Source organism: Meleagris gallopavo, chromosome 1 (genome assembly GCF_905368555.1).
Source record: "Meleagris gallopavo chromosome 1, MGAL_WU_HG_1.1, whole genome shotgun sequence".
NCBI classification, from domain to species: Eukaryota; Metazoa; Chordata; class Aves; order Galliformes; family Phasianidae; genus Meleagris; species Meleagris gallopavo.
The window spans coordinates 37,408,071-37,469,669 of record NC_139404.1 but is presented as its reverse complement, the minus strand read 5'-3'; the positions used below and the strand labels follow the sequence as shown (position 1 = coordinate 37,469,669).

At 42.0% G+C, this 61,599-nt stretch overlaps 2 protein-coding genes and 1 pseudogene across 3 annotated transcripts; 2 read left to right on the top strand and 1 right to left on the bottom strand.

The window, feature by feature from the left end:
• The first annotated feature begins 1,805 nt into the window (after window positions 1–1,805).
• Window positions 1,806–29,759, top strand: NAP1L1 (nucleosome assembly protein 1 like 1). 2 transcript variants are annotated; one of them, XM_085221532.1, is made up of 15 exons: window positions 1,806–1,945; window positions 16,127–16,159; window positions 16,801–16,889; window positions 19,176–19,278; window positions 21,569–21,710; window positions 22,155–22,235; window positions 22,485–22,610; window positions 23,114–23,185; window positions 23,833–23,972; window positions 25,251–25,396; window positions 25,484–25,503; window positions 26,136–26,258; window positions 27,277–27,309; window positions 27,689–27,739; window positions 29,486–29,759. In XM_085221532.1, the coding sequence occupies exons 2-15, from the start codon at window positions 16,143–16,145 to the stop codon at window positions 29,519–29,521; spliced, it is 1,179 nt and encodes a 392-aa protein (XP_085077658.1). In that variant the 5' UTR covers window positions 1,806–1,945; window positions 16,127–16,142; the 3' UTR covers window positions 29,522–29,759. The 2 variants fall into 2 exon arrangements, with proteins under 2 accessions (XP_085077658.1, XP_085077653.1); XM_085221527.1 differs by having other exon boundaries at window positions 22,482–22,610.
• A 7,323-nt stretch (window positions 29,760–37,082) lies between these two features.
• On the top strand, window positions 37,083–38,153 carry PHLDA1 (pleckstrin homology like domain family A member 1). The gene has a single exon (XM_085221544.1). It carries the CDS (start codon window positions 37,487–37,489, stop codon window positions 37,955–37,957), a length of 471 nt encoding a protein of 156 aa, XP_085077670.1. The 5' UTR covers window positions 37,083–37,486; the 3' UTR covers window positions 37,958–38,153.
• Window positions 38,154–54,594: 16,441 nt separating this feature from the next.
• LOC100538506 (sterol carrier protein 2 pseudogene) lies at window positions 54,595–59,132 on the bottom strand (annotated as a pseudogene).
• Window positions 59,133–61,599: the final 2,467 nt, after the last annotated feature.

Below are 61,599 nucleotides of genomic sequence, written 5' to 3'. Positions count from 1 at the left end.
ACAAGACATAAGAAAACATGCACTGGCATCTAATGCATTCTCAGGTGATTTCCTTTCCCTTTTTTGTCTTTCAATGCAGTACTGAGGTCATACTTAGCACTGAGTTTTGGATGAAAAGGCCGTTCCCTCCATCCTAGAACTAAGTTTGAATCTCTTTTGAGGGCTTATCTTACTCCTTGACCTCTGCTGTCAGCTAGCTTAACCTCTGCTCAATGCTTTTGGCTTTTGTGCATCTCATCTCTAACGTACCCCGCTCTTCTAGAGGAGTCGCTGGGGCTCACCTCAGTGCTCTGCAAGTCATGAGGTGCAGGCTGCAGAAAAACAAGCCAGGCCAGCCTTCCTGTGAATCTAACCCTTCTGCATCGCTTGTTTACAGCTGATTGCCACTTTAGCTGATTGCATAAAGGGAATGTCTGCAATGAAACATAATCAGTGTTGCAATAAATACCAATCAATTGCTTATTTTTATTAAATGCCTTCTGTACATCTTTGTTCTCTTCATATTAACAAGCATTGGACACCTCAGAAAAGCAAATTAGCAACTGATATGATTTTAATGGAGCTACAAGAGACCACAGGTACTTTTATTTTAGAACCACATGTTATCTGAATCTGTCTGTCTCTCACTTAGACTATGCTGCACAACCTTTTGCCTGGATTCTTCCTCTTTTCATTTCTGTGGTTTCTTCCTATGGCAAATTGTGTGCTGTTACAGTCGCCCCTCCTCAAACTCAATGCGCTGTGGAGCAGCATACCCCTGCATCTTCTGCACTAACCTTGCTTTTGAAGATTGGATATATACATATTTATTTTTTACCACAGAGATGTCTGCTTTTGTGGCCTCAGATTTCACTGGAACATACTTCAGCAAAACTGGTGTGGCACTGTACAGCAAAGAAAGGATCCCTTATCTTTTGCAATTGTTAACACAGATGGCACTGAACATATCAAGCAGATCCATGACTTTCTCTTCATTTGGTGTCTGTTGCAACTTCCATTATTTACAAAGCTCCGTTTAAGACTGCAAACTAGATAGATGCCAGAATTAAGTACAATGTAGGGACCACACGTTAAGCATCTGATAAGTGATTCATCCTTACAGCTCTCGTGCCATCGCCCTGTGTGTCCATCCATTCCGTAATGGCTGAACTTCTCGGCTCGTCCCAGCCGAGAGAAGTTAAGAGGCTCACGGACGACCAGTTTAGAGCAGATTATGGATGCATCCTGCAAGCGTGCCAAGAGATGCTGTTGCTCAAGCCCACACACGTGGAAGAGAAACCCAGAAAGCATCAGTTTCCATCGAGGCTCCACTCGGAGTCAGGCTCTGTAGTAGCGCGGCTGTGCCCCCCGTGGCAGCGGGGCAGGTTAGGACCGGAGGGCTTCGCTCCGGTTGCCCCCGGCCGCCCATCCCGTCCAAGGCCGAAACCGACGAAGCAGCGTTCGCACACCGCAGCTCCCGGCGCGGCCTTTCGAGGCGAGCTGCTGCTGGCTGCGGTTTGCGGCACCGCAGCCTTTGTGTTCAGGCTTTTACCCGCTTCAGCGAACCCGCCCTGCGTGACAGAGCACCGCTCTTCGGTGCTTTCGGACGCCCCGGCCCGGAGCGCAGTGGCACAAAGAACAACACCCGCTCTGAGGGGAGCGCCGTGCAGCCGGCACCGCCTCGGGCCAGGCCGAGCAGACCAGAGCAGGGCAGTGCAGAGCAGGGCAGGCCCGGCCCGGCCACAACCGCCTCGGCCAACGGCCTGCGCGCGCCCGGCGGGCGGGAGCGCGAAGAGGGCGCGCGCGCGTTGCCAGGAGACCGGGGCGCGCGGAGGAGGGGGAGGGGGGTGACGTGGTGACGTTAATTCTATATGAGCGCGAGCGGCGGGAGCTCGGGTCTTTTTACCGCCAGCCGCGCGGCGCCTCCGCCTCGCTCCTGAGTCACCACCGGTCCCGGCCCGCGCAGGTACCGCGTGGAGGCGCGGGCGGGGGGCGCGGGGAGGTCGAGGGCCCGGTTCGGCGCGGCGCTAGGCTCACGGAGCGGGTTGGCGGCGGCGGCGGCCCCGCTCGGAACGCTGCCCGCCGCCGCCCACGCCTAACGCGCGTGGCTCCGCGGCCCGCAGAGAGCCGAGCCGGGCCGCGCGGCGGGAGGCGGGACCGCGGCAGCACGTGGGGCGGCGGGGCGCTGCGCGGGCCGGGGCCGGCCGGGAGGGATGGAGGCCGGGAGGAAGGGAAGGAGGGAGGGAGGGAGGCAGGGCAGCGGGCGCACATGGCGGCGGCGGGAGCCGGGCCCCGCGCCGGGGCGGGGGCTGCCGCGCGGTGCCGGGCGGGAGCCGGGGCCGCTCTCGCCGCTCGTCCGCGGGCCGAGTGCCGCTGCTGGCCGTGCCCGGGGACCGCCGCCTCGGCCCGGTGCGCCCGGCAGAGTCGGCAGGCGGGTGGTGGCCGAGAGACGAGGAAGCTGCCGTAGAGAGCTGGGAGCTGCGGCTGGGTTGCGTTTCGTGTTCTTATCTATCTACCTGCGTGCCACGCGGGTCTGTCTGCTCTTGTGGGACGCTCGCAAGCGAGGCTTTCAGCATTTCAGTTTTTTTCCCGTCCGCTGCCCAAAGGTGGGCACAGTCCCTCTGCACGCTGATACACCGATAACATGGCAGCATCTGCGCGGTTCGTCTCCAGGCACGCTGCAGTTCTGTGCGTGTCCATTTGGCGCTTGGAGCCCCGTGCGGTGTGCCGGCGGTCCCTGCTCTGCCTTCCTTCGAAGAAGGTGAGAGTGGAATAGAGCACCGTGTGCCCACAGCTTGGGCTGGAGTTGGGTTTTGGCAGTGGGCACCGTATCTGTTGGATGAGAGGTAGCACAGTCATGACAGCAGTCATGAAATAAAGCTTGAGAGAAGAGCAAAGGCTGGAGGCTGTGTACGGCTGTAGGTGTGTTCTAAGGAGAACATTAGCAGCTTGTGCTGTAACCTTCTTGGTGAACACCTTAATGGATGAGAATGAGCTTGAATGGTCTCCATTCTCTTGTCAATCTTCTAATTATCCTAACTTCTAGGGCAAAATAAAATTTGGAGCCTACGCACGCTGGAATTAAGTGATGTAGGTGCCTCTGCTGGGCAAAAACGTAGGACTCAAGGCTTTGGGCACCTGGGAATGCTGTTACCAGTGCCTAGCACAGGCCCCAGCTGAAGCTGTGTTTGTGTGCCCTCAGTGCTGTGTGGGAGGTACGTAACAGCAATCGCCCTTCCTGTACTGTGCACACTGTGTGCTTTGGCTTCTGGTGATCAGGGACTGTTTATCTGCGTATGCAGGAGAGCCTTGTGCACGTCGCTTCTTAAAGCCCCGGTCCTTCTACATTTTCAGGGCAGCAAAGCGTTGGGAGTGCTGCACACGTGCGGAAGTAGCGTGCTGCGGTTGTGCCGTCAGCCTGGTGCTACAGGAAGCGCTAACAGCCATGGGCTGGCTGTGCTGCTGCTCAGACTGGGGGCTCCTGGGAGCAGGCAGGGGAATTGTTATGGAGATCTGCTTAGCGAGCGCCCTGAAGTGGGTGGTCTGGTTTTTCTTGGCTCCTATCTCCCATTCTCATTGTCACTGTGCGCAAGTGAAACTGAAAGCAGAGCATTGTAGGGCATTTATTTACATTGTGAAGTTTTTTATAAGAATTTCCACGACACGGAGGGAGACCCAAGTCTTCCAGGCAGACACCATTTCCTTTAAAGTAACAAAAGAGTTGCAGATCTTTAAGCAAACTTTGGCTTACTCTTCTGTTGGTAGAGTTGGCATAAATCATTCACTTAGCTCCCAGAAATTGAAGCACATGTAATAGGGAGAATTTAATTCATTGTGACAGAGATTATATCCCTTCAGGGGAGTGAAATAGCTTGAGGGTTTGAGTTTCAGTAGGGGAAAATCTCAGGGGAAGTAAGACAAGTATCTTCTGTCTGCAATTTTTGATCAGAACCTTTGGTGAAAGCCAGCTTGTTCCAGTGGGCCAACAGGTATAATGAAGATGTCTGTAGTATGTATTTGTTTTTGTTCTTATGGCAGTAACCAAGTTCATCTTAAGAGTCCTTTTATCCAGCTGCAAAGATGGTATATCTCAAACAGGACTGTCAAAGGTCTGATTCTTCTTTGCAAAGCTTCAGGAGCTGGACAGGTTGCTGAAAATGGAGATGTAGGTGTTTTTTAAATACCTGTTTGTTTTTCTGCATTTGTAAAAATATTCAGTGTAACTTCAATGATGTTTTTTTCTTCCATGAATTAATACTGCTTTTGGATTTGTGGTACAGTAGGCACTCATACAAAAGATCCTACTTTGTAGCTGGAAACAAAGCTCCTCAATGGTGACTATGTTTCACTGGAGCTGTGGGGTCTTCTGAGTTGACTTCTGGCTGGAGGCTGCCTTCCGTCTAGCTTCTCATTAGGAGCTGGTTAGTAAGTAATAGAATAGAACTGTGTTGTACAAAAGGTGTTTAATCTGAGAAACGATTGCGGTGACTAATGTTTGTAGGTCAGTTTTCATTTGTAAATTACTTTGAGCTCAGAAGTGATTATAACGTAGCTAATGTAATCTATCTGATCCTCGCTCCTCTCAGAGGTCAGTGCACTTCCTCACCACCTGACTTTGTTAACCTGGAGAGTAGGGTTGGTGCCTTGATGTATTTGTCTAGAAAACCAGATGTGCCCGGAAGGTTTCACAGAAGTTGTTGGGTGGTTCATTTGAAGACCTTCTGAATAATCAACTGTTTAAAAATAATGCAGGAAGTTCGTAACAGGATAGAATCATGAATATTTGCCTTTTCTTAGTATGCAGTAAGATGTGTTTCAGTTCCACTGCTTTGTTCTAGATGGCCTTTAATACTAGATGTTTAGAAATAGTGGTGGTTTTTCTGTGCTTCTTGGGGAATGAGTTGTCCTTAAGGGAAAGCTTCCTTTTAGTTATGCCTCTAGTTTGAAAAGCTGGTTTAAGCATTGAGAGATTAAGTTTGGCGGTGGGATGGAGGAAGAAAAAGCCTGTCAAGAAGAAAAGGGGGGGGGGGGGGGGGGGGGGAGGGAGAACACCAAAAAACAACCAGAAAACCACCAAAGACATACCCACAATACTTATTTACATCCAAAACAGTTTTCAGTCTGTTTGCTTTTAGCTTCCATGTGTATTTTTATGTCACTTTTCATTGCTCACTTCTGAAATGCTGTTAATGTCAGATTCAAACTATTTCTTTTCTTCAGATGTTCATGTTGCAAGGCCTTGAATCTCTGACACAATGTTCAGCAGCAAATACAGTATTTTTATGAAGGATGTATTACTGAAACTCTAACGATCGTGGTTTTTATTGTTTCTGTCACCAGGCATCCAATTCAGATCTTGCCTGTTTTTGCATGTTGAATAGAAGTCTTTAGTGGGCTGCATGCCATTATACTTGCATCTTTGCAGAGCAATTTCTCAGCCTTTTGAATAATACAATCGTTTGAATTGCTTCTAATACATGGTACTTTAGATTTTAGTACTATTTCTTTTAACTAGCTTACACTGCCTTTTTAAACAGTTCGTAATTCTGTGATATTCTGCTTCTGGAAATTACTGATCTCAATTTTGGATGTGAAATATGTGCCAGTCGAAGCACTTCTGTTCCATGTGTGTGCTAAGCAGTGCCATCAGGAATGTGCTTGCTTTGTTGAACTGGTGAGATCTTCATGACTTGGCCTCTTGACTACTGTATCACCTTTGCTGTTATGAGTTGGTCGGGTACTTCTGCTGCTGCCAAAATCACAGTTGAGTGAAATTCAGAAGAAAATGCTTTTGAAAAGTGTGTAAAAGTTTGTTCATGGAGAAGCTGGCTGCCCATGGTTTGGATGGGCGTACACTCTGCTGGGTGCGCTGGCTGGACGGCCGGGCCCAAAGAGCTGTGGTCAATGGAGTTAAATCCAGTTGGCTGCCGGTCACGAGCTGTGTCCCTCAGGGCTCGGTACTGGGGCTGCTTCTATTTAACATCTTTATTAATGATCTTGATGAGGGGATTGATTGCACCCTCAGTCAGTTTTCAGGTGACAACAAGTTGGGAAGGAGTGTTGATCTGCCTGAGGGGAGAAGGGCACTACAGAGGGACCTGGATAGACTGGATCGATGGGCCAAGGCAAACTGCATGAGTTTCAATAGGGCCAAGTGTCGGGTCCTGCATTTTGGTCACAATAACCCCAGGCAACCCTACAGGCATGGGGAGAAGTGGCTGTAAAGCTGCCTGATGGAAAGGGTCCTTGGTGTTCTGATGGACAGTCAGCTGAATATGAGCCAGCAGTGTGCCCAGGTGGCCAAGAAGGCCAATGGCAGCCTGGCTTGTATCAGGAATGAAGTGGTGAGCAGGACTAGGGAAGTCATCCTGCCCCTCTTGGGGCATTGGTGAAGCCTCACCTCGAATACTGTGTTCAATTTTGGGCACCTCAGTACAGAAAGGACATTGAGGTGCTGGAGCAAGTCAAGGAGAAGGGCAGCAGGGCTTGTGAAGGGCTTGGGGAATATGCCCTATGAGGAGAGACTGAAGGAACTGGAGATTTCAGTCTGTGGAAAAGGAGGCTGAGGGGAGACCTTATTGCTCTCTTCCAGTATCTGAAAGGTGATTGCAGAGAGAGTGGGGTTGGTCTCTTCTCACTGGTGACGGGATGAGGGGAAATGGTCTCAAGTTGTGCCAGGGTAAGTTTAGGTTGGATATCAGAACAACAGAAAGGGTTATGAAGCACTTGAATAGGCTCCCCAGGGAGGTGGTTGAGTCGCCATCCCTGAATGGTCTAAAATCCATTTGGATGTGGTGCTCAGGGACGTGATTTAGTGAAGGGTTGTTAGTTAGGGTAGTATGGTTAGGTTTTGGTAGGACTCAATGATCTTTAAGGTCTTTTCCAACCGGAGTGATTCTATGATTCTAAGTAAGCTTTAAATTCCTTGGCCTTCTACAGATGTGCTGTATGGTTACAAAAATCTTTTAAATTCTTCACCTGTATTTGTTTGCCCTACCATAACCTTTTTTGTATATATACTACTGTTGTGTCTCAGTACTGATTGTAATATCTGACCCTTACCAGCCACTAGAATGTATCCAAGTTAGATTATTGTCTTTCATCAGTGAGTGCCCACTTGTTCCTTGAAAAGTTGTTGTTTGGGGAGTTTGCAGTGTAGCAATGGCTTCATTTCCATGGGGAGACTGGAGGTAGCAAGAAAGTTGCTAAATATATTTTATGAATTCCAATGACTTCTCTGAGAGTGAGTGAATTTCCTACATTGCATTCATCAGATGTTCCAGCAAAAAAGCAACAATGAAACCATAAGGAAGTAATTCTTTTTAACTTCTTAGATAAGGCTGGAAAAACATGTGTTCTAAATCAAATTTGTGAAAAACCCAAATGTTGTAGTGTGGAGTCTTGCAGATAGTGTAACTGCCAATATGGTTGTGTTTGATTATGTTGCAGTCTCAGTAGTCAACTGACCTTCTCCTTCAGTTGATGCTTTGATGTATGCAGATTTATCTTGCTCAGCTGTTAAAACGCTCTCTGCCACCAAAATACTTTAAGACCCGATTTGTGTATTACTTGTTTGGCATTGTTAAGAAATTGATATTTGTACCAACATAAACTGCATAGAGAAGTACTTCCTTTGGAATCATAGAATGGTTTGGGTTGGAAGGGACCTTTAAGATCACCTAATTCCAACCCCCTGCTATAGGCAGGGACACCTCTCTCTAGACCAGGTTGCTAACAGCCCCATCCAGCCTCCCTTGAATACCTCCAGGGAGGGGCATTCACAAACTCCAGGCAACCTGTTCCAGTGTCTCAACACACTCACAGTAAAGAATTTCTTCCTGATATCTAGGCTAAATTTACCCTCTTCCAGTGTAAAGAATTTCTCTTTATCCTGTCGTTACCTTCCCTTATAAAAAGTCTCTCCCCAGCCTTCCTGTAGGCCCCTTTCAGGTATTGGAAGGCTGCTATAAGGTCCCCCCAGAGTCTTCTTTTCACTAGGCTGAAGAGCTGAAACTTTAAGAAGCTCCAGATCTTTTCATATATGAAGATTCCAATTTCTGCCCTTCAGTATGGGAGGTGTTTTCCCCTTATCAGTGATGGAAAAGAGGATACTGCTACAGGCTATTCTGCTTAGTTTGTCTAAAGTAAATCTGTAAATCTATGTTTTGGTTTCGCAGAGATGAATTTAAATTTCTGGATTACTTTTCCAATAAGGGAAGATTATCCTAAACAGAAATTGGTATGTTTTCTGCTACAGAATCTTGGCATGCAGAACAAAGACCATATTGTGTGTTTAATCGCCTTTTTGAACATGATCAGGGAGTTCAGATCAGTAGCAGAGACGAACTTGCAGATATAATTCAGTTCTGATTTCAAACTGTAATTCTGTACTCTGTTTTCTTCTTGTGTAGGCTTTTTGGTTACTTGTATCTTTTCCTGCAAGTATAAAAATGCAGTATCTTAAATAACAAAATGTTACAAAACTAGAGGATTTCAGTATTTGTCTGCTGACTCTTCTTTTGTTTCCTTGTTTAAAGACTGGCTAAGGTAAAAGCTCTGAGAAGTGTTGCACACAAACGAAAGGAAGCCTTGCAGTTGCTAATAACAAATGAGTTATGTGATCATTCTGCTTTATGTTGAGGAATTAATTTTCTCATCATGTAACTGGAGTTCATATTGAGAACTTAGAGTGGAAATCTGCTTGCATGCCACAACATGTATTGTGCAGAGGCTTGTAAGTACCAGTGAAATAGTTGCAGTGGCAAATGGCTGCAACTGCTGCCTTCACTCGAGTAGTTATTAGAGCAAAAATGGCAGGTTGAAGGGCAGCTAGCAGGCCTTTACAGTTAATTGGTTAATAATGCTGTGCTACTTGGGTCAGCAGTATCGTGAGTATTTTATCCTCTTGTGCAGAGTTCCAAATCTTACCACGTTAGTCAATCAGGAGGCAAGATGCTGTAGTATATGTTTTCACAGTAACTCCAAACTTGTCTTACCCTGAGTTGTTCTTAAAGGTATCTCACTTGTGTGTCCTCCTCCTGACCCTGCTCATGCACATCTGGCTGTACAAGAGAAATATCTGTCACTTCTAATCTTCCAGTTACTCACCCATTGCTCATGAAGGGAAAGGGGTATGCACAGTTGAAGAAGAACCAGAACCAGCTTTTCTGGCAATATTTGCCAACTGTATAGCTTTAGCTGACTGGAAAATTGTACTGTCAGCAAAGAAACTCGTTTCTGCCATTGACAAAGACATGCATCTCCCTTGGGGCGACCTGAGTACTTACCATGTTAGTCAGCATAGCAGTTATAAGTTAAAAGTTCTAAATCTGTTTTGTGAAACACAACTGCTCATTTGAATTTCTTGCCCTTTAATTCTGACTGGTCTTACTCAAGGCTCTGCTAACAGTTCCCATCTATCCCTGTGGCAGTGAGTGTTTCTGGCTAGTGGCTGCATGGCTATTTGAACGTAGTTGATGAGCTGATTGTTGTACAATAAAATAAAACAGAACAGATGGGTTTGGTCTGACTGCAGAGGTCCAGTGGCACCTTGTTTCTCTGAGGAATGTAGATGCCTTGCTTGCACTGACCATGACATCCTTGGTTCCTTCATCACACCTTGACAGTCTTTGTAATATGCTGGTGCCTTCTTGAGTGTTAGCCCATACTCTCCATTTTTCTCTGCTTGCATTTGGGTAGGCAATCTTAATTATCTACTCTAGCTTTTGGTTTAAATTTAATTAAATGTATTAATTTTTATTCTCCTCCAATAACAATCAGAAATCTTTTGTTAGCAGAAGAAATATGAGGCACTAATAACAGAAATATTCCCTAGAGAGCTCAGTGGCTAGTAACATCTTTCATCAAACAGATGTGTTGCCTTGATGTTCTAGTGCAGGGCTCCCCATCTCAGTTGAGACTAGTATTTTTTTTGACCTTCAGCTTTCCCAGAAAGACATTTTTCTGTAACATGAATATCTGTTTGTAATAAGTTTGTGTGCCGTGTTAACAATGTGTGCGATATCCTCTTGTTTCATTGCCACTTTCCATGCTAACGAAAAATGGATAATAAATACTTCATGAATTTGATCACAGAAGTACAAAGAAAATATTTGGTCTTCCGCTTAATTCCCTTTTGAAGCAGCTTTTTTTTATTAATCTTATACATTATTCAGTTGTTCCTTTTTGAAGGGAAGTTAAATGCTCCCTCAACTGTTCCTAAGCTGTGTGATCCCTTCCCATGCAACAGCTCTTCTACCTGGCAGTTGGTACCAGAGCTTCTACTAACACTTGTGAAATGAATGATATATATATATCTCATCTATATATAATATAATCTATATATGCATATATTTAGATCTTGGTACCTAACATTTTGGTGCAAAGTTACACATCTTACAATAGAGTAGCATGTAATTTTTGAACCAGTCAGCTAGTTCTGTGTTTGTGTGAATGTAAAAGCACTAGGCGTCTGAGATCCTTGGAGTTACAAAACTCTTGTAGCAATGAAAGCAAGCCGCCTGAAACAATTATTTTAAACATCTACTAACAGTTTTGTGGTGGAACTCATTGCTCCTTTTGGTTTTTTGGGGGGCTGGTTGGTTCTAGGTTATGTAAAGAAAAATGCTCAAGTTGTTCTGGGCAAGAACAGCCTGAAAGGAACCATCAGGGAATGTATTCCTTTTGAGTTTCCCAGTCTTTAGTGAGTTGAACTTGGCTGGTATGATGTAATTTGTCTGGCACCTTTGGTTTCTGCATGCATTGCAAATAGCAGCTCACAGTACTTAATCCTGATTTTTTTTTTTTTTTTTAAATACAACTAGCTATCTTCCAGCTGGACCTCTCTTTTCCTTACTGACATCTGACTTAGTCCACTCAATTTATTATTTTTCTATTGCACCTTCTTAATTGCACAGAGAGCTCACTTGTTTGAGGTTTTCTGTTCATGTGTTGCTTTCAGTTGCCTAAGGCTTACCAGAGACAGAAAGAGGCTGTAGTTGCTGTACTATGGATGGATGACTGACTTGCAGTACTCAAGAGTTACTGACTGTTGAGGAAATTAGTTGTGGCAAAATAGTAGGCTTCTTCTAAAGGTGTGATCAAACAAGACTTGTTTGTAGCCTGGATTCAGTATTCTCGAAAAGCCTACTTGTTTCCCTTGAACTACTTGAGAAACTTGTACTCATTGGTATTGCAAGCTAATTGAGTAATTCCTCTAGAGGGGGGAAATGAGGTTTCCTGAAAGGGACAGAGTGGGTACTGTGCACAGTCAGGTACCCACAAGGATGCTAGCAGCTGAGGATCTGCTGGCACACAGACAACCTTCAGGGCTATGCCCTGTCAGCTGGCTTCCAGCTCACCTTGCTGGGACTCACTTCCCTGAGGCTGAGTGGATGTCAGGTAATCTAATAGCTACGTTCTTCCTTTGGGTGCTCAGAGCTGACCTTCAGAAAGGAAGGGCTTCTCACCAGGACATTCGCTCCTAGCTGTAACATGGCTGGTGCTGTTGTGCAAGCTCAGGCTGCTTTCTGCAAGGGTAAAGGGAGGCTGGGGCAGGGAAAAGTTCAGGTGGTTTGCCTGGGAAGGACTCAATGTTCACTGAAGCCTCACTTGTGCAAAGTCACTTTGTGAAGAAACAGCTTTTGATTTTTAGGTTAATGTGGACAAATGCACGACGATGTCATTATTAGTTTGTACATGTATAGAACTTTTTTTTTTAAGAAATAATGTTATAACAGAAGTTAAAAGTAAAGTGTACTTTAAACATTATGACAAACATTGAACTTTGATAAAGTTTTGATAAGAGTCGAGGTTTTAAGGGGGTTCTAACTTTTTGAGTACATCCTGTAGAGTTGCTAAAACTGATCAAATTTGTGGTTGATTATCAGTCTCCTGACCTTTCAGTTTTGAGAAAGAGCACACTGTGATGGCAGCTCAAGCCATCTGTGTGAAAGTTTGAAACCTTACTTTAGAAAGCTTGTACTGTACTTTGCTTTCGTGTGTTTTTTGTTTTTTTTTTTTTTTTGCTTCCTTTCTGTAGTGTTAACTTCTCATGTGCTGTCTTTAAAGTTCTGTGGAGACAAGATCAGCATTTCTTATCCCCTTTTTTATTTTTATTGTATACAAGCGGAGCCTTGGAGCACCTCTGTATTTGTTGGTAATTCAGTGTTTCTGGCACAGCAGTTCAAATAACAGGGAAATAACCTCCTGATTTGTGTATTAAAAAAAAAAATATATATATATATATATGTAAATATAAATATATATATATATATATATATTTATATTTATATTTACATATATATATATATATATATATATATATGTCTTTGCCATCTGGATTTTGAGAAGTGGAAGGTATGCTGTTAGTGTTTGTAAGCCTTCCCGTGCATCTCCCAAGGGCAACTTCAAGGGGCAACTTCAAGTAGTGATACTAGTGAATGCCTCTTGCGATGTATATCAAGGTGCAGCTGCTATTTACAATCTTAAATGTACCTACAAAAAAAGCTAGGAAGGAGGGCTGTGTTGACATTCTTGTGGAGAGACAAGTGTTAGAAGTACTACATCCAAAGAGTTAGTTTTGGAGAGGTGCGTCTCTACAGTTTTTTACCAGTAGAGCTGTGTTTGTAGAGAAGCTTGTGCTTGTTTAAGTAAATGACAATAAACTAAATATGATGCAGCTCTATATCCGTGCTGTTGGGATGCAGAGATTAGTCTAAGTGTCTGCCAACATAGTTCTGTTGGCATAGTGCCTGGTAGCCTCATAACACAAGCACAGTTGTCTATAGCTGACAGATGAAGTGTCATGACAAAAGTAGTACCTCCTCAGTTTGGGGAAGAAATCTCCGACTGCAACTGTTTTGATACAGAGTTGTGTAAGCAGAGGGCAGATTAAAGGATGAGGTATGACAAAAGCCAAGGAAAGCAAAAGGAAAAATAGGTGAAGATAATATGAACACACTGAGGGGAAGTTCTGAAGTTGACAGCTGTTTGATATAATCTACTTGAATTTGCAAACAAACTTAGCAACTTTGTCAAAAGTCTTAGAGTAAAGTAGGCCATTGTTGGTAAAAGTGCTTGCATACGATCTAGGAAGCAGACAGCAATGCATCTGCCCCTTGTAGATAAAGGTGAGATTTCTGCAGGGTTCTGTGCTGTGGTGAATGCTTTCAGTGTAGTCATTAGCATGGCCTTTCGGTGTGGTCTCGGAAAGAGGAATAGCGAAAGGATGAAGGCTGTTCATGTTAGATGGTAGCTCAGAATTGTAAAGACAAGGACCTGCAAGGAAATTCAAGAACATGGATGCTGCTGGTGAATCTTCACTTGCCACTCTTGCCTAATATAGGAAAATCATTGAATCACCAAGGTTGGAAAAGACCTTCAAGATCATTCAGCCCAACTGTCCATTTATCATCATTATTTCCCACTAAACCATATCCCTTAGTACAACATCCAGATGCTTCTTGAACACCTCCAGGGATGGTGATTTTACTGCCTCCCTGGGCAGCCCATTCGAGCACCTCACCAGTCTTTCTGAGAAGAAATTCTTAACATCCAACCTAAATCTCCCTTGTTGCCACTTGAGGCCATTCCCTCTCATCCTATTGCTAGTTACGCAGGAGAAGAGACTGATTCCCTGCCTGACTGCAGCCTCCTTTCAGGTATTTGTAGAGAATGATAAGGTCTCCCCTGAGCCTCCTCCAGACTAAACAATCCCAGCTCCTTCAGCTGCTCCCCATAAGACTTGTGTTCCAGACACCTCACCAGCTTCACTGCCCTCCTCTGGACACGCTCCAGAGAATTTCATGTAAGAACTCTGAGCTGATTTTTGCAACAGAAAACCAGGATTTTAGTGTTTTATGTGAATGATAACATCAGCTCAGCTGCATGATTTCAAGGGAGGATGAGGACTAGTTTATGAAATAGAATAATTATAGGGCTGTTAAATATGTGTACTTCTGAAGCCTACGTGTTTGTTTTCTGAACATAGCTGAAAGCTGGAAGAGTTTATGGGGGAATTTTTGCCATGTCATTGTTCTTAAATAGATATCTGCTAGTAGTTGCTATTGGGGATGATATGAGTACTTATTAAAAGGTTTTCTTAGCTGATGTGTTCATAGCTAATCTCATGATATCTCTTTAAAAAAAAAAAAGCTTAATTGAAATATAGAAGTCAGTCTGTTTTAGCAAATGTGTCTAAGGTACTTCTGCTGTTTCACCTAACCTGGTGGCCTGGGAAGACCATGTGTGCTGTGTGGTATATGGTACGCCTTTGAAGGATAGAAAGTGAGGTGATGTTTTAATGGAGATGGGAAACGTATCTGTAAGGAACAGCAATAGTTAATGTGATTGTCTGTCACCTTTGCATGAAAATGCAGAAAAGCCAGGTTCACTGGGCACTTTGTGCTCTTTTACAAATTGAGGCTACTGGTCTCCTAGAAAAGGTCCTGAATGAAGAACAAGTTAACAGTGCATAAGGAAAAAGTTGTATATTTGGCATGTTTAGCAAGTAAGAAACAATGCTAACTGTGGTATTGTTCAAGAAATGCGGAGACATCTAAGTTGTATGGTCCCAGTTTCTGTAGGTCTTTGGTCCGTGCTATCGTTCTTCTGAGAATGATATGCAAAGGAGATTGTATGGAACTTTTATAGGCAGCTTGTATCTGTGTGTAAACCTGAAGTCACAGAACGCGCAAACTTTGTCTGAAACACATGAAAATTAAAAATGAATCAGAAATGTTACTGGAACTCCCAACAATTCAGTAATAAATCAAGGATGCTTGGCTTATGGTAGTGTTGCCATTCTGTTTGGTAGCAAATACTGTATTTTTCTGAAGTGGATTGACAGACAGTTGGTTCTCTAGCTTTTCCACAAACTAGGGAATTGAATTGCAGTGATTATGTGCAACCTCCTAAATGCTTAATTGTCAGGAAGATATTGGATGCTTCCTCTCCATGTAACTGTTGAAAAGTAGGAAAGTATATTTGGATTTTATTTAGAATGTAGGTGTTTAAATTTGGGAGAATCGAGATTCCAATATCTCTTCATATTGAGTCTTAATATCCTGATTGTAAGGAGATTATGCTCATGTTACATATATTTTTTTTTGTCAGTTCAAACAAAGCAAAGCCAACCTACTTCGGTTAAAATTTTCATTGGAATACACGAGGAGCTGAATTTCTAGAAATAAATTTGTTTAACTGGGTGGCACCTAACATGAGGACTGTAAAGTGGTGGTTTCTATGCTTCTTGAATGAATGGATTATTCTTGGGACTTGGTGCTTCCTAAGCCACTGGGCCTGAGACAGTAGTAATGGTACTGTATTTTCTTGTGTATAATATTGTTTCTGACTTTAAGCTACCAGAAACATCTTTTTTTGTAGGCCATATTGAAGTATTATTTTGCTTGTGGAAAATGTTATCCATTGTGTTATGCATTTGAGAACACAGGCATTTCATTGTATGCAAGTTTTATAGTGTTTTCAACATTTACTCTTTGTAGTTACTGGGTCTTGAACATGCTTATGGTGATACTGTGGTGTTAAGAAAACTCTGGTAATTCAGTTTGTGAAATTTTGCTATCCTTAAATAGCTTGGTACAGTGGCATCAAATTGACTTTGTAATGTTGCAGTTCTCTGGGTATTTTGTAGAACTACTTGGATTGGTTTTGTAAAGTTGGGATTAAAAATGGGTTCACAAAAAGACATGCTTATTATTAAAAGATAGCATTAAGAGCTGTGTCTGCAGTTAGATGCTGGAAGTGAGTAAAGAGTTGCCAAAGGGTTCCTAGCATCCTTGGTGCTTTACTTCTTTCCTCAGATTCTATTTCATAATTTTTGTTACTTTCAATTAGACAAGACTAAATTTCGATCTGTGATATTAGCACAGATACAAAATGCAGTGTGTCATCTTGCTAGTATTTAAATTTCAGTAGATCCATCGATTCTAAACCACAGTGATGTTTTTCAGAACTTCTGTATACACTAGAGTGAGCTCCAAACATTTGCATGTGAGGTATGCCACTCTTTAGACTACAGTACTTATTTCTAAAAGCTAATATAGTTTGTTTCTTTTTCAGTGTTATGGCACTTGCCTGTAGACTTTGTAAGTGATATCTAATACTGTTCTTGCATTTTTTCCTCTAGGGTTTGAAATCTGAGAATGGCAGACATTGACAAGTAAGTAAAATCTGTAGGTTACTGAGACCGTAGCTGGATGTCCTTTACTATGCTTTAGGTAGCCACAATCTCCAGATACTTAAGGAGCAGGGTCTACTACAATGGCACCTTGTCATTGTGGCAAGATGTGCAGTTTAGAGCACAGGGGAATAGCTTGGGTTCCTCATGCCAGTTAACTTATTACTTAGTTGGAATTCTGGAGGGAAAATTTATAATGTTGTTAATATTGGTTCACTGTGTGTAGCTTTTTCTGTACTTTGCTTGTATTTTGTGGTGTCTGAAGTATTGTTTGTGTGAACCTAATCTCAATTCTCAAGGCCTGCACAGCTTGACAAAGAATATGTATAGAGCAGAATGGGAATCTTGAACTTGTTCATGCTGATAGGAGCTGAAGGAATTCTTCTGTGAAAAGGAATCTTCAAAATCCTGAAAAGGTGTTAGTTGCATACAGAGTCTGAAAGAGACAGTGAATTTATAAAGGCAAATTTGTCTTTAGCTATTAAAACTTTCAAGCATCAGCTTTTAATCCGTAAAAATCTGTTTGCTTCTACCAATCTCTAACTTGAACTCTTTAAGCTTGTTGTAGATTAAAAAAGAAAAGCCACAAACTTTTCAATCCTATTATTAAATATTCCTAACAGCAAAGAACAGTCTGAACTTGATCAGCAAGATATGGAAGATGTCGAAGATGTAGAAGAAGAAGAAACTGGTGAAGATGCCAACAGCAAAGGTAACGTTGAAAAGGCTTTTTAAGTAGCTGCAGAACTGGTTTCTAAGGAATGTTAAAAGGATTTTATATTTTTAAGGGAAGTGCTAAATCATAACTACTGATACACCACTCTGTTTGAATTTTGAAGCAATGACTTCTTTTCAGCTTTGTGTTTTCTGTTGTCTCAATTGCATTACTCATCTTAGTCATGGTCAGTAACAGTGCGAGCAGTGCTGGCCACCTATAAGGATGTATAACTGGAAAAGAGAAGATTATTTTTATCAGATGGTTCCAAATCTAATGGCAGTTAAACGCGTTCAAAAAAAAAAAAAATTGCATATATGTATTATTTTGATCATTTCTTAGTAATTTGCTGCTAAATTACTTGATCAGAGTTAAAATGTTGTTACCAGTCTTAGAAATAAATCCTTCAGAAGATCAAGTACTCAAAAGAGAAAGTAAGTTTGTTACAAGAGATGATAGTCTGTGGATCACTGATAATGCCCCCTTCCATGATTGCTCAAGCAGAATGGTAACACTAAAAAAAAAAAACTCTCCTTAAGATTAGGTTAGAGGCTTTGTATCTGTTGAAAGCGTTTTCAAAACTGGATTGCAAAATTTTGAATAACACAGGGCTGCCAAAGAAAAGCTTTCACTAATTAAATGGTAAGTACTCAAGTGTCCCAAAGGAATCTAGAGATGAGTAATGTGTATTTTTAGTAATTAATCCCAGCAATTGTACATGAGGATCTGAGAGGAGTAATTACGCTATATGAATCTTGGAGAGAAATTGAGTTTTCTAAGTAAGAAACATGTTTCAGTGCTAGGGAACTTAAATGACTTGTGAAATGTTATCAAGCAATTATTTTGCTAGTTTTCTAGTATTTTTTTTTGCATGCATAATGTAACCTTTGCCAATCTTAATCCTTTTTTTCTTTACCTGGTTAGTTCTATTTTTAAATATGTTGAAGTTATTTCAATAAATGCTTAAGTGAAGCACTCTTGCTTTTGGGGAAAAACCTCACAGAGAATGTTTGTGGGTCCAAGAACTTGCAAAACAGAATATCTGGATTTCAGTTAAAGAGAATGTGGCTGTTGGTATTGACATGCCATGTGTATCATGTATATACTAGGTCAGCATTGCAAAGAATAACAACTGGCAACAGATTCAAATGGCACAGTTGAGTAGTTTTTAAGTGTAATACTAATGAATAGTTAGACCAGAGAAAATGTAGATAGCAAGGGGGTGGTGTTGACTAATGTGGATTAACACATAATTACAGCTTCCACTGCTAAAATATAAACTGCATCCTTTTTTGGATGTCACTTGAAATATAATTTTTTTCAGTATGTAATTTCAGTGCTAGAGCATAAAAGCAGAAGAGAATATTCATGTAGTTATTCTAGCAAAGGGCATAGAAATAGAGAATCACATTCCAAAAAATGTAACTTCAGGAAGGACTGAAAAGCTTCGCTTTTAATTGTAGGTATCCTTTAAAAGAATGCTATACAAACATAGTAAAAAGTACAGCATACTTGTTTGCATACCTGTAAATGCTGAGGATGAGGAAAGAAGGCAAGACAACATGACTATAAATGATCACAAATTCTTATTAAAAATGAATTTAAGTTCCTTTCTGCTGGTTACTGAGGTGTAGACCTTGAGCTAAAGTAAAAGGGTTGATGTTAACATGGGTAATGGGAACATTTAGGCTAGCAATTTGTGTTTTCCAAAATGTACTTCTACCATATGATTTCAAACAGTTATCCATTAGGGCAAATTACTTTTGAAATATGTAGATAATAGAGATCAAGAATTTAACACTGTTCTGTAATCGACAGTATGTCAGACTGAGCTGACTGGATTGCTGTGCTATTCCTTAAGAAAAAAAAAAAAGTTTTAATGAATAATTTATTCTTTTTGCAAGAAATAATATGTAAGCATAGACTTGCATACCAGTTCTATGCCCAAGTCTGAAGCAGTCTTGTTTCTCTCCATTTATCTGAAATGGAATGAAAACTCCATCTAGTGATAGGGTGGACTTGTTTGCAGTAAGGGACATGGTTTAGTGGGGAAATATTGGTGGTAGGTGAATGGTTGTACTGGATGATCTTGGAGGTCTTTTCCAACCTTGGTGATTCTATGATCCATTCATCTAAAATGGAGACATTTGAAATAACTCTGCCCGCGTTTCTTCTTAGAATAATATAAAGTATATTTACTATTTTTTCTTAGTATTTAAATATTTTTCAAGCCTAGTCTAGAAGATATGCTTTGCACTTACAGAATTTTCATTTCAATTTTAGCTCGGCAGTTGACTGTGCAGATGATGCAAAATCCTCAGATTCTTGCAGCTCTTCAGGAAAGACTTGATGGTCTGGTAGGAACATCTACAGGATATATAGAGAGGTAAATACTTGTTCTAATTCAGTATGAGCAGAGTTATATAAATATGCTTTCACTTTCTGAACAATATTGTCTTTAAGATTAATAATCATAAACCACTGCACTGCCTAGGTAGCAGGAAACATAAAATAGACATTAATGCATTTCAAATTAGAAGGCTTTCTATTTGAGCCTTTTTGAAGAAAAGAATGCAAAAATATTTAGTGTCTGATAATGTTTCATGCAATTGCAAAATGTCATTCTGTCCTGCTTTTATCAGTATATTCCTTATCATGACATCATGCGGCAGGCTGTTGGGTGCAGATGCACACTGCATTGCAGAGCTGTACTTCCTGGTTTCTCTAGCAGCCTCACGTGAGTTCTGACTCTCCAAGAGGAAGATGCACTGCATCTTCCCAAGAGCCTCCACATGATTGCCATCTCTGGGTGATGGGGAAGAGCTCTCTGTCTTTTCTGGGAGGCCAGCCGTGAGAGCCTGCTGATAAGGACTCAGACTGATTCTTTCTCTCCTCTAGTTTTATTTTTGTTTCTTTCTGTCTTACTGCTCTTAGTTATTCTGTATTATCTCATGTTCCTTTTAGTAAATCCATTTCTCTTATCTCAATTAGATTTTTTTTCTCCTCTTCCTCCCTCTGCATTTCTCCCAAGGAGGGGAGAGAGGTGTTGCATGGTTAACCATGACACATACGTACTTTTTTCCCAGAATGTGTTGTCAGTTCTGCCTTAATTTGAAACATGGACAAGTACGTGGTCACTTGTGGTCATGCTATAACCACAATTTGGGGATGTTGTATCAATACTTAATGTAGACTCCTTATGCATCAAAATTTGAAACAATCTGTTGCTTACTAAAGTTTTCTTCACTGCATCTGCTCTAACAGATTTATCTATCTTCTCCATGCAATTTCTAATTGTGTGAACTTTTCACCACACGAGCTGTAAAGCACAGAACTATCTGACTGTGATAGGATCCTGTGTCGCTATTGATGTTAACTGAGATGGCTACTGAATAACAGGATTTGTTCCAGCTACTCCTACCACTTTCCTTTATTACAGGCAGTAGCATAGAAGAAAAGCACAAGCAACTAATAGCCTACCCTAATAATTACAGGTCTAGGAAGAGCATGGAGTCAAAGGAGTACACAGGTTCTTTACACTGTGTTCTATATGCTGTACAATAAGGCTTTCTATATCTAATACATTGTTTTTTTTGACAGATATTAATTCATCTCTACTAATCTTTCGGGTCCTAGATATAAGAAGTGAACAAAAGTCATAACATGAATTTACTTGGCATTTTCCCTGTCAGCTGCTGTCTAAGATACTGTATCATTTCTTCACGTATTCCAAGTCCCGTAGTGCTTTTTCGTGCAAAGCATTGCAGCTTTGCCATTATACCAAGTGCTTGCCAAACTTACAGTAGAAAAGTAGCTGGAAAATGTGTAACTTGAATCTGTGCTTCCTTAACATATGCATGCTGATCTAAGCATGCTTTACAGGGACTTCTTATCTGTCTTACCAAATGTTGTTTTGTTTGTTTTTTAAAAAAAAAAAAAGTCTCACCATTGAGATGGCACAGAAGTCAGAAGGAATCTGGGATCCTAAAAGATGGTTGTGTGAGCTCTTAAAAGAACTAGTGCACAAGCTGGTGGAGAAGCTAAACATGTTCCAGGAAAAGATCTATCTGCTTGAGCTTAAAATCTGCAAATTGTTTGGCCACTCTCCAATAGCTCACCTTTTCACCTTCACCTGGGTACAATGATTTTAAGTTTTCTTTCGTGGAGTAGGATTCTCCTCAGCTGTGAGCTGGAGGTTGGTTTCTAGTGTGATAGTAACATTTGATAGTGACTTGTATTCAGAACAAGAAGTTTTATTTGCCACTATTGTGCTTATGGTAGTCTGGTTCAGATTTCATGATCTCTTTTGCCATTTTGGATTTGTTTTGCATGAGCTGCTTTTTTCCTGAAACTTTTTTTAAAAAGTATGGAATTTACCAGTGTAGTGGGTGTACAAGTTTTGAAACTTGAACTAGTTGGCACAGACTTGGGGGGGGGGAAAAAAATCTTTCTGGCACTTGTGGAAGATTTTGATTCTCTAATAAGGAGGTTAAAATCTCCATTTGGATATCCTGGAATTGGAATTCCTATGTGTATTTTTTTTTCCTCAGTTTTCTAGTGTTTAAAATAGTGTGAAATCTGTTTTGATACATGTTGGTGAAGGGAGCTGGTTAAGGAGAGGTCAACATGTGCATAGAATGCAGTGTTCGTCATAGTTCTGTCACTGTATTTTTCAGCTTGCCTAAAGTTGTTAAAAGACGTGTGAATGCTCTCAAGAATCTTCAAGTTCAGTGTGCACAGATAGAAGCAAAGTTCTATGAGGAAGTTCATGAGCTGGAAAGAAAATATGCTGCTCTCTATCAGCCCTTATTTGACAAGGTATTTTAATGCTTGTCTCATTTGTACTTAAAAGCTTTAGCTAAACCAAAAGGGAATATAAACTGGAAGCTTATGTATGTTCTGAATTACCTTGGTCTCCGATGTGCCTATTCAACTGAATTGACACTATTTTACCATCCATGTGAATATCAGCTAAGAATAAGGAGAAAGGTTGTCTGTTCCATGGTTAACAGGGTCACTTTAGTATATTAGGCCTCATTGTGTTAACTGAGCAGATGTTAGGTGATGTGGTAGTCTTTCTGGAATGTTGGTTCTTTAGTGTATTGAACACTGGTAACTGCTGGGTCTTTCTAGAGCAAGAAGAAAACATTTGGTTAAGTAGCTAATGCTTTATGTGAGACTAGAATCAGCAGTTTATTGGTTAGAGTACTGCTAATTGCAGTAACTAGAACATATGAAAGTATCCTTGGTTCAATTTTTCAGCGAAGTGAGATCATCAATGCAATCTATGAACCTACAGAGGAAGAATGTGAATGGAAAGCTGATGCCGAAGAAGAAATTTCAGTGAGTATCATAATCAATTCTCATCAACGTCTCCACCTTTAGCATGAAACTAGATTCAGTAGAGTAAATAAATACATTTTTTCTCAAAAGGAGAATTTTTGTAATGATTGACTGCATATTATTAATTGCATCTTAAATCATCTGCATGAAACTTCATGTGTACTATTATCAGCTAAAGACAGTTAACAAACTTGTTGGAGGATAGTTTTTAAAGTTTAGAAAAACTAACATTTTTATTCTATCAAGGAGGAAATGAAAGAGAAAGCCAAGCTTGAAGAAGAAAAAAAAGATGAAGAAAAAGAAGACCCTAAAGGAATTCCTGAATTTTGGCTGACAGTATTCAAGAACGTGGACTTGCTCAGTGATATGGTTCAGGTAGGTAGTAGTCCAGATTGCTTTGATGTTGCTTTTGTATTTAATCCAAGTGTGCTGTACAAGGAAGGAGAAGAAACACTTACGGTACTTGTCGTCTTTTGGAGAGTCAAAATTGAGCCAGTAATTGGATGTCATCTGGTCACTTATTCAACTCAGAGCAGAGAGCACTCTGAAATGTCGTCTTATTTTGTTCTTATTTGTTGAACTTATAACTTTGCATAGAAAGTCCACTAGTAAGATATAAAGGAAAGTTTGCATGAAATACGTACTATTGCTAACATTTGTATTTAGTTTGCATGAGATTTAAGCTGTGAGCTCCAGTGAAAACTGAGCTGCTGTTGTTGCCATCTGCTGGTCATGTCCATGGAAATAAATATTTCAGTGCTTGGACAAGGTTCTTGTTGAGATTCACTGGTTCTAAATATACTTTTTCATCTCTGCCGTGTTTTAAATCTTTGTACAATTTAATCTTACGAAAATTTCATTAACTTTTTTATTTACAGGAACACGATGAACCTATCCTGAAACACTTAAAAGATATAAAAGTGAAGTTCTCAGAAGTTGGACAGCCTATGGTTAGTTTAACCTACTAAACAAGAGTTCTTCTGCATTATATTAAGGCTTGTATTTGTATATCAACAACATGGTCTGTAATAAGCAGTTGTCTTATGGCAATCCTGAGAAATGTGTAGCTAGCTGCTTGTCCCCTGAAAAAGTACAAAAACTAATCCTGAAGTACCATCTGAATGAATTAAACTTAACTTAATGTTTGGATTTTAATGAGTTAATAACTTGACCTTAGTATTTGATTAGTTCGTTTTACCTATAAAGTTTGACAATTTGAGGCACTTTTTGTACAACTACTGTAAGAGAATATAATTTCCTTTCTAGAGACCAAATAACTTGCAAAGATAAAAATAATATATCTCTATAATGTAGCACCAAGAAATCTGTACGAAGTGTGAGATCTTGTGCTCATTTCTTAATGTACTGCTTGAACCAATGACACGAGGTCAGCATAGTAAGTGTAAACATCTGAATACTTACTGTACAATTTGGGCAGCAAATTCTAGGATAACTTGTGCCTGCACCACTTCAGAGTTGGTAGAGATGGATGTATTCATTTGCATGTTTATTTTTGCTTTTGATCCTCAAGTATTTAGAAATAAAAGGTATGTGTTGCTAGATTGCTAATGCTGTCTCTTTGCAATTCTTTCTTAAGAGTTTCACATTAGAATTTCACTTCGAACCAAATGACTACTTCACAAATGAAGTGTTGACGAAGACGTATAGAATGAGATCAGAGCCAGATGATTCTGATCCCTTTTCCTTTGATGGACCAGAAATCATGGGTTGTACAGGGTAAGTGCTAATGAATAGCCATAAGGGAATATAACTGTTTCTTCCTTATTATCCAAGTATAAGCTTTTAGTTACCTAGTAACTTGTAAATAGCTAGGCTCAAGTTTGAGGTTAAAATTTATTGAAAACTGCCATCTTTTAACTTCCCATTAGTTTGAAACATCTAAGACTCCATTCCTCATGTATCCACCTAGTGTTACTTCCAGTTTTTTATCATGTAATATAAATTGTATATAAATATGAAAAAATTATATACTGTGTAATCTAAACATTGATGCAATTTGTAAGTACATAAATAGTATCTATATATACCTACAGTTAAATTTAATACTCTTTGTAAATTGTTCTGCAACAACTGAAGCTGAATTGGATGCTGGATAGTATTCTTTTAGTGGGCCTTGATAGCTTTTTAAAAATCTTGTTTGATCATATTTTGGAAACCTTTTGTATTTCTGGCATATAGATTTTTTTGAGAAGGCAAGTCTGTTTTTGTGTTCTGTATTGCTGTTGTCCAGTTTATAATAGTTGAATGTTTGCCTCTCTGAGAACCTTTCAATTAATCTATTTGAGAAGTAGAGAACAGTCATATCTAAGTCCAACTTTCTCATGATTTTGAAGATGTCACATTTGGTGGTCTCTTCTGTTCTAAATTAGCTACAATTCCTTAGATGATTTAATCTGTTCTGTACATATCCATTGCGAACACTCTTCTGAGCAGTAACAGCTAGAGTATCTCACTGTCACTTCGGGCTGGTTTTACCCATGCACTACTGTGCTCTTACTGATACTGACTGATGCTTGTCCCTTCATTTCCCGGTCACTTAATGTAAAACCTTGCTACAAATGTCCTGTAGGAATTAGTCTGCTTGAGTACATTTGATCAAACTGCCATAATTCGGACTGTTACTGAAAAGTATATCTCCTGGCAGAGATCCCTGTGAGATGACTCTGCCTTTCTGAAAATGATTTATGCATAGCAATGACTGGGAATGTTAAGACAGCAACTTCTTATCCTTAAACAACTCACCTCTTTCCTTTGAATCTGTAAAGGATCTAGTCAAGAAACTTCTTCAGCCTTATTTTTGTGACTTCATTTACATTTTCCCAGAATACACTGTCAGTGTCAGTCAAGCCAGTGGGTATGATTTTTCTCTGTAAACAGCAAATAACCTTGGTATTTCATGTTCAGTGTATTCCTGAAAACTGTGATCGTTTCTGAAAAGTATTGGTAGAAAGTGGAGATGTTCTAAGCTACAACCTTTTTTTCTTTCTTTCCCAGCTGCCAAATAGACTGGAAAAAAGGCAAGAATGTTACTTTGAAAACAATTAAAAAGAAGCAGAAACACAAGGGTCGTGGAACAGTTAGAACAGTGACAAAAACTGTTTCCAATGACTCCTTCTTTAACTTCTTTAGTCCTCCTGAAGGTAAACAAAATATTTGTGTATTTACATTAACTTTAAATGTCATGTATAATTCATTCACTTATTTCCTTTCTTCTTTTTTTCTCACAGTTCCTGAAAGTGGAGACCTGGTAAGTTGTTTTATCAGAAGAGTTTGGGGGTGAGGGAATCACCAGTGAAAGGCAGTTATATACAGTGTGCTTTCTGAGATTTGTTTGGGAATTTAAATTGTTTCAGTTTTAACTTGGGAACATTTGTGATAAATAAATAAATAGTTTTTCTCTGTTAGAACGATTGTAAAGTCCAGTTCATTCCACTTTAACGGCTTATTGTAGCAGAGAACGTTTTTTAGGTGTGCAGGTGCTTTACACTGGGGTGATCAGTGAGAATCATGAAGATACTTAGCAAGTTTCACCTGGTTAGTTCTTAATGCTGTGCATGCAAACTGAAAATCTATGGGTGATATTACATTTAAGTAGAAAAATGGTTTAAGTTATTATGTAGAGCAAGAAGGAAACTTAAACTCCAGGGCTTTGTATGGCTAAGTTTGCTGAAGCAGCAAACTCTGAATTCCATAATGTGTGTAAATGCTTGAAGTATAAAACTTGATCTCACAATCTCAATTCTATAATTGCCCTGAACCAAAAACTCATGAGATGGGGATTTGTGTAAATCTGTCCACATCAAAATTTGTGCAACTTGTGTTTTGCTGTCAAATGTAGTTATCAACTTATGATTTAGAACATAAAATTGTTTTATGCAGGATGATGATGCTGAGGCAATCCTTGCTGCAGACTTTGAGATAGGTCATTTCTTACGTGAACGTATTGTCCCCCGGTCAGTATTGTACTTCACAGGAGAAGCTATTGAAGATGATGATGATGATGTAAGTAATGTTCTTTTGAAGTGCTAAAAGCCTCTATATAATGTTGCTTAAAGTTTTTTTGTTAACTTCTGACTCCTATAGTTACTGTTAGTATCCTTAGAAGGGGAGGTATCAACTTTAGTTTCAGATAGTCTTCCTAGGATGTTAAGTAAGGAGCAGCATTAAAGTAATTAATCTTCCAAGTACTGAATTCAGAGTTCTGTGGCAAAAGCACTGATAGATGACCACTTGGAGTAATGTCTGAATAAAAGCTTGTGTAGAAGTCATTCCTAGAGTGATGTGCACAATACTTGAATAGAAAAATGAGCTGCCAGAGAACAAATTAGTCTAATTGGTCAGTCTGTTGATTGTATTTACGTGGCTACTAAGTTCTTGAGGTTCAGGCTTTCAGGAGAGCTCTTTTTAGAAAGTGAGAGAAATTAATTGTAAGCGTGCACATTTTTTTTTTTTTCCTTCAAAGCAGGTTCTTCAAAAGCTTGAATTAAATGCATTAAAAAAGCTAAAGCTGGAAAACAAACCACAAAACCCAAGAACTCCATATAGATAAAATATTTTTCCCCTGTCTCCTCATGAATTAGGATTGCTTGACAAATTTACTAAATCTGTTGAGTTGATTTAGCTAAGCTAGGTCCACCATTGAGCTGAATTTTTAGAATTTAGAATGGTAACCTTTAGTCCAGTACTGTGGCAGTTGATAGATAGAAGATGAAAGTGACTGTATGGACTGCTTTATAGTTCAAGACACTTTGTTGGGCAGAGGTATTGCCAGTTTAATAATCTCTTCCAGTGTTGCACGTAAGGAATGCAAGGCAGGAAGTGTTCTCTGCCAGAGCATAGTTTGAGATTGAATGTTATTCATTCTGATTCATAAAGCTATTTCTAATCAGTCAAATATAGGATGTTCTCTTAACACATAGTACCATGTGTATGCTTTCTGGCATCAACTTAAGTTATCTTACATGAACTGATGTCTGTAATGACTGTTTATGATAGTCAAAACTATTTCTTTCTTTCCTAGTATGATGAAGAGGGTGAAGAGGCAGATGATGAGGTAAGTTGACAGATTGCTTTGACTTAAATAGCTTTTCTCCTGTAGTCTGTGTAGAATAAGTTCCATTATTTTTTTTTTAAGTCCTGTGAAAGCAAGTTTAAGTAATACTTACGAATGTAAGATGCAACAGCTTGTATTCTGGGATCCAGAGTGAATATTACAAACAAAACAACAACAAAAATAATACTACAAATCAAATCGCAACTGATGTAAAAAAAAAAAAAAAAAAAAGTGCTTTGTAGAGGGCCTACTAATACAGTATGCATAAATTGAAGTGGTAGTGAAAGTATTTCAGAGTAGAACTTCATCAGAGTTGAGAATGGCTTGGGAAGCTGAATGTGGATAAGCTAGTGAAATATGAACAACTGTTTTCTTTCAGGAGGGGGAAGAAGAAGCAGATGAAGAAAATGATCCTGATTTTGACCCAAAAGTAAGAAATTAAAAGAACGTTTCAAGTGTGCATATGCATTCATATTCCTATTATTTAATGAAGGCTAAATATCAAGTTTTAGTTGAAACGTTTAATAGCTCTTACAATAAGTGTTTTTTTGGCTGAGACTGTTTTGGTTCCAGTTCTGATGGTCTAATACGTGTAAGACAACTTCTTTTTTTTTTTTTTTTTTTTTTTAAATTCCTTCACTAAGAAACTTTCTGTGGAAGTGACATTTTACTTTGAGTGCTGTAATCTATCAAGCTCAGTTTTTTGTCAACTTGTCTTGGAGCAAATTTCTGCTTTAGTTCAGTGATGTAAGTGTTCTGTACTAGTAATCAGGAGAGTACAAGTAATAAACGCTCAGGTTTGGGGAACTTGCCATAATCTTGTTCTTGTACTGTGCTGGAGTGGGTTTTTTTTTTCCTTTTTCAAGGGAGATGATAGTGAGCCTGTATTTCTTGAGGCAGCAGATGTCAAACTTCAGGAATGCATCTACAACCAAGCACTTGAATGTGGGCAACTAAGAGCAATGTGCAGCTTTGTTTCATGTTTAATGGTCAGAGTAAATGAGTAGTTAAGCTCAGTTCACTGGAAAAGTGATTTTGAGCAACTAAATTCTTAGCTTTCTCTTAGCCGAGGGAAAGACGTCCTTAACCAGCTGAAAGCATCTGACGGTTGAGGGAAAGCTGTAGTCAGAAAGTCAAGCTGCGTAAGTTGAAAGTGTGCTACAAAATATCCTTCTCATTTCTAATCTGGAGGCAGTATATTTTTCATTAGGAATATTTTGATCCAAAAGAAGTAGTACTGGAAAAGTACTGGAAAAGATGTGGGCTATAGAACTACTAATAACAATATGTGACTTGTTGGGGGTGTTTCATCTGCAGTAGAGTGTTCCAGTTCGATGTAGTTCTAGAATCAAAATGAAACAGCTGCAAATTGGGCTTCTGGTTCCCACCACTTCAACTGTTTTTGCAAGTTATATGACTGAGGGCAAGACCGTATGCTCAGTTTCAGAGAGAACTGTTGTAGGCTTGTAGAGAGGTAGACAGTAGTGGTACTATAGTGTTTTGAAAAGAATAGATAACCGTAAGTTAATTACAGACTAGAAACTAGATGAGTTTATGAAAGCACTGCAGTCTGAGAATAGCTATCAACAAAAACTTGCAACTCTTCACCCTCAAAAGCCTTTTCCATAAATTCCCACGTTACTCTGAGGTATTGTTGATTGCCTGCTTCAGTACAGAAGAGTTTGTAAGATCTACTTGGAAATTTTCTAGCAACTATAATTATTTCAAAAAATCTTTCCAGAGTGTTAAGAACATACCTTGATTTTTGTTTCATTGTGCTGCTGTATGTTGGTTCTGAAGTAAGGCTGTGCTCTTGTCAATCAAAATGAAGGCTGTGGGTTTTTTTTGTTTCAAACTGTTTAGAAGGTGTGGATGTCTCTGTGCCAGTGTTTGATACAACCTATTGCCCTTCTCCTTTGTCTAGTTTCAGTGTCATTCAGAGTATACCATCATACTTGATTCTGATCAGATTTTTATTCTCAATGCATATACGCAAAAAAAGTGTTGTGAATGTTACCACATGTAAAGGTATTAGTAATATTGGACAGTTAGCTCAGTTGAACAGATGCAAGAAAAACCTGACTGCTGGAAGTTGACGAAGTATGTTAACAATTTGAATAATTCCTGAAGTATTGATATCTGTGAGCTGATATTTCCTTTTTTTCCCCCTCAACAGAAGGATCAAAACCCAGCAGAATGCAAGCAGCAGTGAAGCAGTGTGTATGTGGCCTTGAGGATTACCTGCACTGTAATAGCCTAAACACAACTATTAGTTACTTACAGCCTTATGTTTTGTATCTTGGTAGAATTAAGTAACCAATTTGTTAAAAAATGGAATCAAACACATAAGAACCAGTTTAAAATGTAGGTTCAATCTACCTAACATTTTAACAGTATAATTTTCTGCCAATATGTAGAATGCAGTAAATCCCCTAAAGCATGAATGTTAATTCATTGCTACATAGTTTGGTTCTTGTGAAGTCTTTGTCATGTAGCTATTAGACTGCAGCTGTGAAGATTATCAGAACTGTTAACCGAGACCAATATTTGTTTAGAGAAAGCTCTCTCCTGAAGAACCAACCAAAGTATTTTTCAGCCCAGTAGTCTGAACGGGTTTAAGTCTGCTTGCACTAGCTGTGCCTTCATTACTTTGTTATAGAAATGGCAGTGACTTGTACTAACTAGGAGATGATGATGCGTTTTGAATTTGACTACTTGAGAAGACTAGTATAACTTGTTTAATTTCCAATGAGACCACATTAAACATTCATAACTGTCAGCTTGTTTATGCTATGGGTTTTGTATTTTATGTGACATAGTGATCTACAAAAGAAACCTAGCCATCATATTAAGGTTATTGTTTACCACGGGGTGTGAATAAAACCTAGTATTTTCAGAAGCTAGTCTTGTTTTATTATGGTGTGTATCTGCATGTGTAAACTGATAAGGTGTATCTCATGCTGCAGTTAGTTCACTATGCTAAAACAGAAATTGGGAATTATTGAAAAGTAAGTTCTTTAGCATCTTAAAAACAGTAGTTTGGATAGATATTGATCCATATTTTTTACTTGCAGTGTGATACCTGTGAATCTGAGCTGTATGTTTCAGTGGTTGGTCAACACTGCCATTTTGAGAAGACAATTGTTTTTAGAAGTGGGGCTAGATCTAATGAAGGACTTGGATATTGCCATGCCTGATTCCAATAGAGAATTGGAATACTGGTGTGAAATCTGGAGCGAAGAAAGTAGTGTGGATTTCCAGCCTGCATAGACAGAGCTATGTTGTTCTGAACAAAATCTACTTTGTAACCTAAGAGACTGCTAGAACATCTGGCTGTATTCTAATTTGAACTTGGTGTTAAACATCTATAGAGGAGGAACCAAACCCCAAGGAATTCTTCCTTCCTCACCTAATGTTCTATTCACTATGCTTGTTTGCATGATTTGATTCATTTGTTGTCTATACTGGATGCTCTCTGTCAGCTGAACCATGTGCTAGACCTGTCTCATTAGTTTTGTCTCTAGGTGTTCTCAGTGTGAATTTGAATGCATTCAGATTGAGGAGATTGAGCTGATATCTTTCATGCAAGTTGTTCCTAGTCAATAGGACACAAATGTACTCTAGATTCTTATTCATGACGTAACTGTAGAACAAGTATGTAGATAACTTTTTGAAGAACGAGAAGGTCTTCAGGACAGTAGAGAAGTGTCCAGCTAGCTATGGATGTGTTTCTACAGTAGCTTCTCTTTGCCACTAATATAAAGAGTTAAGGGACTGAAAAGAACAGGGCAAGCAAGAGGCAAACTGCTATGTCAGAATGAGGTTGTGGAGGCCACGTTAATTTTGCAAGTTTCTTGCTTAGAGGATAGGTAATATGTAATGAAGCTTATCCCAAGTGCTCTTCTTAATCCTCAGCCCCTCTGAAAGGAGGATGGTCTAGTGTGCTCAAAACTGTTTTTTTATTTTATTCCTTGATGTCTTGAATACTGTAGGGATTAATTACAGAATCCTTGTCAGGTGTCATCTTTTTCCTCACCAGATACCTATAGGAAAAGGAACCCTTGTTATCTATAGCTGTATAGAAAACAAATGTGAAAGCTGTGTTTTTGAATGTTTTTCTGATAACCTATACATCATAGCATAGAAAAATATAATAATAGGAGGTGAACAACACTATCTCTAGTAGTTGTGTCTTAAAGTAGATGTGGTTGTGGTCTTGATAACATTAGTCCTGATAGAATGTGCTTATCCTTTGAGACACTGGTGCTGCCAAGTGTTTCACTTGGCTATCTTTGTCTCTTTGAATGTCTCCCAGGATCGAGTGGAAAACCAAGTACTGTTTGTTTCAACTTGAACTTCAGGGTATGCAGAGACCAAACTGATATTTAGCAGTTACTATGGAAGGGCCTTGGGATTCATACTTCTGGACCTAAGTATCTGAAGTCCTTACTTACATCTAGCCCATTTTTCTAACAGTATCTGGCAACAGTCTCCCAGATGGAGAAAGTGCTGTAGGAAGTCCTCCAGCATACTTCAAGCTGTTGTTCTTATGAAATGTGGCTTGTATTTAAATTGCTTTCTTATTTGATATCTTATGCAATGTGATACAGTATTTGAAAAAAGGAGTTGATAAATGTTAAGGATCATCCATGGATTGCAAAAGCCAGAACTATGAATGCGTGTCTATAGGCAGATTTTGGTAAGCTGTTCTCTAGACTGACTAGCTAGTTCTTGGGCTCAAGTTGAGGAGCTAGTCCGTTAAGAATTGATTTTGTAACTGTTTTGATGCTTCACACAGTTTCATGATCAACAACACTCCTGTTTAGCAGTTCTGAAAGGCAGTATGGAGCAGGAACGTTAAACTTTCTGCAATTATTTGAGAGTTGTGACTCATTCTTGTCACTTCCTGTGGATTTACACCAGCTGTAGAGAATCTATTTAGTATTTCAGGAGATTTACCTTGTTATCTAACTAGCTCATGTTAGGAAAATGTGTCACCAGAAATTGAATTTCTTGATGAGTTGTTGCAGTACTACTCTAGAACTTAAATGGGGGTTTTCTGTCCAGTTCTGGTCACTAAACAGGCTGCTGCTCATTATTTCTACACTTCTGGCAGCTGTAAGTTAGATTGTAAACACTGAAGGATCTGACTTTTCTTACTGACTTTTCTGTAACTAGCTTGATAAGCTTAGATTTCTTAATTGGATTATTGGAACCAATGTTTCCCAAGCTATGTAGCAAGTAGTTTAACTTTTTAAGGTTTTTAATGGCTAAGTGGAAAAAAAAGACAGCAGAATGCAAGAAACTGCAGGAACGTAACAAATGTAACATTCATCTTTGCCTTCAAGCTGATATTTAAACTTTCTCTCTGCTAAGTCCCATTGTTGTAGGCTTTGTTCATAAATTAGTAGAGCATGAGAGCTAATCATCAGTTTGTATGTCTGCCAGTAATTTTTCTATCCAGAAACATCTGTGCAATGGTTGTTTCTCAGATACCTTGTGTTAGGTGGGAGAATTGCACTGTGTTCTTCTCACTGACAAAAATGCTGTACTTGCTCTACTTGGTGTGCATTGGGCAGTCTGATAATGAAGGCATTTCTGTATATGATGGCTTTGATGGCCAGCTGGTTGGAGCTTGAGCTGCACATGCTTCTGAGATGGATTTAGTTCTACAGCAGTTCCTGCTTCATTCTGTGCTAACAAAGCTACTTTACATAGTTAGGGTACAACTGTCAAAATCTTTTCTAGTACAGTCTAGTTAAGTGGTTGCTACTCACCCAGCCTTCGCTTTCATTTCTGAACTGCTCAGTTCTGTTTATGATGCACAGATTCTCAAATTTTCGAGCAGATGTCAAAGTAGTGACTTCTACTTTCTAATGCTTATCTGAAGCAAATCCATTTGTTGGAGTGGGAAGTCCCACTTTTGTGCCCTCTCAGATCAAGAATTGGAAGCTTATCTGCATAACTGAGTCACGTGATAGCTTCCATATCATCACTTATTAAATGTTCTGTTGAACATATTAGCCTTCTGCATGTAGCCTGCATCCTTCAGCTCTTGCAGGAAAACTAGAACAAGCAGCACAGGGCAGCATGGAGCACACCAAGCAAAAGATAAAGCTGTTCTGCATTTGTATTTCCTTAGTGTACACTAGAAGTGGGGGTGCATAGAGTGTGAGGGTTTGGCAGAAGAGCTTTTTGGTTTTAATAAATATCTAAACTAAATACCTAACTACGGTGCGCTGAGATGGGAAGAGTGGTCTCCTCTGCTTCTTCCTTATTTAGCTGTTGTTTGATGTACTTTTTGTATGTTTAAGTAAGTGTTGCAACTATACACCCAAGCTTGATGTTTAATCCTAGTGTTGATGAAAAGCAATCTTTATGTTCTAAATGTACAACACATTTTAGTCGGTGATAGGTGCTCAAATCTGAGACTCTTCATGTCACTTAAACCTCTTACAGTCTAGTTTTCTCTCTAATATGTATTTTGCCACTTTGTGACATGTTTAGAGGACAGCTGACTATGGATTGGAAGGGGCTCTGGAAAAGTCAGGCCTGAGCAGCTGCAGTGCTGGTGGTCTGTGTCTAGATACTGCTATGGGTTGTAAGGAATGCGAAGGCCTGGGGCAATACAGTTAATAGTTTTGGTCAATATTTTATGAATTTGTGAACTCTATAAGGCATGCACAGGTATCAGTGAGGTGGAATTCATAAGAGACTGCTACCAGATTCCACACTCAGTACTTCAAGTGTTCTGTCAGCAGGAAGTTCCTGGAAAATAACTTGGAGACGGTAAAGGTCAGAAAATATGCTCAGTAACCACTTACTGTCTAATTATTTTAGTGGCATACCACAACACTTGCATCTGTCATGTGTTTCAGTAGACTATTCTGTCTTCCTTCCATTTAGCAGTGTCTGGCCCATGCTTCTTTTAGGTTTCCTTTTTTGCTGCTGTAGCTATTTACTTCTCTGTAATAGAAGAAATGATGTTGAGGGTTATCACTCCATGTACATTTAACATCCTTCCAAAATTAAGAGTTGATACTTGATACAGTGCTGCTGCTGCCTGCAGTTCTGTTATCCAGGAGAACACCAAAATTACAGGCTGCTTAATCTTTCACAGTGACTTCCCAAGACAGTTTTTATCTTGCCTGAGAGTTTAAAAAAAAACAAAAAAAAACAAAACAAAAAAAAAAAAACCCACCACACTTTAAAGAATAATTACAGCGAGAGTCATTAAAGTTTACACACATAATTTGTTCTGCCTGAGCCTTTAAGTCAGGAAGTTTATGATGCAGAAGACCAAGTATACCTAACAGCCAAGCATCCCTGTTACCACTGCTTAACTTTGTATGTAAGCAGAGAAACAATCAGGAATAAGTAGATCTTAGATGTAGATTCTTTCAAGGAAAAGTGGCTTGTTTCCTTTGTTGATTTTTCTTTTTCTTTCTTTTTTTTTTTTTTTTTTCCCCCTTCAGATGGTAGTACTTCAGTTTTGACAGTAGGAGGCATCTGTGCATCAGCTGTTCTGGAAGAATTTTCTCTAACTGGGGAACAGATGCAGAACAAACATAGTATTTAGTGGAACTTAAGGAAAGGTAGCAGATCCGGAACACACAGTGATTGCAGTGGTTTGAAAACATGTTTAAAGAAAAGAAAATCAAAACCTCAGTGGGATGTTTAGTGGGTTTAACCATGTTGAATGTGGGTTTTCAAAACAGGAGTTATAAGAAACAACATTTCAGGAAGATCTTGTTTTGAATTCCATGTAGGAAAAAGACATTTGTTATCCTTTGGTAAATTCTGCGCAATAAAACTGGGATATTGTGTTCTTTTTGCCATGGAACTCTGTCAGTGTTTCCTTCAACCCAGGTCCCTTAAGTTCTGACTGCTCTGGTGTTTTTCGTCAAATGTAGTGTATTTAAAATGGCTATTAATATTTGTTGGCATAGAGAATACAAGTTGAAATGGATGTTTTGCATGTTTACTTCTGATCCACATGCTGAGGTGAATTTCACCAGGAATAAATGGTTGTGAGTCTCTACATCAGCAGAGTATGTCCATCAGTGTTTAGAGCTGGGTTAAAAAGCTGACGCTCATCACTTACCGCAGTGGAACTGAAAACTTTATACCATGGAAGTGGAATGAACATAGTCCTGTTCTCCTACATAGTTCATGAAATTCTTCAGCCTTCTTCACCCATCTCAGTTTTTCCTCCTTTGATTAGTTACAGATTACAACTGGCACTGAGAACAAGTGATACCACTCGCATAAAAATGAGACAGATTGTGTTAACGTACTTAAATACTATGGTGCAGTGTTGCAGGGGAGGAGAAGTTCCTGAATGCCTGCTGCAGAAATAATACATAGGGCTCTAGCCCTAGTTTCTATACTACCGGCTTGGGCATTTGCTAGGAAGCAAATGATCATCACTTGTAGTAATGGAGCAGCAACCAGAAATGTATAGGGGAATTGTTAGGAGCTTGTGCTTTGTGGGTTTAGTTCAATGTCCTGTGCCTTTATATTTGATGTAGATGAATACATTTTAGCTTGACGTAAGACTGATTGTATGTTAAGGTTTGACAGTTTCAAAACTAAGTCCATATTCGTGTGATAGTCAGGAGAAAAGCAGATGCAAAGCACATGAGAAGCCTGGAAGCTCTTGCTCTGTGCGTGTGTGTGTGTGTGTGTGTGTGTTGCAGACTGAGACAATTGCAAATGACGTTTGGTTCTTAGTATGTATGTGCCTCCATTACAATAGCCATAAGGTGGTTGTGAGGATGAACTCCATTTTTAGTGTACATACTGTGCTGCAAGGAAGAAGCACTGTTGTCCAGTTAAGCAGAGCTTTACAGTACACCCCTTGTTCGAATTGTGGCCAGTATGTTACCTTTGTTCCTGACTTAATTTTCTTCCTAGTTACCACAGGAAAGATAAAAACAGCTAGAAGAGTTGGTTTTAATTGCTTTTACTACCTTAATTGTTTACCTCTCAGCAATTTATCAGAATTGACTTTGAACTTCAAGAGGAAATGGCTATAATTTGCAAGATATGCAGAAGAAAACTTTACAGAGCTTTATGAGAGAGAAACTCCATTAATACAATCATTAATAGTGAGGTTTTTTTAATGTGCTCCTACTGACCTGTGCGATATGGGACTTGCTTTCTGCCTGCTAAGAGCAGTGTAAGGAAGGTGGGTGTTTATTATTGCTTTTGTATATTATTTTAATTGCCTTATGTTCAGTAACGCACCATTTCCAGCATTCAGTTTATGGTGGTGTTGTCAACTAACTTCAGTTACATAGCTTTTGATTTATCCCCGATACCAAAGGCTTTTAAAATAGGTCATTGCTTGCTGTAGGTCACTTGGCTTTTCTACTCACATGGTTGCAAGGAACCGGGAGGCAATGCAACCAATATGAAGATCTTTGGTAACAACAATCAGAAAAAAGAATCTTCTCTTTGTTAATTCGGACCTGTTTGTTGTCTGCTGTGAAAGTTTGCCAGTACGGGGCTTGCCCGAGTTGGGGGCGGTGAGAGGGAATGCGTGCATGTAATGTAAATCATACATATCCTACATCACTACGTACCTGCTATAAGCTGCTTCTCCCGCCCCGAGATCAGCTCGTTACTAAACCAACGCTAAAGGCTGCGTGTGAGACTCCGCTTTGTCGAACAGTTACGGTGGCTCTAAGTGCTGCGGTGCTGCTAGCAGCCGGCGCCGCTGCTCCTGGCCTCCAATCAGCGCCGCCCGCCCGCGGCGGTGGGCAGCCGTACCGCTCCCCCGGGGCCGGGCTCGGCCGTCGCTCTCAGCCGGCAGCCGCGGAGCCGCTGTCGCTGCGGGGCGGCACGGCGCGGTACGGCCGGGCGCGGGGCTCTCGGGCGGCGGCTGCGGGTCGGGGCGGTGCCGGGCTCCTCCGCTGCCGGCGGGGCCGCCTTTTCCGCTGGGTGTCACTCTGGGGTGGGAAAGGCGCGCTCAAAAGCCGAGGGGCGGGAGAAGCCCTCCGCCACAGCTCCGCTCCGCTCCGGCTGCGCTCCCGCCACGCCGCGCCACGGGCGGCCACCGCTGCGCTCGCTGCGGGCCGGGGCGCTGCGCCTCGGGGCCGGCGCCGGGCGGAGGGTGCTGGGCTGGTGCCGGCTGCGCCCCGAGCGCTGCCCCCGCGGGCCGCCGGCCGGGAGGATGCTGGAGAGCGGCTGCAAGGCGGTGAAGGAGGGCGTGCTGGAGAAGCGGAGCGACGGGCTGCTGCAGCTCTGGAAGAAGAAGCGCTGCATCCTCACCGAGGAGGGGCTGCTCCTCGCGCCCCCCAAGCAGCCTCCCCCACCGCAGCAGCAGCAGCAGCCGCCGCCCGCAGCGCCGAGCACCGAGCCCGCGGCCAAGATTAAGGAGCTACACTTCTCCAACATGAAGACGGTGGACTGCGTGGAGCGGAAGGGCAAGTACGTGTACTTCACGGTGGTGATGGCCGAGGGCAAGGAGATCGACTTTCGGTGCGCGCAGGAGCAGGGCTGGAACGCGGCGATCACGCTGCAGATGGTGCAGTACAAGAACCGCCAGGCCATCCTGGCCGTGCGCTCCACCCGCCAGAAGCAGCAGCACCTGGCGCAGCAGCCCCACGGCCCGCGTCTCCGCAGCGCCTCCAACTCCGCCTAGCGCCGGCGGCACGGCGCCCCGATCCGCTCCGCGCTGCTGCGCCGCACTGCGCGGGGCAGCGACCGCAGCGGGACCGAGCGCGGCCCCGAAGCGTTTCAGCCCTTTTATTTATGGACCTCGGGACGGAGCCTCGGGTATGACGGGACTTCGGGGAGACGTGATGTACTGTAACTTTATTTTAATGTGTTTTATTTATTAGGTTGTGGGTTTTTGTTTGTTTGTTTGTTTTTTCCGAGGCTTGTTTGCAAGGCGTTTCTGATTGTAGGCCGTAGCCAAAAAGCAAAGGAAAGAACAATGTATATGTGCTGGCTGCCTAAGGAAGCTCTGTGTAGTTTGGCCACGCAATTTGAGAGAAAGCGTTCTTCATTTGTGCCCCAAATCACTGTATTCTGCAAACACGGGGCATGCAGTGCGTGGTTGGAACGTGGCTGGAACCTGCACTGCGCGTGGAAACTCTTCTTTCCGATAAGAAGAAAAATTAGGATTTAGGATTTAATAATTCTCTTTCAAAACACGCGGTGGCCAACAGCAACGCTCTGTACACGCTCGGTTATTCAGTAAGAGTCACGGGTGGTGGTTGCCGGGAGGTGAAACCCATCTGATGGGTGCGTGAGCCGGGGGGCCCAGCCCCATCTCCATTGTGTAGGGTCAGATAGGTTCTACCTGGCTCTGAAGCTGCTGGGGAGCATTAGGAGCTTCCCTTAGCTCCTGGGGCTCCCTCTGAATGTGCTGCAGGCTTTCCACCTTGGTTGGATTCTCATGGCAGTGTTTAAATGTCTTGCATTAAAGCAGCCTCTAGTTTAAAATTCATCCTCTATATGTCGTAGTGATCAAATGGATTATTTTGGTCACCGTTCCATAAGGTGAAAGTTGCTCTATTGGTATTTAGAGCTGCCAGAGGCGTGTGACCTGCCTGACAAAGCACTGACAAAGCCACGAAGTTGGAGAACAAAGGTGCATCCCATAGGGGGGTTGGCAGCTGGCTGTGGGGAGCTGCCGGTCCTGGGTGCTGTGCAGAACGGGGCTGTGCTGGGGAGCGGGGAGCAGCACAGCCCGGCCTTGTGGGCTCAGGGCCATTGGTGGTAACTGATGTGTGAGGAGAACAGCAGCGAGCTCCTTTACGAGTGTGGTGAACGTAAACAAGATCTCTTGAAGCCATGCATCCAGGACTTCTCTGCTTGTGTAACTGAGATGTGGTCTGTTTGTAAAACCCTTCAGTCTCATGGTGCAAGCTGTTCTCTAAGCGCTTAAAGGCAAAACTGAGCTGACACTGACGGAGAAATCAGAACCTGCTGCTGCACAAGGTGGTACTTCAGGGCCCGCTGTGCACCCTCAGCTCCAGCCTAGCCCCGTATGGAGCAAATGGTGATCTTTTACTGTTCTCCTCTTCCACCCCTTGCTGCAGGTGTGCGGGTTGCATCCCCAGACACAGACCTGGTGCTGAGTCCTGCCCACTCCTCTGCGGCCGCTCCTCTGTGCTTGGCCCTGCGCTGGCCTTGAAAACACTATGGCCAAGCTGAGGGGGCAGGTTACAGCTATCCTAACAGAGCTGTCACTTGGGGACTAATTGAAGTCGAAGGTGCCCTGCTTCTTCTAGGATTAGAATCGCTGTCTTGGCAATCACAATAGCCAATTACCACATCTCTGTACATCTGCCATTATCGTTCTGCTAATGCTTGGATGTTAGAGCTGCGAGGGGATTCTCTAACGAGCTGGTTGGAGACTTAAAAATAGGCTGTAATTTGTAATTTGGCTCCTCTCTTCAGTCATTAATTACGGTGTACTGAGCAACTAATCCACCTTTCCAGATAGACATATCGCCGGTAGCTCACCTACTAAAATGTGTTAGTCTCCTGAAGAATAAATGTACATGATGAAAAACGTTCCTACGTGATCAGAGACATGCGCATTTCTCTGGCGGAGGCAGGTAGCCATATTCTACGTGAACATAGAACATCAGAGTTCTACCAAAGTCCATAGATCTGCTGTGAAGCTGAAATTTCACTGCTCTTCTGGAGATGTCTGTAGCTTGAAAACGAAAGATGACAATTTCAGTGATGTAATCGAGACTGAAGGTTGAAAAAGCAAAGGAAATTGAAAATGTCGAGGTTGATGGTTCAAGGTCAATGTTGTATTTCGCCTCAGGCTTCCTGTTTTAAGTTGCTTTGAAGGATGCTCTCCAAAAGCCATTTGGACTGTCGAGTTCACTGACAAACTTTTGCCTGTTACCATTGCCCACTGCATTGCCTTTGTGAAACTCCAGAGTCAGACAGTCACATCACAGCACCCACCTCGGGCTGTGCCTGTGTCTCAGCCTGAACCGATGGCCCAAGGACACCCAGTGTCTGCTGGCAACTCCTCCTGCCGCAAACCAAAGGGAAGCGATCAGCCAGGGTCCCCTGGGGACAGCTGCACCGTGTGGCTTGGGCCGCGTCAGCATTAAGGAGGCTGCATGGTCTGACGTCGTCAGCCCCATCGCTTTCTCGTGCTCTAAATTCCCCAGTGTCCATGGCTGATAGCCATTTTAGACCCAGAACTGGTTTGATGTTATGCAGTGAGATAGTTCTGCTTTTTTGGCTTCCCTCTGTTCCATTGCACAGTCTTCATTGGAGCTGCACGGTTAAGTACTGTCTGTCATGCCTCGTAGGAAAAAGCTCTAATAGCCATCCCTGAAGATTCTTTGCAAGAAAAGGAGTCACTGTCCCCTTACAAAAAAGAAAACAAACAAATGCACACAGTGTATGGTTGATGTAAATTTCTCAGAGATTAAACAACAATGCTAGTAAAACATGAATGGGAGACCGCTTGGTATGGGTAACAAAATTGTTGACAATTGTCAATCGAAGGTTGAAACTGTATGTCTTTATTTAAAAAAGAAAAGAATGGCTGAGGGGCAAGATTCAACAAGAAAATTCAAGCTGTGGTGCCTGTTTTGTACCAAGGAAATACAGAAACGGGGGGGAAAAAGAACGATTGAGTGGATGTGGTCCTTGTGACATCCTGAAGTAATTCCTCTCTTATGGCTCGTGGTATGCACATGCCAGCTTCTGGGTTATAGCTGCGGCGATGTACCAAATGTTTTCTGGCATAACCTATTGTGAGCAGAAATGTCAGTGTCATCAAAAAACCTGTGTGTAAATATGACTCATAAATGATTTCTGAGAGATGTGATTTATTTTTCATATTTTTCAAGATGCATTCCATTTCAAATAAAGAGGTATCTATTGAAAGAATTCTCACTGTGTTGGACGAGTGGTTGTTTGGGCTGTTTTCTCGCTTAAAAAATGATTAAGGTCTGATCTAAGCTTTCCTTGTGTCCTAGTGCTTAAAAGGAATGCTTTTAACCTGTGCTAAAAACCTTTGAAGAGATCTGAAAAGACCCATTTAGCCACTATACACGAGGCTCTGAGCCCTCGACTGGCTTCTTGCTGTGTGAGATGTGATCACCCACACCCAGTCCCACCAATTTAAGTAATGCACTACTTGGCCTCAAAATCGATCCACACACAAGAAACCTTAAGGACGCAGTCCTGGGGCTCCTAATCTTAAACCATGAGTGCCTCACCTCATAGAACAGCAGGAATCTAAAGTGAAGCATTACATGTGCTGCGTTGCCCTTTCCTTATGCATCTGAAGTGTTGTGATTGAATATGAAGTAACCTGAAAGTAGTCCAGAAGACCGCTTCCAACTTTGGGTGTACCTTCCTACCAGTGACACATTTTCTTATAGCTTTGTGTGAAAAGAAGTGAGGTACAAAGAGAAAAAAGTGGGGTGGCTGCTGCTACTTCGGGCCCTCTGCAGAATTGTGGCTGTTCTGATGCCTCAGACTCCCATGCGGTATGTTTGAATTGGAACAGGTGTTGGTTTCTGAGTCTTATCTGAAAGCACATTAATTTCAGTTATCCAATGAGCACATAGACCTGGGCTCACTGGTACTGCTTGCCTTCCCTGGATATGTGTCAGCAGCCTCTGCCACAAGAAGGTTACTGTAATGAGTAGAAGATTCTCTTTTTCCTTAGTAAACATCTGAACTATAGGTATTTTAACTTCAAGCATTGCTTATGCATCAAATATTAAAGAATAAAACTCTCACAAACACTGATTGTCAGCAGCTTTGAGAAGCTTGCAGTTAAGTATCTCTGGCTTTACTGCCTACTCAAGGGCCCGCTATAGCTTTTAAAGATGTCTCTTGTGAGCTTTTAACAACAATAAATAAGCATCTCTAAAAGGATATAGATACAGTGGAACAAGATTTTCATTATTTGACACAGTTCCTGTTCCTGCATCAATGATTATGCCTTTACAAAAGGGTATAGAAGATGCGTTTCTCCATTTTAAGTTGTGACTAAAAGGATGTGAAGTAAGGTTGCCCACACTTCCGTTGTACGTGTGCAGTAGACCTAGAAAAGGGGCCATTATTTTCCTACTGGAGAATATTGTTTTGAAAAGGTTTTCTCAAGTCTTTTTTTTCTGATCCAAAGCAAGATAAGATGAAATCTGCATTGATTTATAAGTTTCAAGGATCAGCAAACAAAATCTGTAGGTCTGATTCAAAATTGATTGAAATCAATAGGATTTTCTTCCAGGCTAAGGCTGATTTTGGCTGATAGTAGGAATAGTGGCTCATTTTCCTCTTCTGTCTAGAAAACAAATGAATGCAACCTCAGAAGCAAGATCTCTGCCCATAATCTGTGCCAATAGTGGCATGCAGTGATTAGTGTTACACTAACATTCTGGCCTTTCATCTTTCCTAATGCACTGAGAGAGAGCAGTAAGAAGATGGAATAATGCCCATGTTTTCAAAACAGAATAAAATATTACAGAAGACACATTTGAACTGCTTTTATTCCTCTCAAACTAAATCTACACTGGAATTATTTCTTGCAGTTTTTTCCAGATCCATTGCATTCACAGCAGTGCTAAAATTAAACAATTTTCTTTTTAATTGAACCCAAATCATTACTAACCACAAAGCTTCACTTGCCTGGTTGCCTATTTCTGAGCAGCAACATCTCAGCCCTTTTCTAGCAAATGCCTAAATTACTTTCCTCACCTACCTAATTTATTTATTTTTAGAACAACTTTTGCAAAGACTGCTAACTGGAGCCTTTATTTCTAAGTTACAAAGCTACTAACAGTACTGTGGAGGCTCTGGTGTTCTTGTTAAGTTTTTGGGTTTTTTTTTCAGTCTTTCTATTGAGAGATTTTTACCTTGTAAGATACAGACTCTGGAAACACCGCACAGCTGCTACCTGCTGCTGACAGCATTGCCTTCTGCTCTTGGTGTTGAAGTTAAGAGCTGGACACTCCTAAACAGTTCTGACACCCAGAGGACCTGGGAGGTGCCTGGGACCTCACAGTGGGATTCAGCTACTGGTGAGGTCTCAGCCTAATGCTGCATGCTGAATTTCCAGAGAAAGAGGCATCACTTCCAGGGCAAAGGGCTGGGAATGAAATCATCTTACTGGCTGTGACAGACTCAAAGCCCATGTTCTGCATGAACCACCTGGTTTGATTGCAGCACTTAAAATCTGTCCTAAAGAGACTTTGTAGGAAAAGTCATAGGTCTTTTGTTTAGGGTTTTGGAAAAAAATACCAGGGATGTTTTTCACCCCAGCACAGACTAATCACAAGCACTACAAACTGGCCAATTGTATTGTCCTTCAAAGTCATCCTGATAGATAGCCAATGCCAGCCACTAGCTGCATTGGAGCTAGTGAAAATGGTTGGTTGAGTGGTGATTTTGGTTTATCTGTTGTGCAAAACGATGATGTGACAACGTCAGATTTCACATAAATAAATTTTTTATTGACCCTGCTTCATCATCGTTGTCTTGCAGTAGTTTGTAATCAGCTGTAGTAGATGAAGTGCCCCAGTAAATACATATAGGGTGACTAACTATTACAATGAGACACACTGTACTCTGTGGTTAGTAGAATATTCTAAATGAGACAATTTACCACACGTTTTGTAATGCTTCCAGCAAGATGAGGAAATCACTGCTTTTGTTTTTAAGATCTTGTCAGTGTTTTGTAAATATTTCTGATATTTATGACTGTACATATGGTTTTGATTATAACTTGCAAGAGACTAAAGTATTGTGTCATATACTGTTTAGGAGGTGATTATTTCATTAACTGTCATTTTTTACCATTTTTTTTGTCCTTTGGTGCATCTTTTGCACTACTGCCTTCTGCAAAGCTGAAAACACAGCACTGAGCAAGCCAGGGCTCTCTCAAAGAACTAGCACAGCTTGTGCATGGCTGTGGTGCCACACTGGGACCCTTGGAGAGAACAGCTCTCCTGCATGCTGTGGCATGCTCTGGGCACCTGGGCCTGCAGGCCATAGCTGTCCATGCTCATGATAGCTCCTCCCCACAGTGGCCCTCAGCCACTATATCTCCACTTTCTGGAGGGGGAGAGGTGGGACTGGGGCCCAAGGTCATGCAAGAGCAGGCCAGGTGCTCAGAACTACCAGGAAGAGTGGTGATGCTTGGTCATTGGGCCCTCCCACCATCATGGGGATGGTGGGAGGGCTCGGCCCACTGTGTGGGATCTATTGGTGCCTGTGGGAGGCCACAGCAAGGCTGCATGGTTGTCTTCCAGGAGGGGTTTGGAATCATCTTGGGTGGCTGCCACTGCTGATCATTGCCAGCTCCAGTTGCTGAGCAAATACCCTCAGAGAAGTGAAGTGATTACCCATATTATCCAATAGCCTGAGCTATTCAGCTCTTCTGTTTACCACAGATTCAAGGGCAAAGAGAGGTTATCAGCCTGTGACAACTTGGAGGGATGGTACAGGTACAAATCCAGCATTAGAGCACCTTTTCTAGCACTAGAACTGCCTTAGCTAAAACACACAAAAAACAAGAGAGGAGACTAATTTTCTTTGTTTCTGCTTATTTTATTACCATTCTACTATCACTTGACTGTTCCTTACCAAAACTGGGAGTTGTGAGGGAGATTCTTTGAGTCCGAAATGCATATCCCAACGAACAATTTTCCACCAGAAAGAAAAAAAAAAAAAAAAACCGACCACAAAACAAAGCAAAACTTGATTGATGTGGAAGGCTGTAGTAACACACACTTCTAGCTCTCCACTGCAGGGCACACACTGTGCTTGTACAACTGCCTCATGAGTCCTCCATGGGACCAAAAGCTCACTTCTTACCCTCTTCTGCTGGCAGTTGCTGCAACATGCAGATGACCTTGCTAGGGGCTTTATCTGTGTATACAAAGTAAGATGAGCAGGTTAAAATTTACTCCCTTCTTTAAAAAATCAGCCTTGAACTGGAAGAGCTATTTCTTTATTGGCTTCTTTTGGGGCTGCTACTACTCTTTGCCAAGCAAGGAGTGATGTCTCAAAGTGGATTGGTTGTGTACTGGCTGCTTTTTTCATTTTATCATGTGTAGCTAATATTTCCTGTTCCACTAAGCCATGTCTCCCTGGTTCCCATTCCGAGTGCTTGGCTCCTAAGCAGAGTCACAGTTCCTGTCACAAGGCAGAGGCTGCACAGTGATCGGTGTGGAAGTGATGATTGGGACTTCAGTAGCAGGGAAGTCATGCTGACAGCCTCACTCCCTGGTGAAGCGTGGTCTGCATTCCTCACCGGGGCACGCAGTGAGCCTGGGAAAAGACTACAGGATCTCCAAATAAGTCCCACTGTCCTTCCGGAGCCAAGGGGGCAGGGAGGGACAGTCTCTGCTTGCTTCCCAAGCTTTGAGCAAGCATCTCTTTCCATCTTTTATACAGGAGAGCCCAGAGCAGTGGTTGCAATGTTGTGAGTGCAAGTGGAATGCTTGATCACAAAGAGCATCTGATGGCTGAGAGGACACTAAGACATTGTCAGTGATGACAGTCGTGACAATAAGTAATTTCTTGTCCCATTCTTAGTGCTAGGAAAAAGCCACAAAGCAGAAGAGAATGGGTGAATGCACGGATGTGTCTGGGATGAAATTATGACCATTTCTGCAGCTAATCTGTGGGCCAGCTCCCGGTTTTAGGAATTACCCTACAGGCAGCTGAGAGGTGCAGATGAGAGGAGCAGGAGCTGCTGCCCCAGTGAAGCCACTGCAATCAACTTTCAACAATTTGGAGATTGTTCCTCTGTTTTCCTGAGAGCTTAAGCAGCTCATCCTGGTTCACAGCCATCTGGTGTTGTGAAACTGTGATGAAGGAGGGACTGGCCCCCTGCTTTCCCCTAGTTCTGAGCCAGCTGGTCAGGAGGCTTCAGTCACTGAGGGTGGGAGCCGATGATAGAAGCCTTCCTCCATACTACTGCTGCAAAGGCACTGGTGCAGGTGGAAGAGAAAAAGCCTTGTTTGCTGTGCTCTTGTCACACACACTGGATGAGTGCTAGCATGGCCAGAGGAACAAGGGCTCCTCCAGAAAGCTGAGCAGGTGTTTCCAAATTATCTTCATTCTTGCAGGTTTGCTGAGTTTATAATTTCAGAAACAACTTGGCCAATTTGCCCCAAGCTGGAGCTGAGGAAGGTACTCCGAGCCAAACACTTCAGTAAATGTTTCAGTCACATCTCAAAGACAGCATTCCCCTACCCTTCAGACAGAGTCCTTGCCAGCCTGGATGCAGGTCTGGAGTATTTGTGCTTGCCACCAGTATTCATGGGGCTGGGGAAACTGAGTGAAAGCCAGAGATGCATGTTTGACAGAAGACAGTAGTAGCCTTTCCCTGGACATGTGGACCAGTCATGAACAGTAGGAAAAGGTGCGTTTTGAGCAGCAGGCAGCACCAAGGTTAAATGCTGATGATACAAAACAGAGGAGTGGCTGACACAGCAGAAGGCTGGTGCTGGTGAGACCTGGACAGTCTGGAGAGTTTGGCAGAGAGGAACCTTATGAGGTTCAACATGGGTAAGTGCAGAACCCTACCCCTGTGGAAGAATAACTACACACATTAATACAGGTTAGGGGCTGATCTGCTAGGGAGAAGTTCTGCAGAGAAAGAGCTGAGTGTCCTGGTAGACAACGGGTTGGCCATGAGCCAGCAGTGCGCTCTTGTGGCTAAGAAGGCCAATGGTATCCTGAGGGCATTAAAAGGAACCTGTCCAGCAGAATGAGGGAGGTGGTTTTCCACTGTTACTCTGCCTTATTGAGGCCACATCTAAGGTACTGTGTTCAGTTCTGGGCTCCCCAGTTCAAGGACAGGGAACTTCTGGAGATATTTCAGTGGAGGACTGAACTGATGAGGGGCCTGGAGCATCTCCTTTATGAATACAGGCTGAGAGACTAGGCACTGTTCAGTCTTGATGAAGAGAACGCTGAGGGGGAATCTTATCAATGCTTACAAGCATCCAGTGGGCAGGAGTCAAGCAGATAAGGCCAGGCTCTTTTCAACGGTGTCCTGCAACAGGACAAGCAGCAAGGGGCACAAACTCGAAAATGGAAATTCCATACTAATATGAGGAAGAACTTCTTTATAGTAAGGGTGACAGAGCACTGGAATAGACTGCCCAGGGATGTTGTGGAGACTCTTTCACTGAAGATACTCAAATCAGCCTGGACTCTTTCCTTTGCAGCCTACTGCAGGGAACCTGCTTTTGCAGGGGTTTGGACTAGACAGTCTCTAGAGGTCCCCTCCAACTCCTATGATTCTGTGATTCTGTAAAGCTAAATTATCTTAACAGGAAATAGTTTTTCTCTTCCAGGTTTTCCTTAATTCTCCTTGTTCCAGCCACCTACAAAAAAAGGTATTTTCTTTCCAAAACAAAATTCTAAACAATTTGATCATCTTCCCATTAGCTGAAGTTCAGCAGCAATCTCTTCTACTGAGCCTCAGTGCACAATGGTAAGTGCTTACGCAGGTATCCTCAGTGCAGTCTTTAATTGTTATTCTGGGCAATGACATGACTAACAAAATGTGAAGCTTGCATAAAAGGAAAGATTACATATCCACAAAGCTGGCAAGGCTACAAAGATCATTTTGTCAGCTTTAGTTTCCTAATGTTTTAATGTACTGAATCTTCTGAAGATGTTATGGTTTATTTTCAGAGCATTCGCTTCAGGATTTTTCTCAAGTACTCACTCAAATGAAGTCAAAATCTTAAATCAAGCTGAATTCTGGACAAGTAATGGAGTTTTGCTGGAGTTCTGCGTAATTTTTCTCCAGCCCTCTTCTTTCTCATCTCTGTGTTTAACACACAGCTGGGAAGCTGCTGCATGCCTTACTGATGGGGTTGTGTTCTGTATGAGTGCCGCAGCTCTTGGTCAGTCACAGGTACACAGCCATTGTCTGTGAGATCTGCCTGTTAATCTGGTGTTTCTGAGCCTCTGTGGCCAGGCAGCCTTCTGAGAGAAAATCAAACCCAACTTTGCCTCTGCACCTATCATTGCTGTCTCAGTGTTGCAAGCAGGAGTGAGTTTAGGTGCACTAAAAGCAAGGATGGGTCTAAAAGCACTGCTTATTTATGTGATATTCCTAATGGTTCTTCCGATCTTGTGCCTGGTGGCCTTTTTTAACCTTGACTATATGCAGCTGCTGTTAGACCCAGCAGCACCCCAGTCCCTGCCTGGAAGAGGCTGGCTCATGGTGTCAAGGGCTGGTTCTGAAAAGAAAAATGCTTTTATAATCTAAAGAATTCCCAGTTCATGGAGCAATGCGTGCCGGAGTACCAAGAACTCACTCAGTGTAATACGCGTGCTGGTGCCTTGCTCCAAGAAGCATGCGGTGGCTTTCACACCCTCAGAGGTGTGTGCAAATAAAGCAACAGGGCTGAGGAAAAATGAGTGCACTGAGCAGGCAGAGATGTTAATAACTGCCCCTCTGAGAAGCGTCAATGTCCTACATTTTCATTAGGATGTGAGGAATGTTTGTTGCTGAATTTTTCCTGTTGGAAGATCGCAGAGCTCTGGGATCAGTTCAGCTTGCAGCTGGCCCTGAGGCTGAAGCTCTCATGTCCGTGTGCATGGAGACTTGCATAGAAATAGTGACATATGCACCCCAGGGAAAGCCATGGTAGCTGGGAAGGGAGGGCTACATGGTAGGTATCGGAGGCCAGGAGCCTACACAGAAACCATGGCCTTGGTGGGGGAATGGGTAAATTGCTCAGATTCTTCCTCTGTTGCCTCCTAGTGACCTGCAAAGACTTCACTGTGGAGTAGGAGTGTGCTGCTGGCATTCACGAGGCAGGCTGATGGGAAGCTCACAGCCAGGGAGGCCACACAACTCACAGCCACTGCTCTCATTAGCTGGGTTCTTCCTTGGCAATACCATCTCCTGATCGCACAGTGGCGGGGGGGAAGGACACACTACATATTAATGTTTGCCCTTCACTCTGAGTCTGCCTGGAAGAACATGGAGATTCCCAGTCCTTCAGCAGAAGCAACGCATTGGTGAAATGGCTGAAGAAGCATTGAGACATCAAAAGCAGCAGCTCTGTGTAGTAATCTGGAGCCTATGGGACACCTGGTCCTGTCCCTGCCACTCCTGGGGCTCCCTGTTAATGTAACCTGCCCAAATGTTTAGAAAGAACAGCCAAAGCAAGCCAACAGGGCTGTTAATGAAATAAAGAATAAAGCTCTGGAGGTGAAGCTATGGCACCACAGAGGTCTGTAACAAAATTGCATTGGCCTCAGTGAGGGTTTTGTCCTTTCAGAAGTTTGGGATCCTTTCTGCCCATTCAGTTACTAGCATAAAAATTAAAATATATATTAATCAATTGCATTCATTGCAATTTATTTTAGCCTCTTGATTGCATGAGAAGGAGAATTAGGCGCCAAAAAGAAAAAACATCAGGTATTTAAACAGTCATCCTTTAATACAGTGATTTCTGACAATAGAGTCCTACAGGCTCCCAGGAGAATGGTCAGAGCCCACTGCCTAATGCTTGTAAAAATTTTGAAGAAAGAGCTCATTTGACAAATGGTCCCCAGTTGTGTGCATGGGCCCCATAAAGAGACAGCTGGACTGGGCTCCAGCCTGTAGCAGCCATTCCAACATAATCCCCTTTTCTTCTGTAAAGTCAGAATTGGTCAGCGGCAGCAAAATTGGTGTTGCTCATTAGTGATTGCATTCTGTTGTCTTTCTCACTGCTTATTCCCCTGCAGTAAGAACAGGCATTAGCCTCTTCTCAACAATGTCTAAATTGCTGTTAACAGAGTTTTGTGAGTTGTTTGCCTGTGATAAAAAAAACACGAGAAAAGCAAACATGGCAGCACCAGAGAGCATCCTGGGAGAGGGCATGCAACAATGGGAATGTGCAGTCTGCAATGACAGCTTCAGCCTGCTCCTGTCAGTGAAACCTGTATGCATCCTGACGTGCCAGTGCCTGCTCAGAATATTCCCACAGCATGGGAACACCATGAGAGCTTCCCAGTGCCCCAGCTTCCACCCAGGAGGGAAGAAGACACCCAAAGATGTTCGTAAGCCAAGGAGCCCAGATAATTTTGGTAGCACTGCAGCAGCCTGTTATGCTTGGAGCTGGCCAGGTCCTAAATGTTTTAGTCCAAAGATAATTCCTAGCTATAAAGATTTCAGAAAAATGACTTAGCTAAAATATTTCTCTGATCTAATGGAGCTTGGACTCATTTTAAATCTCGTTTGGACATTTAAAATATGGACACGTCCTAGGCACCCTGGGCCTGGGTGTCCCTGCTTGAGCAGAGGGTTGGACCAAGTGGACCCAGAGGTCCCTTTCCACATTAACCATTCTGTGAGTTTATGAAACCCGGCAGTCCTGAAGGGTGTGAGAAGTTTGTGTTTCTCCCCATCACTGCTCATAAACAGTACCTGTGTTGAGTGGTGCTCCACATGGGCTATGACCTTGGGGCCCAATTGCGGTGACTGGACAAGGAGGTCCCTTGTGTCTGGAAGCAAGGAGTAGCATGTAGCTGGCAGCTGCCATTAGTGCCACTCTCATTAAAGGATTCTGAAGGTTTTGCCGCTATTGTATTTCCCTACGGCAGCTCATCATATTATGGACTTAAAACTGAGAAAGTCACGCTTGCCAGCTCCTGGGAATGGCTCTGCCAGTTTAATTAGCTATCTCTGATCATAGCTGTGCTCATCTTGCTGCAAGCCCTGGGAATGTCTCTCTGTTGTGGCAGAGGTCGAGCCCAACAGGACGTGAAAAAGGAATGGAAATCTTGTCTCATGTTGGTTTCTTTCGTATTTCCACATAAATCAGTTTGTGGATGTTTAAACTAGGAAACGCTGGTGGGAGGTCTGGCTGGAAGTGGTAGTGCTTCCCTGGGAATACAAGGGAGACATACTCTTTCCCCACCAAAGCCAGGAGAGTGGCAGGCAGCACTCTGGGGCAGAGTCCCTCATCTTGTGTCTGAATGGCATGGCAGCAGCAGGATGGCTGACCAGGGCTGGGCATCCTACGCCTTGAGGATGTTGCAAGTAATAACAAGGAAGGCAGTGTTATTCTCTAATGACTGCTGGGCTGTGAATCCCACAAACTGGCTGTGGCATGAAGGACTGTTATTAGCCCTCACTGTATCTACGCTTCTGAGAAGAGTTACAGACTTCATAGCATTTTGCAAAGCAGAGAGCAATGGATCTTCTCCCCTGTTCTGACTCACCTTCTTGCCCAATTGCTCTGTTTTGCCCCAAATCCATTCTTCTGTGAGCATGCCCAGCTCACTGCAAACATCTCCACCATCAGCACAGGCAGGGAAGTGTTTGCGTGACGCTGTTGTCAGTGGATGGTTTATCTAGTTTTAATTCCCATGGCTCCAGTTCTGCGAGTGCTTACACACAGACCTCATTTTGCTGGGGTGGCAAGGGTGAAAAGCCAGTGCTATGAATCATTTCCTCCTGGCTGTGGCAATGAGGTTGGTTTGCAGAGTGAGTCATGGAGGAGCATCGCAGAGTGGTGACATTCCCCAAGAAAAAGACCTTCAGGTCAGCAAGTAACTCTCAGAGGTAGCAGCTGAGTTGCCATCACCATTTGCCATCCTTGGTCACTAAAATCTTTGTTTATTTAAAACTGTGAGTACAGTGGGTACTGTATACCTGGTATGTAAGAAACTGTGCTTCTCCTACAAGTATTGCAAAGGCTTGCACACATGGCAAATCAAGTGTCACGTAGCTCTGCCCCTTGCAGAGTGCCCTAGAACAGAACTGAAGAAGTGGCATGGCTGCGGGTTTCAGTGAACCTCTTAGCTTCAAAGAGCCATGAGTGTGCTGGTGATGTCCAACAAGCCCATCTCTGTGGTACAGAGTGTAAGACTAAAGGGCCTGAGAGGCTATACACAACCCAAGGTAATGCTGTTACCATCCTGAGGTTGCATCCTCCCACTTAGGAGACCCACTTTATGGCAAGATTTCAGGGAAAACAACCAATTCTGCGAGTGCTCCCAATGAAGCTTTCATACATCTCCATGCTCACCTAGACATGCTGAGCTTTTTGCAGGGGACGCTGAGGAGCTTGCAGCTATGGCAGAGGCAGCAACATGTGACACTGTTCTCTCACTGCTGCTGGGGCTGCTTCAGAAAGCCTGTGCAGTCTTCACACTGCCCCAGTTCCAAGCAGAAGTCTCTTCTGCAGCATCTCCTGCAGATCCTCTCAGGTCCTGCGCAGGGACACTGCTCTGCTTCAGAAGGGAGAGGAAGCTGCGTGGAAGGAAGGAAACACGGGATGAAATGCCCATCTGTGATCTCCTGTGAGAGCAGAGGGCAAGGCCAGCACAGTTCCAGCAGCAGAGCGGATTTCGCTGCTGCCCGCTCACAGTGATTGACACTTCCTTATTTTTAAAATAACCAGCAGCATGAATTCTCAGCATTTCACACATTTGAAGGACATATTGTTTCCTCTGCGAGTAATCCATAGCCATCTCCAGTTACTGCAGAAAGACAATGGTTGTCTTGATAATATAATGTCCTGTGTCGGATGCTTTCAATGCTGATGACTTCACTGCGATTAACAGCATCCCTCCAAATCACAACAGTAATTGTCACATTCGTGTGAAGGTATCATTCATCCTCAGGGATTTAGAGCTCTGTGGCATAGTATTAATGAATATAATCCCTCCATTCAGTTTAAGACTTCAAAACTTTCTCACGTATCTTCAGTATCTTCAAAATGGTTATCCAGAATTCTCAGGAAAAGCCTGAATGTGAAGCACATGTTGCAGCAGGGTTTTGAATCCTCACAGGCAATGTTTTGCTGGAAACTCTTCTCTTTTTCCTCCCTCAGGAGCTCATGGATATCTTTGCTCAAATGCATAGTAACTCTGGAGCTTTGGCCTCCTGTGCCTACTGAAAGGCGGCATTATTGAATGCATCAGCAATAACTGGGGAAGGAATATAAGATAATTTTGAAGTTGTACAGTGCTCTTCCAGGCTGTATTGTGGCTGTTCTCTTCACAAGGCTCTAGCTCTCTCCTGGATACCCATAAGGACTGTATTTCCAACATTCTTCTACATTTTGATTTTTTCCTTTGTGATAGCATGTTGGCATGCTTTTCTTTACATGGTTTGATAGTAAATCCTCTTATTTGGAGACAGTGTGAAGACTTTGCATTTTAAGTATGTTAATAGCACTAGGTATGCTTGTGTGCATAGTCATAATCAGTACTGTGTTATTTTTCCTTTATGATCCCTTTTGGATCAACCATCTTGTGTGCAGGTGAATGATGATTACTTCCAGCTTTCCTTTTTAGCTTTTGTCTTCCTTTGCTTGAAATCTCTTGTCATAAATCTCTTCAGAGAAGGCAGGGTGAAACATCCCATCTGTTTTAAAACTACACAGCTCCCAGGGAAGGCTGACCTTCTATGAATGGAGCAAGGGAATTCCTCTGTGGGCTGCTCTGAGTTAGCAGTTGGTGTTGGCCATGCGGGAGGCAGGAGATAGGGAGATGTGCCCAGGAGGGAAATTTTGCTTGTAAAGATTTCCGAACCTTCAGATTCAGCTTCAAGTGAGAAGCCCAGCATCCTTCTTCCATAGCTCTGGTGCTGTTTTATGCCCACCAAATTTCTCCTGTGAAATGGCTGTTTTTCTTGTTGTCCCTATTTTCTACCTTCCCACACATTGCCAGCATAAAGCATGCAGATAAGTGCTCAAGCATTTCCTGAGCTCATAACCCTGGTCTCTTGAGTGAGAGTTAATCTCATACAGTCGAAATCTTGAGTACTAAGTGTCAGTGTGTCTCTTTTATACATACTGTATGCAACTGTGAATGTTTATTCCCTGCACTGAATAAATCACTCAGAGTGTTCCTCTTTCTGCAACTGCTGGGCAACAGGGGCATTTGTCCTATAATATTATGTATCGCATGTCTAGATATAAAAGAATTCTACATAGACTGCCTCTTTATATATACATGCTATATATACACAACATATATTGAAAACTGTTAGTATGTATTTTTGGCTTCTGGGGGATCCAAAGAACTCTGATCAGCAATGGGGCTTATTGGGCTGGAGCAGCGGCTCTAAGATGTAGTCTGTGGGTCTGTCAGGGAGTCTTCGGAAGGAATTATCAGATGCAAAAGTCAGTACGCTTAAGAATCTCTGTCACATCATACACTAGAGAGGTCTTAGAGTCCTAAATATTACAAGAGTTTGAAACACATTAATTTGTGGCCGCCTGTTGTTTTGAAAGTGTCTGAATGATTTGATAAAGTGGACCATGACAACTGATAAGCATGTAATTTAAAAGAAGATTTTCCCAGTTATCCTCTTTCTACTAAGTCTTGTCCCAAGGTTGTCACTTCTTCATGTGTAGACTGCTTGACTAATTTCACCCATATGCTTCCAAACAAGCCATTTAGATTTCCTGTAACAGAAAGAGAAAGCGTCAGCTCTTAAACTGAAGTTGCACCAAGCCTAATCTCCAGCCAACAAATGTTTTCTTCTTCTTTTAATTTGATTTATTTTTTATCCCAGCCCAGTATATTATTTCCTTGCATGGAGAAAATGTTAGTGCAGTGGGTTGGTAGAACACCTGTTGTGTAAATCTTTGTGATTTTATAATGTGAGCTCCTGCTGGCAGAGACAGCTGTGTCTCACATTTAAACAGGGAGTATAAGGTATCAGAGGAGGAAGGAGAGAAAAAAAGTCTTAACATAAGAAAACAATACATCAGTGGCCAGAATCTGCTGTCAAGTTTTATAAGCTAAATGAGTTAGAGTTGAAGGGGATATTAAAAGAAAACCATTCTGTTCCTAGAAGACAAAGTGTGTTTTCTTACAGAGATTCCCAGAGGATTTTTCATTTCTGACAACGGACAGAGCAGACAGCTGGTCCACACAGAAATGTATGTGCTAATTAACTTAACCCTCATGTTACACCCAGACAATATTTAACAAGCAGAAACATTGCTGAGCAATACCAGAAAAACTTGGGGGCTTCCTTGCACAGCACCAAATTCTCCTAGCTAGCTAGACAAGTTCCTCAGTCCTGCTGGTTCAGCAAGATCTTTGGCATGAGTGTGGAAAGCAGGACTGTACCCTTCATCAGAAGCACTCTGAAACATGTAGGGTATTTTTTTCCATTGCAGTTCTACCCTTCCCTCATTTTTGTCACAAGGGTCTGTGCCCAGCAGCAGCAGCAGAACCACAGAGTCATACTTATACTGGCCCCCTGGACATCCCAGTCCATGTGGATTATCCCACTGAGGAGGTGGCAGGACTATGCTAGCTGCAGCGATGTCTTGGGATGCTTGTACTGAACATGTGCTGGTCCTCTCTGGCCAAAGCAGGAGGCAGTGGCTCACACCTCCCTGGAATCCAGGTGGAAGATAGAAATAAGACTGCCCACCCCTGCTGAGATATCCAAATTTTTGGCCTGTCCATGTTGGTTTGGTGACAACAGCCCCTTCCTTTGTTGAGAGAAGTAGAATTTTGTCAGTGTACACAAAGGAGGATTGGGTCTTTGAGGAATGGCCCTACAGGCAGACTGTAATTACACTGTGGGAAAGGTGATGAATGAAAGAGGTTAAGATTTGCAACCAGATTAGAGCGGGCATTCTCCTTCAGTGTTTGATGAGTTTTGCTTTTGCTTAGATCATGTCAAGTTTACTCATAATCAGACAGTGTTTTTTGAAAGCTTCTCCTGAATGTTTTAATTCATTTATTTCTCTCATCCGCTTCCCCTTCCTCTTCTATTTCACTATTACAGATGTCAATTCAACAAATAAAGTGTATAGGCAGAACAACGAAACTATTCTCTTGTTAAAAAAAAAGAAAAAAAAAGGAAAAAAAAAGGAGATTATTTCATCCTCCTGCTATTAACTTTGTAAGAAACGTTCTTTTGTACCTTTCATAAAAGTGGGTGTAATGATACAATTGTGTACCTCGGCCCCTTAGCTTCTGAGGAAACAACTCATGAAGGAGAGCATCTAGTCTGAAAGACTGTCAATATATCCTGACATTTCTTTTACCTAATGTTGTGGTTTAACCCAGCAGATGTCTCAGCACCACACAGTCATTCACTCTCTCCTCCCCTTCCCAGTGGGATGAGGGAGCAAATTGAAAAAAAAACAAAACAATGAAGTACAACATCTGAGTTAAGATAAAACTGTTTATTAAGATAGAGAAAAGGAAAAGGATAATAGTTATATTTCATTTTCTATTAAACTTCCAACCAGAATACATGTTCCCAAAATAGAAGTTAAAGCTTTTACAGATAAGAAATTTGTAATGACCAACACACCAGATTTTCTCAGGAGAAAACAGGTAAACACTGGTTATATTCCCTCTCTACTCTCCTGACAAACCTTACCTTTGTTCAAGGTTAAGTATTATTAAATTCTGTGAATCTCAAAGCAACATTCTAGTTGCTGCCTACCTGTGGACAGCTTTAACTCCAAAGTAGTAATAAGAAAAGTATTTTATAGCAAATTCCTGAAGGCTATTTTAAAAACATTGTTAGAGATCCCCCTTTATAAGACCATTTCAATCTAAGCAGCAGCGGATTTGTTAGAACAGAAATCTGAAAGCATTTGCACGATCTCCTATTACAAACTTTAAAAAATGCAAATTTAAGTGATAGAACAAACTATTTGCAACCTTCATCACTCTCTTACCAACTAACCTGAACAACAATACGCAGCCTCCATCAAGTCTGAGTTTTATAAAATTTTTCTTAGATTAAAAGAAAAAATTGTTTTCACAATACAAACCATAAACCATTTGCAAGAGTTACTGCCCTCAAGCTTAGCCGAAACATCTTTGCCATTTACAAACTGATGGAATTTATTAAGCAAGTTAAGGTCTCTAATCACTGAATTTAGATGAGAGAGGTACAAATAAGCCCAGTTCATATCATATTATCAACATCCAACATCATTCTAATTTGTTGTAAAGTATACGAAGTACAGACTGTTACTTCATCAAGCTCAAAGTTTAGCTTTTCCTGGCTGAAGTTGTAAGTTCTGAAGTTTCATTGCCATGCTGTATAGAAACTGCTGAATCACGGCCTGAACCTCTGATTGATCACCTGAGGCAAGCAATGAGGCAGCCGTGAAAGCATAGGTGAAGGCAATTCACCTGTGCTGCTGGAAAGGGTGGAGCTTGCCTCCACCTCTCCTAGACCCATTTAAGAGCTGACTACCAGTGGGGAAGGATCTCTCTGGAGATTCCTCCTTTGGAGTTTTACAGCAAGCTCAGGACATGGGTAAGTACTCTATCTATTCTCTTTTGGTATAATAGCCTGTTTAGCCAAACTCTCTGGTGTACTTCATAATTATAACATCTGTACATTTATTGATTATACACCATACCCATGTTCCCAGAAATCTTCAATTTGCCTTGAAAGAAGGCTGTCTAAGGATTCATATTGCTAGTCATCAGAGCTAACAAATCAGTGTCAGCCACTGTAATTGTACAGTCTGCTTTCTTATCTGCATTAACTGCTACTGAGCCTTTACCATTCTTCACATTTACTATGCAAGTTGCCTCCTTCCCACCAGGACCATATTTTATTCTGAAAGCAAAGACCCCACCAATTTTCTTGACAAATTGCTCTCTTTCCTCTTGGAGCTTCTTTTCTACCTCTTTGAAGACCAAGTGTGACTTAAATCCATCAACAGCTGCACTGAGAGGCACAGCTGTAACTTGGCCATCACTGGCAGCTCTGGGGAAGTCCATGGCGTACAGTGTCACCACCACAGCCCTGCTGAGGCCCAGGTTGTGCTGCAGCACCTGCTGCATGCCATCTACCTGCTGCCTCCTGGCCAGCCCATGCAGCTGCCAGCAGAGTTTGGCGCACTGTGCCAGGCCTGTAGCACCAAGGGGATGTCCTTTGGAAATCAAGCCACCGCTAGGATTAATGACCCATTTTCCTCTGTGAGTGTTGTCTCCTCTGTCAATCAGGTCATGCTTTTCCTTCTGGGCAGAGTCCAAGACCTTTGTAGATAATGAACTCATTAACCGAGGAACAGTCATGGAGTTCAATCACATTGACCTGAGTAGGTTTTAGGCCTGCTTTTTTAAAACATTTTTCTGCAGCTTTTTTAGTCATATCATAACCAACCATCTTCATACAACTGTTCTCTTCAAATGTGCTCTTTTCCACACTTTCACAAAGTCCTCACAAGCCAAAATTGCAGCTGCAGCGCCATTTGATGTTGGACAACACTGTAAGACAGTCAAGAAATAAAAAATTTTGCAGGACTGCAGGACTTCATCTAATGTGTATTCCTTTTGGAACTGGAAATATGGGTTGTTGGTTGAATGGCTGTGATTCTTCCATGCAATTTTTGCAAGGTACTCTGGATTTGTCCTGTATTTCTCCATATGTTCTTTGCCAGCATTTGCAAACATCTGTGGTGTTACTGGAGCACTTGTTAAGCCATATTTATTTATCATGATTTCTAAATGTTTGTCCATTGGATTTGTTCTGTCTGAAAAACCTGAAGCAAGGGATCCTTTTGCCATTCTCTCAAAGCCAAGTGCCAGAACACAGTCTGCCAAACCTCCCTTTACCAGCTGTCTGGACATGAACGAAGCAGTAGATCCAGTGGCACAGTTGTTAACATTAATGATAGGAATGCCAGTTAAACCCAAACCATGATAGATGGCCCACTGTCCACAGGTTGAGTCACCATAAACATAACCCACACAGGCCTGCTCTGCTGCTGAATACAGAATCCCAGCATCAGCTAAAGCCTTCTGGCCAGCCTCTTTAGGTCAGGATAATCAACACTGTTCTCACTGGGCTTTGCAAACTTGGTCATGCTGATGCCCACCACAAACGCCTGACGTCGCATGATGGTGGTGGGACCACTTTGTCCATGGGGTCGGATGAGATTCACCCAAGAGTGCTGAAGGAACTGGCAGAGGTGATAGCTGAGCTGCTTGCCGTTATCAATCAGCACTCCTTGTTGACTCGTGAGGTCCCAGAAGACTGGAGACTTGCCAGCGTGTCTCCCATCTACAAGAAGGGTTGTAGGGAGGATCTGGGGAACTATAGGCCTGTTAGCCTGACCTCAGTGCCAGGGAAGGTTATGGAGCAGATTGTCTTGAGGGAGATCACGTGGCGTGTGCGGGACAACCAGGAGATCAGGCCTAGCCAGCATGGGTTCACGAAGGGTAGGTCCTGCTTGACCAACCTGATCTCCTATGATCTAGTAACCCGTCTGGTAGAAAAGGTCTTCTCACTACAAGAAAGACATTGAGGCCCTGGAGTGGGTTCAAAGAAGGACAACAAGGCTGGAGGGGGGTCACCCCTTCAAAACTCCTTCCTCATGATGTCATGTGACATAGAATGTCCCTTTGGCCAGTTTAAGTCATCTGTCCTAATGCTGTTCCTTCACAACTCCTTGAGCCCCTCGTTGTGTATGGCCTTGGCTCTGCACAACACTGGTTAGCAGGAGCTATAAACGTTAGTGTGTTATCAACGTTGTTTTTCTCCTAGGACCAGACACTCTGAAGAAAACTATTCCATCCCAGCTGAAACTAAGGTACCTAGAAACTTCTTTTAAGTAAGAAAAATAATTTCTGGGTATAAATGCCACACTTGTAATCTGGACTGTGCTGCTTCCCTCCAACTTACTCCCAGCTGGGCTGCGAAAGGGAGTTTCTTCTTGGATACATAATCAGATTTTCCTTAGTTTCTACATCATGTTTTGCATTATGAGTATAGGGGAATGCGAGCACACAGGAGAAGCAGAGACTAGGATCAGATGAAGAAAAAAAGTATTTTATGAGAAAAAAAAGTATTTGGTTTTGATGCTTTGCCAGAGTAATTCACTGCTAAGTGAATAAGAAAATAAATAACCTTCCTGATATATTATTTTTATGTAACAGAAGCATTTGTGTTGCTATTGAAGACACTAACGACATGTCTACCATGGCACTGAAAACATGGGTGGTGTCTTCCAAGTTAGAATGTGCTGTGACTTTTTCATGCCTTGAATAATTTTCTTTCCACACATGGTGTGATATATGGGCTATGAGCATGCAGTGTTTCAGCATCACTCTATCTTTTTGTGGAGAAATATTCCACACTAGACCAGCTGGGTTTAATGTCTGGCCATGCAAGCATCTCACTGGGAAGAGGACAATGAGGCCCTGTTGGATGTGGCTTTCACCTTTCCAGCTGTGTACTCCCTTCTCCATGTGCCTCTCGCCTCCGATCTCTTCCTTTGCAGTAATTCAAATGATGTACTTGGCCACCTTGGCAGTGTGGAAGAGCTGACATTTCTCCATAGTAAAAGAACTTCAATTTTGCACAAAATCTCTGTCTCGGATGCAGTGGTAGTGGCACTCTGCTAAGAGAAAGGACTGCACAGCGCTGGGCATGAATCACACGGCACATTGATAAGGATGGACATTACTCATCGGATACCATGGAGCCAGTGTGGCAGAACCGTCATGGTCTATTTTGAACTTGTTATCTCACGCTCACTTCCTCGTACATCATGCATTAGCCTCAACAATAACCTACTAAAATAACCCACATCTCTTGTTTCTAGGAAAGATCTGCTGCTGCTTACCATCATTCAATGTGTTTACTTGTGAACAAGTCTGTAAGCAGCTACAAAATGGAGTTTTAATGAAGCTATTAGTAGTTTGTCCTTACATGCATCTATGACCCACTGACTCTTGCCTGTACTCTCCCGTGCTTGGCCTTCAGAGGAGTCTAAAATTTAATATATTTAAATGTATTAAAAATTAATTAAAAACTATTTATAAAATTAAATAAATTTAATAAAGCCCAGGTTTTATTCAGAAGATAAGTTAGCTAGCCACAGTTCATTTTTTCTCTTATTTCAGATTTTTGTGCCATTTACGTCATGACCAGTCAAATTAGCACAATACTAGGGTTTTAATTAAAAACTGGCCAGCACGACTAAGCTTAGCTTTGCAAATAATATCATAAGATGAATAAGAGTAAGAAACAGAACTGACTTGAGACCAGATTTTGGCATCCTTCTGGTGAATAATAATGAAGCCTTTAAGTAATTCTGTTCCTTTCATTTTATTCATTTCTGTGGATCTGCTTCCAGGGTAGGACTCACTGCAGCATAATCTAGGCCTTTATGATTTCATATCGTTTGGAGATGAGACAGCTTTCCTGCTCCAATTCTTCAAGTATTCTGAATATTTCATAGCTTGTCTCCTGTCTTGATCTCTTCATCTTCCCTTAAAATGTGGCTAGAATTTGCTTGGATCTATCATTTTTAAGCTTTCTCCTAATTTCTTGAAAATATCACTGATTATGTGTGATGCATC

Coding starts and splice junctions, on each gene's coding strand:
- NAP1L1 (XM_085221527.1), top strand. Junction 23,186..23,832: donor CAGAAGTTGGACAGCCTATG/GTTAGTTTAACC, acceptor TTCTTTCTTAAG/AGTTTCACATTAGAATTTCA. Junction 25,397..25,483: donor CTTCTTTAGTCCTCCTGAAG/GTAAACAAAATA, acceptor TTTTTCTCACAG/TTCCTGAAAGTGGAGACCTG.
- PHLDA1 (XM_085221544.1), top strand. CDS start 37,487: ATGCTGGAGAGCGGCTGCAAGGCGGTGAAGGAGGGCGTGCTGGAGAAG.